This window comes from Emys orbicularis, chromosome 1 (assembly GCF_028017835.1).
Source record: "Emys orbicularis isolate rEmyOrb1 chromosome 1, rEmyOrb1.hap1, whole genome shotgun sequence".
Classification (NCBI taxonomy): Eukaryota; Metazoa; Chordata; order Testudines; family Emydidae; genus Emys; species Emys orbicularis.
Window position 1 is genome coordinate 178,663,804 of NC_088683.1, and position 67,837 is coordinate 178,731,640.

At 46.9% G+C, this 67,837-nt stretch overlaps 2 protein-coding genes across 2 annotated transcripts; both read right to left on the reverse strand.

Moving 5' to 3' along the window:
* Window positions 1-6,163: 6,163 nt before the first annotated feature.
* On the reverse strand, window positions 6,164-34,133 carry LOC135892372 (myelin protein zero-like protein 1). The gene is made up of 5 exons (XM_065420178.1): window positions 34,052-34,133; window positions 23,688-23,848; window positions 11,852-12,065; window positions 7,070-7,230; window positions 6,164-6,251 (listed from the first exon to the last, which is right to left on the reverse strand). Exons 1-5 carry the CDS (start codon window positions 34,131-34,133, stop codon window positions 6,228-6,230), a joined length of 642 nt encoding a protein of 213 aa, XP_065276250.1. The 3' UTR covers window positions 6,164-6,227.
* A 358-nt stretch (window positions 34,134-34,491) lies between these two features.
* Window positions 34,492-45,716, reverse strand: LOC135892466 (myelin protein zero-like protein 1). The gene is made up of 3 exons (XM_065420291.1): window positions 45,497-45,716; window positions 37,724-37,884; window positions 34,492-34,722 (listed from the first exon to the last, which is right to left on the reverse strand). Exons 1-3 carry the CDS (start codon window positions 45,714-45,716, stop codon window positions 34,492-34,494), a joined length of 612 nt encoding a protein of 203 aa, XP_065276363.1.
* Between the last annotated feature and the right edge of the window lie 22,121 nt (window positions 45,717-67,837).

Below are 67,837 nucleotides of genomic sequence, written 5' to 3' on the forward strand. Positions count from 1 at the left end.
AGAAACCAAACTAACCCCTCTCCCCCATCCAATTCTCTGGGATGATTGCTTTTCCCCTCCCCCCATCGCGTGGCTGGTATCAGGGAAGATCCCTGCTAGCCAAACGCGAAAAGCTCAGCGCCAATGCCCACCCCCCGCTGCTTGGCTAACTGCAGGGAAGGATTTCTTTTCAGCCACAGGCAAACAGCCCAGTAGGAACGGCCACTTCTGTCCCCTTAATTAAATTCCCGTATTTCAACCAGGTTACCATGAACGATATCACTCTCCTGAGGATAACACAGCGAGATAAAGAACGGATGTTGCTTGAATGCCAGCAAACACCGGGACCATACGCTGCCAGGATTTGTCATGCAATGATACCAGATTACTTGCTACTAGCATGGCGTGGTCAAGTGTCCTACCATGGAGGATGGAATAAGGCTGCACTGCCCAGAAACCTTCTGCAAAGGCTTTTGGAGTACCTCCAGCAGAGCTTCATGGAGATGTCCCTGGAGGATTTCTGCTCCATCCCCAGACACGTTAACAGACTTTTCCAATAGCTGTACTGGCCGAGAATGCATCCCAAGTCCTCAGGGCAAATTAATCATTAAAAAACGGTTGCTTTTAAACCATGTTTTATATTTACAAAGGTACACTCACCAGAGGTCCCTTCCATGGCTTCATTGTCTGGGATACCGCCTTGGGAGGGTACTTCAGTGAGGCAGAGAAAAAGATCCTGGCAGTTGGGAAGAACGGACTGCTGTGTGCTCTCCACAAGCTCGTCCTCCTCATCTTCTCCGTCCGCAAAATCCTCAGGCATGGCTGAGAGTACCCTCTCCTCGGAATCCACGACCAGCGGTGGGGTAGTGGTGGCGGCCCCCCCTAGAATTGCATGCAACTCAGTGTAGAAGCGGCATGTCTGCGGCTCTGCCCTGGACCTTCCGTTTGCTTCTTTGGTTTTCTGGTACGCTTGTCTGAGCTCCTTAACTTTCTCGCGGCACTGATATGAGTCCCTATTGTGGCGTCTCTCCATCATGCCCTTAGAGATTTTTTCAAATGTTTTGGCATTTCATCTTTTGGAACGTAGTTCTGCTAGCATGGAATCCTATCCCCATACAGAGATCAGATCCAGTACCTCCCTTACAGTCCATGCTGGTGCTCTTTTTCGATTCTCGGACTGCATGGTTACCTGTGCTGATGAGCTCTGCGTGGTCACCTTTGCTCTCCACGCTGGGCAAACAGGAAATTAAATTCAAAAGTTCACGGGACTTTTCCTGTCTACCTGGCCAGTGCATCCGAGTTCAGATTGCTGTCCAGAGCGGTCACAGTGGTGCACTGTGGGATAGCTTCCGGAGGCCAATACCGTCGAATTGCGTCCACACTAACCCTAATTCGAACCGGCAATGTCTATTACGGCGCTACTCCCCTCGTTGGGGAGGAGTACAGAAATTGATTTTAAGAGCCCTTTATTTCGAAGTAAATGGCTTCGTTGTGTGGACGGGTGCAGGGTTAATTCGATTTAACGCTGCTAAATTCGACCTAAACTCGTAGTGTAGACCAGGCCTTAGAGTAGCTCAGAGAGATACATAAAACCCCTTTGTGTCACTTGTAATATAACACCCTGCTAAATTGAGAAATTTCATTATATTACTGCATAATGTTTCTCTAAACAGAGATTAGCTCAGTTTAGAATGATTAGTGTTTCATTTTGGATGAAAATGATTTGTAAACCTGTTAAATTCATGACATAGTTTCTTCTCAGGGCCGGCTCCAGGCACCAGCCCACCAAGCTTGTGCTTGGGGCGGCACCTGGAGGGGGGCGGCGCGGCGCTCCGGCCGCCGGGGAGAGCGGGGCCACAGCCGGGCTCGCCGCCCTCCCCCCGGGAGGGAGAGCCGAGCCCCAGCCGGGGCTCGCCGCCCTCTCGCCGCCCTGCCCCCTGCGCTCTGGCCGCCGGGGGGAGAGCCGAGCCCCAGTCGGGGCTCGCCGCCCTCTCGCCGCCCTGCCCCCTGCGCTCTGGCCGCCGGGGGGAGAGCCGAGCCCCAGCCGGGGCTCGCCGCCCTCTCGCCGCCCTGCGCTCTGGCCGCCGGGGGGAGAGCCGAGCCCCAGCCGGGGCTCGCCGCCCTCTCGCCGCCCTGCCCCCTGCGCTCTGGCCGCTGGGGGGCGAGCCGAGCCCCAGCCGGGGCTCGCCGCCCTCTCGCCGCCCTGCCCCCTGCGCTCTGGCCGCCGGGGGGAGAGCCGAGCCCCAGCCGGGGCTCGCCGCCCTCTCGCCGCCCTGCGCTCTGGCCGGCGGGGGGAGAGCCGAGCCCCAGCCGGGGCTCGCCGCCCTCTCGCCGCCCTGCCCCCTGCGCTCTGGCCGCTGGGGGCAGAGCCGAGCCCCAGCCGGGGCTCGCCGCCCTCTCGCCGCCCTGCCCCCTGCGCTCTGGCCGCCGGGGGGAGAGCCGAGCCCCAGCCGGGGCTCGCCGCCCTCTCGCCGCCCTGCGCTCTGGCCGGCGGGGGGAGAGCCGAGCCCCAGCCGGGGCTCGCCGCCCTCTCGCCGCCCTGCCCCCTGCGCTCTGGCCGCCGGGGGGAGAGCCGAGCCCCCGCCGGGGCTCACTGCCCTCCTCCCAGGGCTCCGGCCGCCCTCCCCCCCGGCGCCCTCCCCCCGGGGCTCCGGCCGCCCTCCACCCACCCCCCCGCAGGGGGGGGGGGGGGCGGCCGGAGGCTTTTTTGCCTGGGGCGGCAAAAAAGCCAGAGCCGGCCCTGTTTCTTCTAATAACTATTTAGGAAGTTTTAACAGTTTGATGAGTTCTACTTTCCTGTGCTCTCAGAACGGTAATAGCCTTAACATACAGACAATCCACAAGTCTTCACTAGACCCCTTCAAAATCCCTGCATGTTTAGTTCCTGTTAGAAGAGGAGTGACTTCCATCATCTGAAATTTAAACAGCATGGAACCAAGCATCTATTTCACCAACACAAAGACAGACAAAATGTTAGCTTCCCTGCATGATGTCACCCAGCCCACACCCCACCTCATCCCTTCAGCAGCCTGTTGACTATGATGGTCATGCAAGAGAGATGGGATTTGTTTGCAGACTTTAGGGCATGCGAAAAATTAGGATTTGGGAATAGTGTGTGTGATGGGTTGGATCATAGAAACCCCCTTGAGGACTGCCACCTGGTCTGTTGAGACTACCTCTGAGCCCGCTTTCCCTGCCAGCTTGGGACTTCAGTGCCCTGCCTGGTTTGAGCCAGACACGCTAGCCTGCTGCAAACCCAGACCAAGGTCTGAGCCACAGCCCCTAAACACTGCAGGCTTAACTGAAAACAGCTTAAGAAGTGTTCCTGTCTCCAACACTCGGATGCCTAACTCCCAATGGGGTCCAAACCCCAAATAAATCCGTTTTACCCTGTATAAAGCTTATACAGGGTAAACTCATAAATTGTTTGCCCTCTAACACAGAGAGAGATATGCACAGCTGTTTGCCCTCCGCAGGTATTAATACATACTCTGGGTTAATTAATAAGTAAAAAGTGATTTTATTAAATATAAAAAGTAGGATTTAAGTGGTTCCAAGTAATAACAGACAGAACAAAGTGAATTACCAAGCAAAATAAAATAAAACACGCAACTCTATGCCTAATACAGAAAGAAAACTGAATACAGATAAAATCTCACCCCCAGAGATGTTTCAATAAGCTTCTATCACAGACTGGACGCCTTCCTAGTCTGGGCACAATCCTTTCCCCTGGTACAGCCCTTGTTCCAGCTCAGGTGGTAGCTAGGGGATTTTTCATGATTGCAGCCCCCTTTGTTCTGTTCCACCGCCTTATATAGCTTTGGCACAAGGTGGCAATCTTTTGTCTCTCTGGGTCCCCCTTCTAAATGGAAAAGCACCAGGTTTAAGATGGATTTCAGTACGAGGTGACATGATCACATTTGCTGTGAGACCCCAAGCCTTCATTTCTACCAGTCTGACTCACAGGAAGGCCTGCAAGCAAACAGAGCCATCCACAGTCAGTTGTCCTGGTTGATGGGAGCCATCAAGATTCCAAACCGCCATTAATGGCCCACACTTTGCATAATTACAATAGGCCCTCAGAGTTATATTTCATATTTCTAGTTTCAGACACGAGTGATACATTTATACAAATAGGATGACCACACTCAGTAGATTATAAGCTTTGTGATAATACCTTACAAGAGACCTTTTGCATGAAGCATATTCCAGGTACATTATATTCACACTCATAAGCATATCTTTATAAAATCCTATAGAGTGCAACGTCACACTGTTGATGGAGTAAGAAAAACTGGTTAAGACTGGTATCTTCAGTGTTTAAAAATTAACTTTGATAACAAATCCTGTGAGTGGCCCTTGGGGCTTTGGAGACTACAGATAAAATCAAGTCTCTCCCAGGCCCAGAATGGCATCTAAAGAAAAGAAGAGTTAGTGAGGGGAGGTACCTCTCTGCACGACTCTAAGTCGGATTTCTACTGGTATGAAAACTATGTCAGGTGGGTTCTTGACATCGCAGAAGTAAGTGCCGTTGTCCTGGAACTGCACGTTTGCTATGCTGACAGATGCATCTTTCTTGTTAAGGTCTCCAGCCCAACTGATTCTGTTCTTAAATGGTGTGTCTTTCCGAGGGTACGCATTCCCTTGAGAGTAATAGAAGAACTGCAGCTAGGGAGGAGAGCATGCAAGAACATCCACGTCAGAACATTGCAAAGCTTACACCCCTCCTTCACTAAGATAGAATCTCCAGATCTGCTGGGCCCTTTCCAATACCACATTAGGAGGTAGGAGTAGGAATTCCTCCAGAGGCCAGCTACTTCTAGCTTTGCAGATTGTAGCAAGCATGCTGTCGCTCCACTAATCACACATTCAAGTAGCCACACTATGACTTAGCCTTCAAGCCCACGGCAAAGTTGTTGTTTTTTAGGCCAAGGAGTCTCAATCTGGGTGTTGCAATGCTAGGGAAGGGTTCACACATAGGTGTCACAGGTCACAACCACTGTGCCCTTCTTGAGGCAAGAGGGGGATTCCACTTGCCAGGTAGTTGGGAAATGACCCTGGGCTTCTTTATCGGAAAAAGTTGTGAACCACTGCCTAAGACAATCCTTACCATAATAATGTGTTCATACATCACCTAGCACAGTGAGGCCACAATTCTGATTGAGGCATCTAGATGCTGCTACAATGCAAGATGAGTATTTAATACTTGCATGTTCAGCTATGTAAAGATTAACATTGTCTATGTGATGGAGGAAGAGGAAGGGAGCTAAGCCTGAAATGGTATTGGCTGGTGTGTGGTGGTGAAGGGGTTTCCTTCCCTACATTTTTTAAAGAGTTAATTTAAGATGGCAGGTTTTGTTAGTGTAACATGAAATCTGACTATTCATGTATGGAAGACAGATAATTCAGAGATGTTAAATCATATTTTAATATTGCTGTTTGCACATATTTGTACTTCAAGGTAGCCAACTTAATTTCGACTAATTGTCTAAAAAACTAAGGTTTTTAAGTTAAGGTTGCCGATGCATTTCCAGAACCTGGAGATTGATTAAACTTAATTCTCCGAAAACCAGGAAATAAATTAAGTAGCACACTGCGCCTGCAATGCAACCTTAGTTCTGTGCCCTGCAGCTAACAATAGCCACTGGGAATGGTTCAGTACGGTTGGTGCCATTAGCAGACATGAAGGACTACATAAAGGTGTCATTACTTGTGCTGTACTCAAGATTTGAATCTGCATTTATCTGCCAGCACTCCAGCTGCATTCACTGTGTTAGGTGTAGCCTAGCAGGTGGAAGACATCTATCTTCTGAGGGCAGGTCTACACTAACCCCCCAAATCGAACTAAGGTACGCAACTTCAGCAACGTTGTTCGAAGTACCTTAGTTCGAACTTACCTCGGTCCACACGCGGCAGGCAGGCTCCCCCGTCGACTCCGCGGTACTCCTCTCGCCAAGCAGGAGTACCGCAGTCGACGGCGAGCACTTCTGGGTTCGACTTATCGCGTCCAGACAAGACGCGATAAGTCGAACCCAGAAGTTCGATCGCTCGCCACCGAACTACCGGGTAAGTGTAGACCTACCCTGAGATCAGGCATACCTCATTTCAGCATTCAGTTCTGTAGTTTGTGCCAGCAGAGGTGCATGGGGGTCTTACCATGGGGACTGTCAGAACTCTGGAAATATGCATGATTATAGTCCCCAAGGCCTGGTGAGAGGTAAGTAAAGGCACCATCTCTGAAAAAATCCTCAGGCCAAAGGGTGGTAGCAAGTCTGCACAAAACATTATGAAGAAATAAATTTGTTAGTCTCTAAGGTGCCACAAGGACTCCTCATTGTTTTTGCTGATACAGACTAACACGGCGAACACTCTGAAACCTGTCACCATGCAAGTGGGGATTAAGTTGACCTAACTGTCACACAGGGAGTGAAATTTTTCACAGCACCAAGCAACATATCTAGGTCAATCAAATTTTTAGGTGTAGACCAAGCCTAAGGGTATGTCTACACTGCAGCTGGGAGCAAGCCCCCTAGCCCAGGTAGGCCCAGACTCTCAGTTCCAGGTCTCAAGCTAGTGTGCTAGAAATAGCTGTGTGGATGTTGCGGCTCACCCTCTCAAGCCCACCTGACCGCTTAGGCTTCAGTTCAGGTGGCTCGCCCAAGTCTCTGCCAGAGCCACAACGTCCATAAAGCTACTTTTAGTATGCTAGATCATGCCCCACTAGCACAAGTCTACCAAGGCTGGGAGGCTCATTCCCAGCTGCAGTATAAACATACCTTAACCCGTCTGCGGAAGATATCACCACCTGGGCCTTTTCCAAACCAAGCTACATGGCGGCAAGAAGAGAACCAATGTTAAACACAGGATGGACACTTTGTACAAGCACTTGGTGACATTTCATGCTAAGCTAAAAACAAAAGCTTATGTGAGGGATGGGTGAAGGAGCAGCAACATGGAGTGGGACCTGCCCTACAATCATACCTGAAAAAACAGAACTGACCACAACGAGTTCTTCCTTAAACATACCCAAGATTTCCCCCTCCCAGCCCTGCCCCAAAAAGCAGGATCAACCCAGACAAAGGGCTCTTACTGATATAGGGGTCGTTGCTCCCTCTGGTTGGAAGCTCCAGGAGACGGACGTTGCGCAGCTGATCACCTCTGAGGATGAAAATGGGCATGGAAGTCTTGCTTCTGTCCCATTCTCCACAAAGAGCTCCTCTGGTGTCTTCACCTCAACTGCTGATACTCTGACTGTTTGGGGGTGGGGAAGAGGAAAAGGAAAAATGGCAGTTTTTGAGAAGTTAACCTTGAGAAAGGTTTTGGGCCTGCTGCTAATCAGTTTCCTGCTTGGTTCGAACACCCCCGCTCCCTGTCCCCTGACCCCTTTCCACACCCTGCCCCCTGACAGGCCCCCCTGGGACTTCCACGCCTATCCAACCGGCCCCTGCTCCCCGTCCCCTGATCGCCCCCACCCCTGAACCTCCGCCCCATCCAACCGCCCCCTGCGTCTTGTCCCCTAAACTGCCCCCCGGACTCCTTGTCCCTTATCCAGCCCCACCACTCCCTTTCCATGCTGCTCAGAGCAGCATGTCTGGCAGCCGCGCCCCCGGATGGAGCCAGCCAGGCAACTGTGATGCCCGGGAGGAGCTCAAAGCCTCACCGCCCAGAGAGCTGGCGGCACAGCGAGCTGAGGCTGCGGGGGAGGAGGACAGCAGGGGAGGGGCCAGGGGCTAGCCTCCCCTGCTGGGAGCTCAAGGGCCAGGCAGGATGGTCTCGCGGGCCATAGCTTGCCCACCTCTGACCTAATTCTATAAGGCATAATGTTACCATTCCCTGGTTCACTTCAGCAGGTGTCCTAAATAAATCTTTAACGAAATACATATGAATTGTTTGACTTACAACATTACCAAAGCTTTTAACTCCTACAGCATTTCAGGTGAAGGATCTGTTTAACAAGATTTCTCGTTACTGAGCCAGTGATAGATGTGCACAGCCAGTCATACAGACTGGAATCTTTGTCACCCCATCCTTCTCCTCACTTCCAAAAGAGTAAGCTTCAGAGTATTTTACAAACGGAGAAGTTGGTAACAGCGACTCTGGTGTGTGTTACTGCCATTAGATCCGAATTTAATCTGAGAGGAAGTTGGATCACCTCACACAGCAGGGTTGGAAAACAGCCTATAAATGTCAGTTCTATTAAAGACAGAATATAATATTTTAAACTGAGGCAGCCTCCAGACACTTAGCTATAATGGTGATGAGTTGTGGTTTAAATACGGATAGTCAAAACAACGTGGGGCGGTAAGTCTGCTGCATGTATCCAGAGTGAAAGCGAGCCCTGAAGACTGCATATGGCTCAGAGTAAGTTCATCTTCTGTAGAAGTTACTCTGTAGAGTGCTCTGGAAGTGCTAGTTATTTATTTTCCTACAGAACAACCTTGTTTAAGAGGCCAGGGAAGACTGGGCATTACTGACTGCCTTGTCATCACAACCATTGTATCAAACAGAACAGCACAGAAACAGCGCTCTAAGGGAGATGGATTTTCAAGAAGAGGTTGCATCAGAGCTTCCCTTCTCCTCTACATATAATCTAACTGCAGGCCAAGAAATACTCCTTTCCTTGGGTCCCTACTACCAAATGTTTATTCTGAACACACAAGAGATTTTCTGGCAATTCAGTGAAGTGAATACATAGCTGCAGTGCTGTAAGTAGATTTTTCTACTAATGGAGTGGATATTATGGTAAGAGAAAACAATCCATTGTTCCAAGTCCAAACCACAGAACAAATCTCCCTTTCAGGCAAAAAGCAAGCAAGAAGCCCTCAACATTTGTGTAGGAAGTAAAATCAGCACTGAGACATTGCTTGCCTGTATAGGGGACAGAGGATTCATTGCTACCAACAGGAAGGAGTAAGCACTGACCTGTTTATTCCAAGAAGCCACTGTTGTACATAAATAGCCCATGGAAGTGTAGTGAAGAAAAGCCTCATCTCCCTCTTTCAGCCCACACTTTCTAAGTAGGAGTTTTACTATCAGAGGATCTGTTGTACACCTGGACATTAATAATCTTTCACTCCTGGAACAGAAGCCAGGTTTCCCAATTAGTTCATAAGTGGACTTTGTCTCCTCAGGTCCAAACTGAGATTCCTAGTTGACCACATCACAAAGCCACCCCACAATGGATAGTTTATTCTCACTAGCCACAGACCCTGATGCTTTGATAGAACCGTGTTAAGGCCAGGAGGAGGTAGTAACCCCCTGAATTATATAAACAGCCAGCCGGCACTAGCGCATACAATACAGCATAGTCTCCAAAGTTGTAACCTCACTAAAGATCAGATCTTAGAGACTTGAACTCTGCAGCAACATAACTGCATTCATCTCAGAAACAAAGACAGCGCCCGTTTATAGTCTCCAGCCAACCCTGATACCAGCATCATTGAATCTATGACCATATCCTCAAATCCCAAACAGACATCAGAGGACTGTGATACAGAACACCATCCTTCAGCTTTCCCTTCCCATCTCTCCCTGCAACAGTCAGGAGTCATATTAGCCTGAAAGAGCTCAGGGTCACCTCATGCAGTGCCTCTGACACAGCTGCAGAACATTCTGGAATAAGAGTGTCCCCATAGGAAGCTATACAATTCTATTGATTTAACTATACCAGGAAAACATGTCCCAAGAATGCATGAGATCTATAAATGGAAGTTGTAAAATCCAACAAGGAATGCAGCAACTTTGGCACAAAGAAAGAACTTGGAGTGCTACTACTGAAGGTAGAACTTGGCACCAATATCTGGCACTCTCATAGGCTATGCTTTACCAACAATAGGCTGGTCTCTAAACCACATCCCCTTGGAGATTATGCTCACTCGCAGGCAGAACTATATGGTACAGCTCTGAAGGCATCACCACCACCAGCAGCAACACAGAAGTAAGTTTAGCAGTACTGTAACCCCTCTACAATAACCTTGAGGTCCCCTCTGCCCCCAACTCCTTTTTGGGTCAGGACCCCTACAGTTAAAAATACAGTGAAATTTCAGATTTAAATATCTGAAATCATGAAATTTATGATTTTTTAAATCCTGTGACCGTGAAATTGACCAAAATGGACCGTGAATTTGGTAGGGCCCTAACTATATGAAACAATGTGCCAGACAAGAATGAACTTTTAAAGTTCACTGCATTTCTAGGGAGAAGTATATGTAAATGTACCCCTTCCAGTTATGCAAGAACTCAGCCTTTTGAAACTTCACCCTGGGGAGGGGACCTTAGTCTGCTCAACACCTGTTACATGAAGACAGGCTGAGAGGCCTAACCTGTATAAAGGAGAGACTCAGATTCACGTGTGTGGTAGTTCTGAGCTAAGTTATAAACTTATCCACAAAAACCCGTTGATGGGGTTTGAAAGACTGACTCCTACAGAGCCCTTGTCAGCATTGGAGTGATTTCTGGTAAGCTTATTAGCATACATGGAGGTTTTCTTATGTTTTCTCTGTAATGCTTTCACCTTATGAATAAATAGGCTTGCTTACAAAAAGCTGTGTCACAGCTTATAACTGTGGGCACTTACGCTGTTTACAGCCTCTGAGGAGAAAAGCAAAGCAGGCCTGCTGAGGCAGTCTGACTTGCTGGGGAATTCACAGTGTAGGCAGGGAACTGTGCACCACAGAAATACCCCAGTCAGCAAGAAGAAATGAGATGCCTCTCTCCGCCCAAGAGAGGTGACAGCTAGGGAGCCAGAAAACCTGAGAGTGGATGTTCTTGGTGGACCATAGGGGGGAAATACAGATGTCGTTGCCTTGAACTGTGACAAACGCTTTGCATTACAAATTATTCTGAATCCCTGAAGTAGTGATGAGCTTTTGGAAAACAAACACCCATCCTACTTCACAATTTGTTCCAATTACTCCCCACAACCAAAGTTTGTCTTATTCCTGTGTCTCAGAGAGCAAAGCTAACTCTTGACTTCTTCCAGCATTAATGTAATGAAATAAAAGGATTTCACTCCATGATTTCATCAGGATCAATTCAATAGTTGCCTCCCACATCAATTTTACATGTCAAAAGTCACAAGCACACATTAGGACGTGGTTGAACCGAAAGAAGAAAGTGGATTCTTGGCTGCATGGAAGTCTTAGAGTAGCTCAGAGAGATACATAAAATCCCTTTGTGTCACCGGTAATATAACACCCTGCTAAATTGAGAGATTGGATTATATTACTGCATAACGTTTCTCTAAACAGAGATTAGGTCAGTTTGTAATGATTACAAATCATTTTCATCCAAAATGAAACACTAAAGGTGTTAAACCCTTGACAGTTTCTTCTAATAACTATTAAGGAAGTTTTAACTGTTGGATGAGTTCTACTTTCCTGTGCTCTCAGAGCGGTAATAGCCTTTAACATACAGACAATCCACAGGTCTTCATTAGACCCCTCCAAAATCCCTGCATGTTTAGTTCTTGTTAGGAGAGGAGTTACTTCCAACATCTGAAATTTAAACAGCATGGAACCAAGCATCTATTTCACCAACACAAAGACAGACAAAATGTTAGTTTCCCTGAATGATGTCACCAAGCCCACACCCCACCTCATCCCTTCAGCAGCCTGTTGACTATGATGGTCATGCGAGAGAGATGGGATTTGTTTGCAGACTTTAGGGCATTCGAAAAATTAGGATTTGGGACTACTGTGGATTGAGTAAGAAAAACTGGTCAAGACTGGTATCTTCAGTGTTTAAAAATTAACTTGGATAACAAATCCTGAGAGTGGCCCTTGGGGCTTTGGAGACTACAGATAAAAATCAACAGTCTCTCCCAGGCCCAGAATGGCATCTAAAGAAAAGAAGAGTTAGTGAGGGGAGGTACCTCTCTGCACGACTCTAAGTCGGATTTCTCCTGGCTTGACAACTATGTCAGGTGGGTTCTTGACATCGCAGAAGTAAGTGCCGTTGTCCCGGAACTGCACGTTTGCTATGCTGACAGATGCATCTTTCTTGTTAAGGTCTCCAGCCCAACTGATTCTGTTCTTAAATGGTGTGTCCTTCCCAGGGTATGCGTTCCCTTGAGAGTAATAGAAGAACTGCAGCCAGGGAGGAGAGCATGTAAGAACATCCACGTCAGAACATTGCAAAGCTTACACCCCTCCTTCACTAAGATAGTTATCTCCAGATCTGCTGAGCCCTTTCCAATACCACATTAGGAGGTAGGAGTAGGAATTCCTCCAGAGGCCAGCTACTTCTAGCTTTGCAGATTGTAGCAAGCATGCTGTCGCTCCACTAATCACACATTCAAGTAGCCACAATATGACTTAGCCTTCAAGCCCACCGCAAAGTTTTTTTTTTTAGGCCAAAGAGTCTCAATCTGGGTGTTGCGATGCTAGGGAAGGGTTCACACATAGGTGTCACAGGTCACAACCACTGTGCCCTTCTTGTATTGAAACAAGAGGGGGATTCCACTAGCCAGGTAGTTGGGAAATGACCCTGGGCTTCCTTACTGGAAAAAGTTGTGAACCACTGCCTAAGACAATCCTTACCATAATAATGTGTTCATACATCACCTAGCACAGTGAGGCCACAATTCTGATTGAGGCATCTAGATGCTGCTACAATGCAAGATGAGTATTAAATACTTGCATGTTTAGCTATGTAAAGGTTAACATTGTCTATGTGATGGAGGAAGGGGAAGGGAGCTAAGCCTGAAACGGTTTTGGCTAGTGTGTGGTGGTGAAGGGATTTCCTTCCCTACATTTTTTAAAGAGTTAATTTAAGATGGCAGGTTTTGTTAGTGTAACATGAAATCTGACTATTCAAATATGGAAGACAGATAATGTTGCTGTTTGAACATCTCTGAATTAAAATATGATTTAAGTACAAATATGTGCAAAGTAGCCAACTTAACAATGATACTAAATGTCTAAAAACTAAGAGTTAAGGTTGCCCAAACATTTCCAGAACCTGGAGATTGACTAAACTTATTTCCTGGTTTTCGGAGAATTAAGTAGCACACTGCACCTGCAATGCAACCTTAGTTCTGTGCCCTGTAGCTAACAATAGCCACTGGGAATGGTTCAGTACAGTTGGTGCCATTAGTAGACATGAAGGACTACATAAAGGTGTCATTACCTGTGCTGTACTCAAGATTTGAATCTGCATTTATCTGCCAGCACTCCAGCTGCATTCACTGTGTTTGGTGTAGCTGAGCAGGTGGAAAACATCTATCTTCTGAGATCAAGCATACCTCATTTCAGCACTCATTTCTGTAGTTTGTGCCAGCAGAGGTGCACAGGGGTCTTGCCATGGGGACTGTCAGAACTCTGGCAATATGCATGATTATAGTCCCCAAGGCCTGGCGAGGGGCAAGTGAAGGCACCATCTCTGAAAAAGTCCTCAGGCCAAAGGGTGATAGCAAGTCTGGCGTAATCTGTGTAGAATCAGCAACTCCTGTATGCTATGCCTGCTCTAAATTAGAGGTCTACAGTAGGAAAGAGAAGGTGTTAGACTTAGCCCTGCAGTGATCATGTGTTCTATAGCATCTGTTAGGCCCGGTACAGGGCTAGTCTGTGTGTATTCAGGCATTGCTCAAGGAGAGTAGAGTTGAGACTACACTGCGGGGATGGTATACACCTAACTCTTCATTTCTTGGTTTTCAGAAGTTTAAACTTAGCCATGCTCCACATTCTGGAAGGGCACAAGACACCACGGAAACTTTAACTGTGTTACTCAAATTGGGGGATTTTTTTTTTTTTATTAATAATTTTTCAACATTCGCATCTAGCATAGCTCAGCATTCCCCTTCCACTGCTTCTGGTCCTGGGCAAGATTATCACAAAATGCACTGGCTGCATGCATGTCATTTCACTGCCCCGGCATCATCTCCAGTTCTGCTTCTCCAGCACAGGCCACCTCATCATGAAGTGGCAGGTGTCAGCGTAGCACCTGCATGTTGAGGAGCTAGAAAAAAGAGGCAGAAACAGTGGAGGAACTAGCATGGAGTCTGTGGGGGAAGACAGGAGAGCATGTACGTAGGGGAATTTGGGGAGGCAGATGAAGCTGACCAACATCCCCCACTGTATAGCTGACCCCTCCTTTCCCTGCACTGCTCCAACACCCCTCACATTGCCCCCCTCCTCCCACCACTGCTCTGACACTGCTCCAACTCTTCCAACATTCCCTCCATCACATCCATTGCCGACCACCCTGTCATAACTATAAAGGGAAGGGTAACAGCTCTCCTGTGTACAGTACTAAAATCCCTCCTGGTCAAAGACTCCAAAATCCTTTTACCTGTAAAGGGTTAAGAAGCTCGGGTAACCTGGCTGACACCTGACCCAAAGGACCAATAAGGGGACAAGATACTTTCAAATCTTGGGGGGGGAAAGGCTTTTGTGTGTGCTCTTTGTTTTAAGGGGTTGTTCGCTCTTGGGACTGAGAGGGACCAGACATCAATCCAGGTTCTCCCCATCTTTCTAAACAAGTCTCTCTTATTTCAAAATTGTAAGTAAAAGCCAGGCAAGGCGTCCTAGATTTACTTTGTTTTCTCAACTTGTAAATGTACCTTTTACTAGAGTGTTTATCTTTGTTTGCTATACTTTGAACCTAAGACAGAGGGGGGTCCTTTGAGCTCTTTAAGTTTGATTACCCTGTAAAGTTATTTTCCATACTGATTTTACAGAGATGATTTTTACCTTTTTCTTTAATTAAAAGCCTTCTTTTTAAGAACCTGATTGATTTCTCCTTGTCTTAAGATCCAACGGGGTTTGGATCTGTATTCACCAGGAGTTGGTGAAAGGAAGGAGGGGGGAAGGGTCAATTTCTCCTTGTTTTAAGATCCAAGGGGGTTTGGATCTGTATTCACCAGGAGTTGGTGAAAGGAAGGAGGGGGGAAGGGTCAATTTCTCCTTGTTTTAAGATCCAAGGGGGTTTGGATCTGTATTCACCAGGAGTTGGTGAAAGGAAGGAGGGGGGAAGGGTCAATTTCTCCTTGTTTAAGATCCAAGGAGTTTGGATCTGTATTCACCAGGGAATTGGTGAGAGGTTTTCTAAAAGCTTCCCAGGGTAGGGAATGGTGGCAGCGGACCAGAACTAAGCTGGTAGTTAAGCTTAGAAGTCCTCATGCAGGCCCCTACATTTGTACCCTAAAGTTCAAAGTGGGGATACAGCCTTGACATGGTGGCCCAGCGGTGGAGATCGTTTTAAACCCAAAAGCCAGTAAGAGATTTTTTTTTCCTTCTAGCTGCTTGGAAAGCAGAGCTGAAGGTAGATGCATATCTTATCTCTCCTTGCCTGAAGGCAGAGGTGTTAAGTTTTTTTAACAAGGTCCTTTGTTAAGAGAAGTGTTCAAATAAGCAAACAAACTTTGACTGGTAAAGGCAATTTACAAGCTGAATTGTATTTTTTTTCTTTTTACATCCTCGGGAGTAGCTTGTTAGAAAGTCTCTGTTAACTCAGCAGCAGCCAGAGCTAAGTACATCCCAGTTTCAGTCAACTGCAGAGGGGTGTGACCCAGCACAAGAAAACAGGAAAATGACTACCAAAGAAGTAGCTAACAAAATAGAACTGGCCAAACTAGAAGCAGAAGAAAATGAAAGAAAACATCAGAGACTGCTTCAAATTAAAAAACTTGAAACAGAGGCCCATGAAAGAGAAGAAAAAGCCAAAGAGGAGGCCCACAAGAGAGAGATGGAGCTGGAAAAAGCCAAAGAGGAGGCGAGAGAAAAAGAAAGGAAGCATGAACTGGAAGCAGCAAGTGCTAGGCAGGATGCATCAGACCATCCTAGCAACTCCTCTCCAGGTACCACTTCCCATCCCAGGAAATTCCCCACCTACAAGGCAGGCGATGATACTGAGGCCTTCTTAGAAAATTTTGAAAGGGCCTGCCTTGGATACAGCATCACTCCAACCCAGTACATGGTAGAGCTGAGGCCGCAGCTCAGTGGACCCTTAGCAGAGGTGGCGGCTGAAATGCCTAAGGAACACATGAACAGTTATGAACTTTTTAAAAACAAGGCCAGAATCAGAATGGGGCTAACACCTGAGCATGCCCGTCGGCGGTTCAGAGCCCTAAGCTGGAAACCCGATGTGTCATTTACCCGACATGCCTACCACATTGGGAAAAATTGGGATGCCTGGATATCAGGAGCAAATGTTAAATCTACGGAAGAGTTGCCCTTCCTATTGCAAATGGAGCAGTTTTTAGAGGGTGTTCCTGAGGAAATAGAAAGGTACATCCTAGATGGGAAGCCCAAAACTGTAACCGAGGCGGGGGAGATTGGAGCCAAATGGGTGGAGGTGGCAGAAAAGAAAAAAACTAGTAGTAGTTGGAGCGAATATCAGAAGGGGCAAGCCGAAACAAAACCTTACCACCGGGGACAACCCAAGGCCCCACCCACATCCCAAGGGAAACCCCAGACGCCTTCTCACCCCACCACACCAGTCTCCATCAACCAACATCGCCCCGGTGATACCTTAGCAGGGCGATGTTTTAAATGTAATGAACTGGGACATATAAAGGCTCACTGCCCCAAGAACCCCAACCGATTACAGTTCATTACACCACAATCACACCAAAGATCCCCAGACCCAGATGCCTCTCTCATACCCTCGGAGCGAAGGGAAACCTTGAGAGTGGGCGGAAAGAAGGTTATCGCTTGGAGGGACACTGGGGCACAAGTGTCAACTATCCACCAATCCCTAGTGGACCCCAAACTCATCAACCCGGAGGCTACAGTGACAATTCAACCCTTCGTGTCACAGTCTGTAACCTTGCCTACAGCCCAGTTGCATGTCCAGTACAAGGGCTGGTCAGGAATGTGGACTTTTGCAGTCTATGACAATTATCCCATCCCCATGCTGCTGGGGGCCAACCATGGCCAACCATGTGAAGCTAGCCAAGAGGGTGGGAATAGTCACCCGCAGCCAGGCTAAGCAAGCTTCCACCCCCATCCCTGTTCCTGAGCCGTCCACCAGGGCCCCGTCTGTGTTACCGGAGACCCAAACAAAGGTGGTGGAACCGGATCCCCTGCCAACGACTGCAACAGCCGTAGTGGATCCAATCCCAGAGACCCAGCCAAAGCCAGTCCCAGAACCGGAACTGGCAACGCAGCCAGCACCAAAACCATTGCCAGCACTGAGTCCAGCGCTTGCAAACCCGTCTACAACTCCAATGCCAGAGGGCACCAGCGAGTCTGAACTGGTGGAAGCAGCAGATAACCCTACCCAAGAGGCTCAGCCAGAGCCTGAAATACCACATAGTGCACCAGCGGACAGCGGTTCAGTCAATGGAAACAGCCCCAGCACCTGCATCACTTCCAGAGGGACCAAGCTCCAGTCCACAGTCCAAGGAGGAACTGATGTCTCCAGGATCAAGGGAACAGTTCCAGGCCGAGCAGGAAGCAGATGACAGCCTTCAGAAAGCTTGGGCGGCGGCACGGAGCACCCCACCGCCTCTCAGCTCTTCTAACCGATCCCGGTTGGTTGTAGAACAAGGACTTTTATACAAGGAGACTCTTTCTGGTGGGCACCAGGAAGACTGGCATCCTCAAAGACAGTTGGTAGTTCCCACTAAGTATCGGGTAAAGCTCTTAAGCTTAGCCCATGATCATCCCAGTGGCCATTCTGGGGTGAACAGAACCAAAGACCGGTTGGGGAAGTCCTTCCACTGGGAGGGAATGGGCAAGGATGTTGCTAATTATGTCCGGTCTTGTGAGGTGTGCCAACGAGTGGGAAAGCCCCAAGACCAGGTTAAAGCCCCTCTCCAGCCACTACCCATAATTGAGGTCCCATTTCAGCGAGTAGCTGTGGATATTCTGGGTCCTTTCCCAAAGAAGACACCCAGAGGAAAGCAGTACGTACTGACTTTCATGGATTTTGCTACCCGATGGCCGGAAGCTGTACCCTTAAGCAACACCAGGGCTAACAGTGTGTGCCAGGCATTAGCAGACATTTTTGCCAGGGTAGGGTGGCCCTCTGACATACTTACAGATTCGGGAACTAATTTCCTGGCAGGGAACATGAAAAACCTGTGGGAAGCTCATGGGGTGAATCACTTGGTTGCCACCCCTCATCACCATCAAACCAATGGTCTGGTGGAGAGGTTTAATGGAACTTTGGGGGCCATGATACGTAAATTCGTAAATGAACACTCCAATGATTGGGACCTAGTGTTGCAGCAGTTGCTTTTTGCCTACAGGGCTGTACCACATCCCAGTTTAGGGTTTTCACCATTTGAACTTGTGTATGGCCGCGAGGTTAAGGGGCCATTACAGTTGGTGAAGCAACAATGGGAGGGGTTTACGCCTTTTCCAGGAACTAACATTCTAGACTTTGTAAGCAACCTACAAAGCACCCTCCGACACTCTTTAGCCCTTGCTAAAGAAAACCTAAAGGATGCTCAGGAAGAGCAAAAGGCCTGGTATAATAAACATTCCAGAGAACGGTCCTTCAAAGTAGGAGACCAAGTCATGGTCTTAAAGGCGCTCCAGGCCCATAAAATGGAAGCGTCGTGGGAAGGACCATTCACGGTCCAGGAGCGCCTAGGAGCTGTTAACTATCTCATAGCCTCCCCCACCTCCAACATAAAGCCTAAGGTATACCATGTTAATTCTCTTAAGCCCTTTTATTCCAGAGAATTAAACGTTTGCCAGTTTACAGCCCAGGAAACAGATGACGCGGAGTGACCTGCAGGTGTCTACTACGAAGGAAAAAGGAATGGTGGCGTGGAAGAGGTGAACCTCTCCACGACCCTGGGACGTCTGCAGCGACAGCAGATCAAGGAGCTGTGCACAAGCTTTGCACCGATTTTCTCAGCCACTCCAGGACGGACCGAACGGGCATACCACTCCATTGACACAGGTAATGCTCACCCAATTAGAACCCCACCCTACCGGGAGTCACCTCATGCCCAAGCTGCTATACAAAGCGAGATCCAGGACATGCTACAGATGGGTATAATCCGCCCCTCTACCAGTGCATGGGCATCTCCAGTGGTTCTAGTTCCCAAACCAGATGGGGAAATACGCTTTTGCGTGGACTACCGTAAGCTAAATGCTGTAACTCGTCCTGACAACTATCCAATGCCACGCACAGATGAGCTATTGGAAAAATTGGGACATGCCCAATTCATCTCTACTTTAGACTTAACCAAAGGGTACTGGCAAGTACCACTAGATGAACCCGCTAAGGAAAGGTCAGCCTTCGTCACCCAGGCAGGGGTGTATGAATTCAATGTACTTCCTTTCGGGTTGCGAAATGCACCCGCCACCTTCCAAAGACTTGTAGATGGTCTCCTAGCAGGATTGGGAGAATCTGCAGTTGCCTACCTCGATGATGTGGCCATTTTTTCTGATTCATGGACAGAACACCTGGAGCACCTGGAAAAAGTCTTCGAGCGCATCCGGCAGGCAGGACTAACTGTTAAGGCTAAAAAGTGTCAAATAGGCCAAAACAAAGTGACGTACCTGGGGTACCAGGTGGGTCAAGAAACTATAAATCCCCTACAGGCCAAAGTGGATGCTATCCAAAAGTGGCCGGTTCCAAAGTCAAAGAAACAGGTCCAATCCTTCTTAGGCTTGGCCGGATATTATAGGCGATTTGTACCACACTACAGCCAAATCGCCGCCCCGCTGACAGACCTAACCAGAAAGAAACAGCCAAATGCAGTTCAGTGGACTGATGAGTGTCAAAAGGCCTTTAACCAGCTTAAGGCAACACTCATGTCTAACCCTGTGCTAAGGGCCCCAGACTTTGACAAACCGTTCCTAGTAACCACAGATGCGTCCGAGCGGGGCGTAGGAGCAGTTTTAATGCAGGAAGGACCGGATCAAGAATTCCATCCTGTCGTGTTTCTCAGCAAGAAACTGTCTGAGAGGGAAAGCCACTGGTCAATCAGCGAAAAGGAATGCTACGCCATTGTGTACGCGCTGGAAAAGCTACGCCCATATGTTTGGGGACGGCGTTTCCAACTACAAACAGACCATGCTGCGCTACAGTGGCTTCATACCGCCAAGGGAAATAACAAAAAACTTCTTCGGTGGAGTTTAGCTCTCCAAAATTTTGATTTTGAAATACAACACATTTCGGGAGCTTCTAACAAAGTGGCTGATGCACTCTCCCGGGAAAGTTTCCCAGAGTTAACTGGTTAACAATTGTTCTTGTAATGAAACATATTGTTAGTTTTTATATAATCAGTAGTATGTCTAAAGGTACATGTGTCTTGTTAACTCTGTTTTCTCCTAGAACTCCAGGAAGAAATCACAGCCAGTGTGGAACCGAACGTCCAACACTATCTGTGATTTGGGGGGCGTGTCATAACTATAAAGGGAAGGGTAACAGCTCTCCTGTGTACAGTACTAAAATCCCTCCTGGTCAAAGACTCCAAAATCCTTTTACCTGTAAAGGGTTAAGAAGCTCGGGTAACCTGGCTGACACCTGACCCAAAGGACCAATAAGGGGACAAGATACTTTCAAATCTTGGGGGGGGGAAAGGCTTTTGTGTGTGCTCTTTGTTTTAAGGGGTTGTTCGCTCTTGGGACTGAGAGGGACCAGACATCAATCCAGGTTCTCCCCATCTTTCTAAACAAGTCTCTCTTATTTCAAAATTGTAAGTAAAAGCCAGGCAAGGCGTCCTAGATTTACTTTGTTTTCTCAACTTGTAAATGTACCTTTTACTAGAGTGTTTATCTTTGTTTGCTATACTTTGAACCTAAGACAGAGGGGGGTCCTTTGAGCTCTTTAAGTTTGATTACCCTGTAAAGTTATTTTCCATACTGATTTTACAGAGATGATTTTTACCTTTTTCTTTAATTAAAAGCCTTCTTTTTAAGAACCTGATTGATTTCTCCTTGTCTTAAGATCCAACGGGGTTTGGATCTGTATTCACCAGGAGTTGGTGAAAGGAAGGAGGGGGGGAAGGGTCAATTTCTCCTTGTTTTAAGATCCAAGGAGTTTGGATCTGTATTCACCAGGGAATTGGTGAGAGATTTCTAAAAGCTTCCCAGGGTAGGGAATGGTGGCAGCGGACCAGAACTAAGCTGGTAGTTAAGCTTAGAAGTCCTCATGCAGGCCCCTACATTTGTACCCTAAAGTTCAAAGTGGGGATACAGCCTTGACACACCCCCACAAACCCTAGGCTCCAAGCCCCCTAGGCACTCCCACATACACTGCTTCAAATGCAAACACACCCCCAAGCTGCTTCACCCGCACCCTTGCACTCCACACCCCTGGTAAGCTCGCAGAGGCTATGAGGAGGAGGGGAGATGGTGAGGCTGTGAAGAGTGCATGTACCAGATGGAGGCAGGAGAGTGGTGATGCAGTCCCTACCCCATGCACTGCACATGCTCATTCCCTGTTCCCCATCCCAGACCACGTCTATCCCTTATTTGTTGAGGGATGATCGAATGCCTCTTTAGGAAACCCAGTTCTTCAAAGCTCTAGTCAAACTGGGTTTTCATGTTTTGTGCCTGAATTCTTTACATCAATAAGGTTTGCTGTCCAGGATGTGCTGGCCCAGTGCACAGCTCCAAGGGGCAAAAGATGACACAGGGACATGGCCCTCACATTGTACCCTTCCAAACCCAGTGCACTCCTCCACACTGCTCCAGCGCTTCCTCCCTGCTCTGACTTTCCTTGTTACTTAACTGTGCACCTTTTTGAGGCACTCTAAAAATTTAGAGTATGTATACACAACAAGTGCTACAGCAGCACACTACAGCGAGGCCACTGTAGCACAGGCACTTGCTACAATGACTGAAGGGCTTTTTCTGTCACTGTAGTAAATCCACCCCTCAACTGGCAGTAGCTAAACCTGCCTGCTACTGCAGTGGGTATGAACAACGAGGAGTCCTTGTGGCACCTTAGAGACTAACAAATTTATTTGGAAATAAGCTTTCGTGGGCTAAAACCCACTTCATCAGATGCATGGAGTGAAAAATACAGTAAGCAGTATAAAGAAAGAAAAGTAACAGAACGCCACTAGCCGTCACCTACAGCCCCTAACTAAAACCTCTCCAGCGCATCAAGGATCTACAACCTATCCTGAAGGATGATCCCTCACTCTCACAGATCTTGGGAGACAGGCCAGTCCTCGCTTACAGACAGACCCCCAACCTGAAGCAAATACTCACCAGCAACTACACACCACACAGTAAAAACACTAACCCAGGAACCCATCCCTGCAACAAACCACGGTGCCAACTCTGTCCGCATATCTATTCAAGGGACACCATCAGAGGACCTAACCACATCAGCCACACCATCCAGGGCTCGTTCACCTGCACATCTACCAATGTTATATACGCCATCATGTGCCAGCAAAGCCCCTCTGCCATGTACATTGGCCAAACCGGACAGTCTCTATGCAAAAGACTAAATGGACACAAATCAGACGTCAAGAATTGTAACATTCAAAAACCAGTTGGAGAGCACTTCAATCTCCCTGGACACTCAATAACAGACTTAAAAGTGGCAATTCTTCAACAAAAAAACTTCAAAAACAGACTTCAACGAGAAACTGCAGAACTGGAATTAATTTGCAAACTGGACACCATCAAATTAGGCCTGAATAAAGACTGGGAGTAGATGGGTCATTACAAAAAGTAATTGTCCCTCTGCTGATACTCACACCTTCTTGTCAACTGTCGGAAATGGGCGACATCCACCTTGATTGCATTGGCCTCGTTAGCACTACAAAAGTACTTTTCCATCTCTTGATATTCACCCCTTGTTGTCAACTGTTGAGACTAGGCCACTTCCACCTTAATTGAATTGGCCTCGTTAGCACTGCCCCCCCCCCCCCCCCCCACGGTAAGGCAACTCCCATCTTTGTATGTGCTGTAATATTTATACTGCTTACTGTATTTTTTACTCTGTGCATGTGATGAAGTGAGTTATAGCCCACGAAAGCTTATGCCCAAATAAATTTGTTAGTCTCTAAGGTGCCACAAGGACTCCTCATTGTTTTTGCTGATACAGACTAACACGGCGATCACTCTGAAACCTGTCACCATGCAAGTGGGGATTAAGTTGACCTAACTGTCACACAGGGAGTGAAATTTTTCACAGCACCAAGCAACATATCTAGGTCAATCAAATTTTTAGGTGTAGACCAAGCCTAAGGTATGTCTACACTGCAGCTGGGAGCAAGCCCCCTAGCCCAGGTAGACCCAGTCTCTCAGTTCCAGGGCTCAAGCTAGTGGGCTAGAAATAGCTGTGTGGATGTTGCGGCTCACCCTCTCAAGCCCACCTGACCGCTTAGGCTTCAGTTCAGGTGGCTCGCCCAAGTCTCTGCCAGAGCCACAATGTCCATAAAGCTACTTTTAGTATGCTAGATCATGCCCCACTAGCACAAGTCTACCAAGGCTGGGAGGCTCATTCCCAGCTGCAGTATAAACATACCTTAACCCGTCTGCAGAAGATATCACCACCTGGGCCTTTTCCAAACCAAGCTACATGGCGGCAAGAAGAGAACCAATGTTAAACACAGGATGGACACTTTGTACAAGCACTTGGTGACATTTCATGCTAAGCTAAAAACGAAAGCTTATGTGAGGGATAGGTGAAGGAGCAGCAACATGGAGTGGGACCTGCCCTACAATCATACCTGAAAAAACAGAACTGACCACAACGAGTTCTTCCTTAAACATACCCAAGATTTCCCCCTCCCAGCCCTGCCCCAAACAGCAGGATCGACCCAGACAAAGGGCTCTTACTGATACAGGGGTCGTTGCTCCCTCTGGTTGGAAGCTCCAGGAGACGGACGTTGCGCTGCTGATCACCTCTGAGGATGAAAATGGGCATGGAAGTCTTGCTTCTGTCCCATTCTCCACAAAGAGCTCCTCTGGTGTCTTCACCTCAACTGCTGATACTCTGACTGTTTGGGGGTGGGGAAGAGGAAAAGGAAAAACTGAAAGTCAAGAGCTGTCTTCAAGGACCAGCAAAGAACAAGCAACATGGGATGAACTGGCACCACCTCAAGAACTACACAAGAGAACCAAGAAGGCAGCATCACCCCTATGGTGATGGGTTGTGCAGATATCACATCAAGTTTATAGCATGGACACATTAGCTGGATCCTGCTTCCCCTTTCTTGTGGTGTTCGCTATGGGGTGTTCCATACCAACAGATGCTTCCTGTAGTGTAGATGGTGGGAGACAACGTTATAGTACGAAACTCCCTCGTATTTATTGCTCCAACTTCCACTGGCAATTTTTGAGAAGTTAACTTTGAGCAAGGTTTTGGGCCTGCTGCTAATCCGTTTCCTGCTTCATTCACATCTTTCTCCTCCCCACCACACTCTGAATCTCTGCTGCAACTGGAACAAAACACCAAATTCAACGCCACTCATGATGAAGCGGGGGGCGGAGAAGGGTGGAAACCCACACACTAACCTTTTGGCTAAGTGCACCACCTAATTCAGGGTGGGCAAACTTTTTGGCCTAAGGGCCAGATCAGGGTTCCAAAACTGTATGGAGGGCCGGGTAGGGAAGGCTGTGCCTCCCCAAACAGCCTGGCCCTTGCCTCAATCCCCCACCCCCGACTGCCCCACGCAGAACCCCTGTACCCATCCCACCCCCTGCTCCTTGTCCCCTGACCGCCCCCTCCCGGAATCCCACCTCCAACTCCCCCTCCGGGACCCCAACCCCTATCCAACCTCCCCTGCTCCCTGTCCCGACTGCCCTGACCACTATTCACACCCCTGCCAGGCCCCCTGGGACTTCCGCACCTATCCAACCGCCCCCTGCTCCCCGTCCCCTGATCGCCCCCACCCCTGAACCTCCGCCCCATCCAACCGCCCCCTGCGTCTTGTCCCCTTAACCGCCCCCCGGATCCCCTGTCCCTTATCCAGCCCCACCACTCCCTTTCCATGCTGCTCAGAGCAGCATGTCTGGCAGCCGCGCCCCCGGATGGAGCCAGCCAGGAAACTGTGATGCCCGGCAGGAGCACAGAGCCCCACCGCCCAGAGAGCTGGCGGCACAGCGAGCTGAGGCTGCGGGGGAGGAGGACAGCAGGGGAGGGGCCGGGTCTAGCCTCCCCTGCTGGGAGCTCAAGGGCCAGGCAGGATGGTCTCGCGGGCCATAGCTTGCCCACCTCTGACCTAATTCTATAAGGCATAATGTTACCATTCCCTGGTTCACTTCAGCAGGAGTCCTAAATAAATCTTTAACGAAATACATATGAATTGTTTGACTTACAACATTACCAAAGCTTTTAACTCCTACAGCATTTCAGGTGAAGGATCTGTTTAACAAGATTTCTTGTTACTGAGCCAGTGATAGATGTGCACAGCCAGTCATACAGACTGGAATCTTTGTCACCCCATCCTTCTCCTCACTTCCAAAAGAGTAAGCTTCAGAGTATTTTACAAATGGAGAAGTTGGTAACAGCGACTCTGGTGTGTGTTACTGCCATTAGATCTGAATTTAATCTGAGAGGAAGTTGGATCACCTCACACAGCAGGGTTGGAAAACAGCCTATAAATGTCAGTTCTATTAAAGACAGAATATAATATTTTAAACTGAGGCAGCCTCCAGACACTTAGCTATAATGGTGATGAGTTGTGGTTTAAATACGGATAGTCAAAACAACGTGGGGCTGTAAGTCTGCTGCATGTATCCAGAGTGAAAGCGAGCCCTGAAGACTGCATATGGCTCAGAGTAAGTTCATCTTCTGTAGAAGTTACTCTGTAGAGTGCTCTGGAAGTGCTAGTTATTTATTTTCCTACAGAACAACCTTGTTTAAGAGGCCAGGGAAGGCTGGGCATTACTGACTGCCTTGTCATCACAGCCATTGTATCAAACAGAACAGAACAGCACAGAAACAGTGCTCTAAGGGAGGTGGATTTTCAACAAGAGGTTGCGTCAGAGCTTCCCTTCTCCCCTACATATAATCTAACTACAGGCCAAGAAATACTCCTTTCCTTGGGTCCCTGCTACCAAGTGTTTATTCTGAACACACAAGAGATCTTCTGGCAATTCAGTGAATACATAGCTGCAGTGCTGTATATAGATTTTTCCACTAATGGAGTGGATTTTTTTTCAGGGGGGACTGGTATTGGGTATTTTGCATTCCCTTACAGCCACTATCACCACCCATGATTAGTGTCACTTCTGCAGTGAAAGAAACAGGCGTAGCGAGCGCCCTCCGTACCCTCCGACCGGAGGGGGCCCCGCAAGGAAGGGGGCCCCCAAAAGTGACAAAATAAATACCGCATTCCAGTTTCGGCATTGTAAGGGGCCCCGCCCGGACATATGTTCGGAGGGGGCCACCGTTCGGAGGGGGCCACGTTCTTTGTTGCTACGGCCCTGGCTGGGGAAGTCGCTGCACGCAGCAAGAAGCGTCGGATTTCCCCACGGCACTTGCAGCTGGCCATTCACAGCGACTCAGAGCTCAAGAAACTGCTGGGAGGTGTCACCATCTCTCAGGGCGGAGTCCTGCACTTAAATCAGCCTGTGGTTTTACCTTCCAAGAAGAGGAATGGCAGGAGAGCCATCAAGAGAAGGATTGCCCCTGCTCCTGTCCCTGTTAAGTGAGAACAGAGCAAAGGGGAGACTGCCACCCCAGATTTGGGAGAAATGACATTAACTTGATTGCAAGGCTCTTTTCAAATGCATCAGTATGGTCTAATAAAAGCAGTTAAAATGCCTGGTCTTCTTTTGTGAATTAATTTCCTCTTTTACTATCCTACAATTTTAAGGGATCATTCAGTTGGTCAGGTAGCTGCATTGCTAATATGGTATAAAAGCCTAGAAAGAAAGAACTCAATCATTTCATTAAGCAATTTACATCAGAAATTGTCTAAATGGTGTCAAGTATCAGAGGGGTAGCCGTGTTCGTCTGGATCTGTAAAAAGCGACAAAGAGTCCTGTGGCACCTTATAGACCAACAGACGTATTGGAGCATAAATGTCTAAATCGTGTAGATTCTGGGTGGTGATTTCTGTGTTTTTTTCAGGCATTTCCCCAATAGATTGAAGATTAGGAACATTTTTCCCATAGTGAAGTTGATGTGTATTGCATGTTTTGTGAAAACAGAAAAAAGAACAAACTCATGACAGAAAAATTTAATCCATTACACATGAAGGAGAAAGCCTATGGGCCTGGTTTTTCTTTTTGTTTTGTTCTTTTTGTTTTGTTTTGTTATTTTTTAGTTACCCCATTATAAAACCATTGACTCGTTTAGAGTAATATCAGATTTATAGAGTATAAGTGATACTAGAATCAGGCTTTCTGAAATTATTAAATACCTGGAGGGGTTCACATAAACTTTGATCACCTTTTGAAAGGGAAAAAGCTAAGCATCAGATAGCTACCTCCTCCTCTACATGAGTCATCTCACAACAAAGAGAAAACTGCTTAACAGAAACTACTGTATTGCAGAGTGAGATTTAGTAGCCAGGGGGAATCTTGTTCTCCAGGGATGGTCTAACCTGTTTTGCATAAACTCCATGCCATGCGTGAATTCCAGTGTTTCAGCTCCAAACCAAAACAGGTAGCAGTCGGCCAATCATACAGCTTTCTTCTTCTGCATTGGCTAATTCATCCACCCACAGGACACATGTCCAATTTGTTCCCTACTTGCAGTTATCAGAAATTTCAGAAAGATGCTATCTACCACCACACAAACACTTCACCTCCCAATACCCAAACTTGAGGGTTAACACTGCGATATAAGTGGTGGCTGAATGCCTGGGGGCAAGGACTCTCTAAGGTTTCAGGGTTTTCCCCACTGTGTGAAGGGCATCTCTGAGCAATTGTGTGTATTGTCTCCTTTTCTATTCATGATTTCCTAACATCTGACAGCTACAGCAATTCCTTACATGAAAGTAATATTAGCAGAATAGTTGTGTATTTTAAGCTGTCAATTTGTTTAGCAGATGGAAGAGAGGAGATCCAGCCCCATGTGACTAAGGGTACGTCCAGACTACCCGCCGTATCGGCGGGTAGCGATCGATTTATTGGGGATCAATCTATCGCATCCCCGAACGCGCTCCCCATCGACTCCGGAACTCCACCGGAGCGAGCGGTGGTAGCAGAGTCGACGGGGGAGCCGCGACCGTCGATCCCACGCCGTGAGGACCCAAGGTAAATCGATCTAAGATACTTAGACTTCAGCTACGCTATTCACGTAGCTGAAGTTGCGTATCTTAGATCGACCCCCTCCCCCGCCAGTGTAGACCAGCACTAAGCAGCACTCCCAAGTCCACCAGCAAGTGCTCACTAGACCACCATTTGGGAATCTCTGCCTTTGAGATGGACAGTGCTCTGTGGATAGAGGACAACACTGTCAAGAGTGAGCAGTCCAGCACTTTTCACTAACTTTCTTGAAAATTTATTTTGATAATCTGTACAGCTTTTGCCCTTCTGGACAGAGTTTACCCAAGACCACATGTGATTTTCTCTTTCCCATGTAAAACAGAGTTTTGTTTCTTTATCCCCTATCTCGATAGAACACAGGCTGTTAATACCATGTAAGTATAAGCTACTATTAATGGCCTCGTGGGTAAAGACTTGTAATTCCACAGATGAACCATCTTTCCCCTGTCCAAAGCATTTTTCATCCAGATGCAGTAGAGTGATAGAACAAGGTCAGATTATTCAGATAACTTTTTCCTTCCAAACAAAATGAAAATGTGTGGTTTTCCCACTGTAGGACAGCTTTCCTTTTGCAATAATAATTAAAAAGACACTCATAATGTTCATATGATGTGACATGTCATAAAGGTTTTTTAGTCACTCCTGCTGGTTATCGCACTGGGTTATTTTGTTAATCTTTATTGGTTGGCTCAAGTTTGTTTATTACATGAATTTCCACAGAGGTGAAGGCACTGGACTAGGACTCAGAAATTCAGGTTCCGCTTCCAGATTTGCACCTCATACACCTAAATGTTTCTGTGCCTTCGTTATTCTCCTGCAAAGTAGGCATAAAAGTAGTTCTGTGCCCCACAGGAGTTTTAGGAGACTAAATCCATTTATGATTTGAAGTGCTCAGATATTACAGAGATGCACATGCGTCTGACGAAGTGGGTATTCATCCACAAAAGCTCATGCTCCAATACTTCTGTCAGTCTATAAGGTGCCACAGTACTCTTAGTCGTTTTAAAACAGCTCCTCCTTGGAGAGCGTTTAAACCTGGTCACTGCAGCCAACCCCCCCGGCAGCCGGGGGCAAGGGTGGGGCGGGCAGCGGAGCCTGTTTGCCCCATAGCTGCTCTCGCCCAGCTGCACCAGAGCAGCCCCCGAGAGCGGAGCTCTGAGGGGCTCCAGCCTCCAGCCCAGGCGCCGCCCCGCCCAGGGCTCCCCGGTCACCGCGCCCCTCCAGGGGAGCCCCTCGCGCCAGGCCGCCCCCGCCCTCGGCGGGCCCCTGCACTCACGGAAGCTGAGAGCGGCTGCGGCCGCCGCCAGCATCAGCGCCGGGGCCCGGCCCGGAGCCACCCGCCACCCCGCGCTGCCGCCCGCTGCCACTGCCATTTTCCTGCTGCCGCCTCCCCGTGCCCCCATTGTCCCGGCCCCTAAAGATCATTGTCTTTGCTTAGTTGATCTGCACAGCCTAGGTTTTGAAGTAGGTTTATAGTAAGTATTGGTTCTTTTGCAAACTTGTGGGTAGTTTCATGGAAGACTTAGGTTAGGGGATTACTGCAGTTAAGGCACTAGGCTGCTGTTATATACACTGAAGAGGACATTGTTACATCCCACTTTTATTCCCATCTCTTTCTCGAAAATCTGTTGGGGGGGGGTGCATTCTATTTAATATTTAAATAGCTGAAGCACAAATTTAACCATGTTGTATGTTATTCCACTCTGTAGCAGTTTTAAAATTTATTGCTGGGTACATCTTGCATCAAACATGTTTTTAAAGTTTATCAGGCAGGAAAATGACTTCCCCTGTCTTCTGTTAGTGATCAGTTATATGTACTTTCTTAGTGAAGACCTTCCTTTTTGTTTAAGGTTGCCATGGCAACAAAACTCTTTCAGACTTGAAGGAATCCAATTTAGATAGCTTAAGAGTTTTTATTAGATCTTTAAAAAATTACTATAAACTATCAAACATATCTATTTTGTATAGACTTTGAATTACTGAGTACCTTATAGGAGAGAAAGGAAAGAAAGGCCTTGTCTGCATAAGAAGTTCCACTGATTTAAATAAATGTATTTTTGTAAAAGTGATTTAGTTAAACGAGTATAAACCCCAGTTAATTTACTAAACTAAGCTAAATTTATATAAGCCTCTCAAATCCAGGGCCCACAGAGGGGTTTGCACTAATTTAGCTACCCCCAAAAACTGACCCTTAAACCTGTGAATCTTGTGTACAGACATGGTCTATAATCATAGATATGCATATCAATGCCATCATTAATGAATTCCATATTCATCTGTCCTCACTACACTTGTTGATCTGGGGATACGGCTATCACGAGGGCTGGTGATATCTGTATTGTAGGGATGGGCAAGAACACCCAGGCACTGCCTAGGCTGCTATCCAGCTTGCCTAGTATTAGGTGAGGTGTTCAGTGGCCAGGCAGAAGCAAGAGCATCACTAGTAGTAGTAGCTGAATGACCGTGGACTTGCGCAGGTGTAATTCATAAAGTTGTGCATAAAAAGCCAAAAATGTCTGAATTCCAGTGATGACTAAACTGGGTGATATTCTGAACAAAAAGTGCTCTCTCAAGTCATGCTTGTAGCTGTTTCCATCACTTCACACTGATTCAGACATTCTAGGTTTCAGAGTGATGTTTGGGTTTATTGTGTGGTGATCATATTGGGAGGGGTGGGGGGATGCATTGGTTGTCATGCTGTGCTGGGGAAGTTGTGTGGATTTGTGCTGGTGGAAAATGAGGGTTGTGTGTGTTTGCAGTGAGGGGCTGTGTGTCTGTGCAGCTTTTGCATATGATGGTTGTGCTGGAAGATTACCTTGAGGTTTGGCCAGGTAATACACCATTTGTGCAGTCTCCCTAATACAACCAATGAAATTGTTCCAAGCAGATTAGCTGTAGACCAAGGGTGGTAATTAGTTATCTCTGAAATCACAATGGTCTAGACACTTGCCTTACTGCTGTACACCACACAGATGTAATTAAAGTCAAAAAGGCTGAGAACTTAAATTGGACAGTAACATACCATAAAACCAAGTGGATTATTCAACCAGGTGATATTCTGAACAAAGAGAGCCCCCACCTATAGTTGTAGCTGTTTCCACTGCTTCACACTGACTCAGACATTTTAGGCTCCAGAGTGACACTCCAGGACTCTTTTTATAAATGGTATTTGTATTACTATAGCACCTAGGTGGCATTGCTACGGACCTGAACTCTATTTCTAGGCACAATACAAACACAAAACCAAGACAGTCCCTGCCCCAAAGATCTTTATAATCTAAGTACAAGACAAGACCATGCAGCGAACTTGACATGTCAGGGAAGGTGCTCTCAGCTGTAAAAGTGGCCAGCAAAGGTTGGTCAGGAGCATTGTGGGATGCCGCTGGGAAAACCAAGTAAACCAACACAGCTACATAATCCGCCCTTGCTGCCTATGCTAGCTCTGCACTGGTCGCGGACATCAGCCTTGCTCAGAGCAAATGTAATTTCAGAAGTGGTGTGAACACCTGTGCACTGGAGCTAGCAAGGCTGAAGATTAATGTGTGGTGTTACAAGCCTGCCAGGAAATTACAATGGTAAATTTTTTTAGCGTAGGTCCAAGGTCCATTCTCCAACAGGACTGTGCCCAACTCTCCTCCTTATTCCCCAATGATACAGACAGCGCTGTGACAGATATGGCAACTTCCTGCAATATCTTGGACAAACTTTACTGAATTCAATCTTTTAGGAGTTCACTGTATTTATCTATTATGGGACTGTGATGTCTCCGGTGGGGGAGGGGTGGGGGGAAGACACATGACTAACGTAAACCCTGAGAAATGTTATGCATTTCAAAGGATAATATGTAGGGCCATACCAAATTCACGGCCATGAAAAAATGCATCACGGACCGTGAAATCAGGTCTTTTGTGTGCTTTTACCCTATACCAAGGGTAGGCAACCTATGGCACGTGTGCCAAAGGCGGCACGCGAGCTGATTTTCAGTGGCACTCACACTGCCCGGGTCCTGGCCATCGGTCTGGGGGGCTCCGCATTTTAATTTAATTTTAAATGAAGCTTCCTAAACATTTTAAAAAACTTATTAACTTTACATACAATAGTTTCTTTATATATTATACACTTATAGAAAGAAACCTTCTAAAAACATTAAAATGTATTACTGGCACACAAAACCTTAAATTAGAGTGAATAAATTAAGACACGGCACACCACTTCTGAAACGTTGCCGACACTTGCCCTGGCCTATACTATACGGATTTCAAGGGGGAGACCAGCGTTTCTCAATCTGGGAGTCCTGACCCAAAAGGGGTTGCAAGGTTATTTCGGGAGGGGAGCTCTGAAGGCAGCAACACAGAAGTAAGGGAGGCAATACCATACCATGCCATCCTTACTTCTGCACTGTTGCTGGCGGCGACTCTGCCTTCAGACTTGGGCTCCTGGCCGGCCAGCAGCCACCCTCTGGCCACCCAACTCTGAAGGCATCACCACCACCAGCAGCAACACAGAAGTAAGCTTAGCAGTACTGTAACCCCTCTACAATAACCTTGAGGTCCCCCCTGCCCCCAACTCCTTTTTGGGTCAGGACCCCTACAGTTAAAAATACAGTGAAATTGCAGATTTAAATATCTGAAATCATGAAATTTATGATTTTTAAAATCCCGTGACCGTGAAATTGACCAAAATGGACCGTGAATTTGGTAGGGCCCTAACTATATGAAACAATGTGCCAGACAAGAATGAACTTTTAAAGTTCACTGCATTTCTAGGGGGAGGTATATGTAAATGTACCCCTTCCAGTTATGCAAGAACTCAGCCTTTTGAAATTTCACCATGAGGAGGGGACCTTAGTCTGCTCAACACCTGTTACATGAAGACAGGCTGAGAGGCCTAACCTGTATAAAGGAGGGACCCAGATTCACGTGTGTGCTAGTTCTGAGCTAAGTTATAAACTTAACCACAAATACCCATTGTTCAGGTTTGAAAGACTGACTCCTACAGAGCCCTAGTCAGCATTGGGGTGATTTCTGGTAAGCTTATTAGCATACATGGAGGTTTTTAATAGGTTCTCTCTGTAATGCTTTCACCTTATGAATAAATGAACTTGCTTACAAAAAGCTGTGTCACAGCTTATAACTGTGAGCACTTAACCTGTTTACAGCCTCGGAGGAGAAAAGCAAAGCAGGCCTGCTGAGGTAGTCTGACTTGCTGGGGAATTCAGTGTAGGCAGGGAACTGTGCACCACAGAAATACCCCAGTCAGGGAAAAGAAGTGAGATGCCTGTCTCCACCCAAGAGAGGTGACAGCTAGAGAGCCAGAAAACCTGAGAGTGGATGTTCTTGGTGGACCATAGGGGGGAAAATACAGGTGTAGTTGCCTTGAACTATGACAAAACGCTTTGCATTACAAATTATTCAATCCCTGAAGTAGCAATGAGCTTTTGGAAAACAGACACCCATCCTACTTCACAATTTGTTCCAATTACTCCCCACAACCGAAGTTTGTCTTATTCCTGTGCCCCAGAGAGCAAAGCTAACTCTTGACTTCTTCCAGCATTAATGTAATGAAATAAAAGGATTTCACTCCATGATTTCATCAGGATAAATTCAATAGTTGCCTCCCACATCAATTTTACATGTCAAACGTCACAAGCACACATTAGGACGTGGTTGAACCGAAAGAAGAAAGTGGATTCTTGGCTGCATGGAAGTCTTAGAGTAGCTCAGAGAGATACATAAAATCCCTTTGTGTCACCGGTAATATAACACCCTGCTAAATTGAGAGATTGGATTATATTACTGCATAACGTTTCTCTAAACAGAGATTAGGTCAGTTTGTAATGATTACAAATCATTTTCATCCAAAATGAAACACTAAAGGTGTTAAACCCTTGACAGTTTCTTCTAATAACTATTAAGGAAGTTTTAACTGTTGGATGAGTTCTACTTTCCTGTGCTCTCCGAGCGGTAATAGCCTTAACATACAGACAATCCACAGGTCTTCATTAGACCCCTCCAAAATCCCTGCATGTTTAGTTCTTGTTAGGAGAGGAGTTACTTCCAACATCTGAAATTTAAACAGCATGGAACCAAGCATCTATTTCACCAACACAAAGAGACAAAATGTTAGTTTCCCTGAATGATGTCACCAAGCCCACACCCCACCTCATCCCTTCAGCAGCCTGTTGACTATGATGGTCATGCGAGAGAGATGGGATTTGTTTGCAGACTTTAGGGCATTCGAAAAATTAGGATTTGGGACTACTGTGGATTGAGTAAGAAAAACTGGTCAAGACTGGTATCTTCAGTGTTTAAAAATTAACTTGGATAACAAATCCTGAGAGTGGCCCTTGGGGCTTTGGAGACTACAGATAAAAATCAACAGTCTCTCCCAGGCCCAGAATGGCTTCTAAAGAAAAGAAGAGTTAGTGAGGGGAGGTACCTCTCTGCACGACTCTAAGTCGGATTTCTCCTGGCTTGACAACTATCTCAGGTGGGTTCTTGACATCGCAGAAGTAAGTGCCGTTGTCCCGGAACTGCACGTTTGCTATGCTGACAGATGCATCTTTCTTGTTAAGGTCTCCAGCCCAACTGATTCTGTTCTTAAATGGTGTGTCCTTCCCAGGGTATGCGTTCCCTTGAGAGTAATAGAAGAACTGCAGCCAGAGAGGAGAGCATGTAAGAACATCCACGTCAGAACATTGCAAAGCTTACACCCTTCCTTCACTAAGATAGTATCTCCAGATCTGCCGGGCCCTTTCCAATACCACATTAGGAGGTAGGAGTAGGAATTCCTCCAGAGGCCTGCAATTTCTAGCTTTGCAGATTGTAGCAAGCATGCTGTCGCTCCACTAATCACACATTCAAGTAGCCACACTATGACTTAGCCTTCAAGCCCACCACAAAGTTTGTTGTTTTTTTTTAGGCCAAAGAGTCTCAATCTGGGTGTTGTGATGCTAGAGAAGGGTTCACTCAGATGTCATAGGTCACAACCACTGTGCCCTTCTTGTATTGAAACAAGAGGGGGATTCCACTTCCCAGGTAGATGGGAAATGACCCTGGGGTTTCCTTATCGGAAAAAGTTGTCAACCACTGCCTAAGACAATCCTTACCATAATAATGTGTTCATACATCACCTAGTACAGTGAGGCCACAATTCTGATTGAGGCATCTAGATGCTGCTACAACGCAAGAGGAGTATTAAATACTTGCATGTTCAGCTATGTAAAGATTAACATGGTCTATGTGATGGAGGAAGAGGAAGGGAGCTAAGCCTGAAACCGTTTTGGCTGGTGTGTGGTGGTGAAGGGGTTTCCTTCCCTACATTTTTTAAACAGTTAATTTAAGAATGCAGGTTTTGTTAGTGTAACATGAAATCTGACTATTCAAATATGGAAGACATAATTCAGAGATGTTCAAACAGCAACATTAAAATATGATTTAAGTACAAATATGTGCAAAGTAGCCAACTTAATGATACTAAATGTCTAAAAACTAAGAGTTAAGGTTGCCCAAACATTTCCAGAACCTGGAGATTGATTAAATTCTCCGAAAACCAGGAAATAAGTTAAGTAGCACACTGTGCCTGCAATGCAACCTTAGTTCTGTTCCCTGCAGCTAACAATAGCCACTGGGAATGGTTCAGTACGGTTGGTGCCATTAGTAGACATGAAGGACTACATAAAGGTGTCATTACTTGTGCTGTACTCAAGATCTGAATCTGCATTTATCTGCCAGCACTCCAGGGACTGTCAGAACTCTGGCAATATGCATGATTATAGTCCCCAAGGCCTGGCGAGAGGCAAGTGAAGGCACCATCTCTGAAAAAATCCTCAGGCCAAAGGGTGGTAGCAAGTCTGGCGTAATCTGTGTAGAATCAGCAAGTCCTGTATGTTATGCCTGCTCTAAATTAGAGGTCTACAGTAGCAAAGAGAAGGTGTTAGACTTAGCCCTAGCCCTGCAGTGATCATGTGTTCTATAGCATGTTAGGCCCGGTACAGGGCTAGTCTGTGTGTATTCAGGCATCGCTCAAGGAAAGTAGAGTTGAGACTACACTGCAGGGATGGTATACACCTAACTCTTCATTTCTTGGTTTTCAGAAGTTTAAATTTAGCCATGCTCCACATTCTGGAAGGGCACAAGACACCACGGAAACTTTAACTGTGTTACTCAAGTTTGGGGAATTTTTTTTAATAAATAATTTTTCAACATTCGCATCTAGCATAGCTCAGCATTCCCCTTCCACTGCTTCTGGTCCTGGGCAAGATTATCACAAAACGCACTGGCTGCATGCATGTCATTTCACTGCCCCGGCATCATCTCCAGTTCTGCTTCTACAGCACAGGCCACCTTACCATGAAGTGGCAGGTGTCAGCATAGCAAGACCTGGAAAGAAGAGGCAGGAACAGTGGAGGAACTAGCATGGAGTCTGTGGGGGAAGACAGGAGAGCATGTATATAGGGTATTTGGGGAGGCAGGTGAAGCTGACCAACATCCCCCACTGTACAGCTCTGACCCCTCCTTTCCCTGCACTGCTCCAACACACCTCACATTGCCCCCCTCCCTCCCACACGGCTCTGACACTGCTCCAACTCTTCAAACATTCCCTCCATCACATCCATTTCCGACCACCCCCACAAACCCTAGGCTCCAAGCCCCCTAGGCACTCCCACATACACTGCTTCAAATGCAAACACACCCCCAAGCTGCTTCACCCGCACCCTTGCACTCCACACCCCTGGTAAGCTTGCAGAGGCCATGAGGAGGAGGGGAGATGGTGAGGCTGTGAAGAGTGCATGTACCAGATGGAGGCAGGAGAGTGGTGATGCAGTCCCTACCCACATGCACTGCACATGCTCATTCCCTGTTCCCCATCCCAGACCACGTCTATCCCTTATTTGTTGAGGGGTGATCGAATGCCTCTTTAGGAAACCCAGTTCTTCAAAGCTCTAGTCAAACTGGGTTTTCATGTTTTGTGCCTGAATTCTTTACATCAATAAGGTTTGCTGTGCAGGATGTGCTGGCCCAGTGCACAGCTCCAAGGGGCAAAAGATGACACAGAGGGTGGGCATGGCCCTCACTTTGTACCCTTCCAAAGCCAGTGCACTCCTCCACACTCCTCCAGTGCTTCCTCCCTGTTCTGACTTTCCTTGTTACCTAACTGTGCACCTTTTTGAGGTTTAGAATGTATGTATACACTACAAGCACTACAGCAGCACACTACAGCGTAGCACGGGCACTTGCTACAATGACTGAAGAGGTTTTTCTGTCACTGTAGTAAATCCACCCCCTCAATAGGCAGTACACTAACTCTTCACTTAAAGTCGTCTCGGTTAACATTGTTTCATTGTTACGTTGCTGATCAATTTGGGAACATGCTTATTTAAAGTTGCGCAATGCTCCCTTATAACGGCGTTTGGTAGCCACTTGGTTTGTCCACTGCTTACAGAAAGAGCAGCCTGTTGGAGCTAGTGGTGGCGGCTTGGAACCAGGGTGGATCGGCAGCCCCCCCCCGCCCCCCCTCCCCATCAGCTCCCCGCTTCCCTAAATTCCCTGTGCGGCAGCCACCCAGCAGAGTTCTTCCTTAATAATATCCAAGATTTCCCCCTCCCAGGCCTGCCCCAAACAGCAGGATCAACCCAGACAAAGGGCTCTTACTGATATAGGGGTTGTTGCTCCCTCTGGTTGGAAGCTCCAGGAGATGGATGCTGCGCTGCTGATCACATCTCGGGATGAAAATGTGCATGGAAGTCTTGCTTCTGTCCCATTCTCCACAAAGAGCTCCTCTGGTGTCTTCACATCAAGTGCTGATACTCTGACTGTTTGGGGGTGGGGAAGAGGAAAAGGAAAAATGAAAGAGTCAAGAGCTGTCTTCAAGGACCAGCAAAGAACAAGCTACATGGGATGAACTGGTATCACCTCAAGAATTACACAAGAGATCCAAGAAGGCAGCATCACCCCTATGGTGATGGGTTGTGCAGATATCACATCAAGTTTATAGCATGGACACATTGGCTGGATCCTGCTTCCCCTTTCTTGTGGCTTTTGCTATGGGGTGTTCCATGCCAACAGCTGCTTCCTGTTGTGCAGCTGGTGGGAGACAATGTTATAGTACGAAACTCCCTCGTATTTACTGCTCCAACTTCCACTGGCAGTTTTTGAGACGTTAACCTTGAGAAAGGTTTTGGGCCTGCTGCTAATCCGTTTCCTGCTTGGTTCACACCTCTCTCCTCCCCATAACACTCTGAATCTCTGCTGCAACTGGAACAAAACACCAAATTCAACACCACTCATGATGAAGCGGGGGGCGGGGGGGGGAGAGGGGGGGACCTAACCTTTTGACTAAGTGCACCACCTAATTCTATAAAGGCGTGATGTTACCATTCCCTGGCTCACTTCAGCAGGAGTCCTAAATAAATCATCAACGAAATACATATGAATTGTTTGACTTACAACATTACCAAAGCTTTTAACTCCTACAGCATTTCAGGAGAAGGATCTGTTTACCAAGATTTCTCGTTACTGAGCCTGTGATAGATGTGCACAGCCAGTCATACAGACTGGAATCTTTGTCACCTCATCCTTCTCCTCACTTCCAAAAGAGTAAGCTTCAGAGTATTTTACAAACAGAGAAGTTGGTAACAGCGACTCCTGTGTGTGTTATTGCCATTAGATCCGAATTTAATCTGAGAGGAAGTTGGATCACCTCACACAACAGGCTTGGAAAACAGCCTATAAATGTCCATTCTATTAAAGATAGATTATAATATTTTAAACTGAGGCAGCCTCCAGACACTTAGCTACCATGGTGATGAGTTGTGGTTTAAATATGGATTGCCAAAACAACATAGGGCGGTAAGTCTGCAGCGGGTCTGAAAGCGAGCCCTGAAGACTGCATATGGCTCATTAGAGTAAGTTCATCTTCTGTAGAAGTTGGTCTGTAGAGTGCTCTGGAAGTGCTAGTTATTTATTCTCCTACAGAACAACCTTGTTTAAAGAGGCCAGGGGAGGCTGGGCATTACTGACTGCCTTGTCATCACAACCCTTGTATCAAACGAACAGAACAGCACAGAAACAGTGCTCTAAGGGAGGTGGATTTTCAACAAGAGGTTGCGTCAGAGCTTCCCTTCTCCCCTACATATAATCTAACTACAGGCCAAGAAATACTCCTTTCCTTGGGTCCCTACTACCAAATGTTTATTCTGAACACACAAGAGGTCTTCTGGAAATTCAGTGAAGTGAATACATAGCTGCAGTGCTGTAAGTAGATTTTTCTGCTAATGGAGTGGCTATTATGATAACAGGAAACAATGGATTGTTTTCTGAAGTCCAAACCACAGAACAAATCTCCCTTTCAGGTAAAAAGCAAGCAAGATGCCCTCAACATTAGTGTAGGAAGTAAAATCAGCACTGAGACATTGCTTGCCTGTATAGGGGACAGAGGATTCATTGCTACCAACAGGAAGGAGTAAGCACTGACCTGTTTATTCCAAGAAGCCACTGTTGTACATAAATAGCCCTTGGAAGTGTGGTGAAGAAAAGCCTCATCTCCCTCTTTCAGCCCACACTTTCTAAGCAGCAGGGATTTGGAGCAATCAAATATTTGAATTGCTCCGCTCCAGCTCCGGGCATAAAACCTACTGGTCTGTGCTCCAGCCCCAGGCTCCACTCCTAAGCCCTGCTAAGCAGGAGTTTTACTATCGGAGGATCTGTTGTACACCTGAATATTAATAATCGTTCACTCCTGGAACAGAAGCCAGGTTTCTCATTTAGTTCATAAGTGGACTTTGTCTCTTCAGGTCCAGACTAAGATTCCCAGTTGACTACATCACAAAGCCACCCCACAATGGATAGTTTATTCTCACTAGCCACAGACCCTGATGCTTTAATAGAAATGTGTTAGGGTCAGGAGGAGGCAGTAACCCCCTGAATTACATAAACAGCCAGCCGGCACTAGAGCATACAATACAGCATAGTCTCCAAAGTTGTAACCTCACTAAAGATCAGATCTTACAGACTTGAACTCTGCAGCAACATAACTGCATTCATCTCAGGAACAAAGACCACTCCCGGTTATAGTCTCCAGCCAACCCTGATACCAGCATCATTGAATCTATGACCATATCCTCAAATCCCAAACAGACATCAGAGGACTGTGATACAGAACACCATCCTTCAGCTTTCCCTTCCCATCTCTCCCTGCAACAGTCAGGAGTCATATTAGCCTGAAAGAGCTCAGGGTCACCTCATGCAGTGCCTCTGACACAGCTGCAGAACATTCTGGAATAAGAGTGTCCCCATAGGAAGCTATACAATTCTATTGGTTTAACTATACACCTCTACCCCGATAGAACGCAGTCCTCGGGAGCCAAAAAAAAAAATCTTACTGCGTTATAGGTGAAACTGCATTATATCGAACTTGCTTTGATCTGCTGGAGTGCGCAGCCCCGCGCCCCCGGAGCGCTGCTTTACCGTGTTATATCCGAATTCATGTTATATAGGGTCGTGTTATATCGGGGTAGAGGTGTACCAGTAAAACACGTCCCAAGAATGCAACAGATCTATAAACGGAAGTTGTAAAATCCAACAAGGAATGCAGCAACTTCGGCACAAAGATAAAGAACTTGAAGCGCTGCTGCTGAACTAGAACTTGGCACCAGTATCTGGCATTCTCATAGGCTATGCTCTACCAAACAGGCTGGCCTCTAAACCACACACCCTTGGAGATTATGCTCACTTGCAGGCAGAACAATATGGTACAGCTCCCCCATAACCCTAGTCTACAAGCAATTCTATCCAAGTTCTTCAGAGAAGCTAGATTTTCCAGAAATCTTGCTGTTTTTTACTTCCACGGCAACCTATAGAGATAAGAGGCCAGTAAAACACATTAGGTCCCAACTATGTAGTTATCTAATCATTCAGATTAGTACTTAGTCCAAATTTGCCCTCCCTTAAGTCACTGCATCTACAAAAGTAGGTAAAAATCAATGAGTCTCTTCCCTTCTCCATAAGGAAATAGTTGGCTGAAGAACAGGTTCCCATCCTACCCAAAATTGTGGTTTGAAAGTGCCTTACTCAGTTTCCTGATCTTTGCCTAAATACAGAGGCAAGCAGTTGAGGTAGCTCCGAGTGCAGTTTTTTCCAAACAGCACCCACAACCCCAACCATCTAGTGCAGCGTTTCTCATATGCGGCCACCGGGGGCTTTTCTTGCGGCCACAGCCTCAGGGGCTTTGATTGCGGGGAGGGGGAAGGGGAGTAGTGGCCCCTCCCTGGTGCTCCTGGATGCACAGCCTTGGTGTTGGTTTCTGGGGCTTCCAGCAGATGTTGGGCCCTGCCCCCCTCTAGAGTCACCTGAGGCACAACACTAGAGGAGCAGGCAGCCGGTGAGTTCCCCATTTACACAGGGGCGGCGGGGCTCAAGCTTTGGGCTTCAACCTTGGAGTAGTGGGGTTGCAGGCTCCGGCCGCAAAGCTTCAGGCTCCAGCCCCCCGCTGCCTCCCCCAGCCCCTGCTGCCTCCCCCAATCCTCCAACCAGGGCTTAATTTGTCCCTAAACTTGCCGGGGCTGAGTAAGTCTGCTGTGACAGGTGATACTTGTATGTTTGTTGATATCACTTGTCACAGCAGACTTACTAGCTAGCACTAAATAAATTACTATGATTTGTACAATATGTACATATTTGTTTTTCCTAAAGCTAATTAAGTATTTTAGGAAAAAGTGTGAACAGCCACCAGCAAGAGTTGGTGGCTGCACTCTGAGGCCACCAAATAATTTGTCCAGAGAACCCTAGTGTCTACAATGGTAGGTTTGGAGATCAAGAAACTATGTTTAAGCTCTTCTCCACATGGGAAAATTGACCAAAATAGCTATTGAAGAATAAGTTTCTCTCCATTTGGTGTAATCAAGCCAAGTAAGAGTAAAATAAAAGCAGAACCATAAACAGATAAACCCAAGGAGGAAGTTGAAATACCAAATACAGAACCCCATACTCTGCTATGTGGCATTAAACAAGACGAGAATAACCAGTAAAGTTAATTGCACTTGAACATCTCTTGTGGAAGTGTAAATCTTAGGTATAATTATGAAGAGGCAGACACCACTGTGTGCAGGTCCACTTTTTCTCAGCTAGAAACAGTCTTTGGGTAGGTTAATAACACCTACTTACCAGAGGTGCATTGGCAAAGTACAAGCAGCAGTGGCACAAAGCCTCTCTGGAGATGGTCATCACTGACCCTATTATCAGCAATCTAGCAGACTGACTATATCAGTTACTAGGCCTTCCCGCCTCTCAGAGGCAGGCTCTACAGCAATCATCCTGTAGTAAGGAAAGAATGGAAAGTTATTCAGCGTAACCGTAAAGTTGCTTTACAGAACAGATGTTCATGACCAAAATTGTTTCCAAGCTAAGTTACTCATTTTGACCCCTAAAACTTATTATTAGTCTTCACCCAAGTAGACCAAATGGTCTTGTGGCAGAACAAGCTCGTAATTTGCTTAGAAACCGGTCCTATATATTTCTCATGAAGTTGTTATCCACTGGGTGAAACTCAGTTTAAGAGGAGGTTGAAGTGACAGGAGTGGGAAAGCCTAAGTGTCACTGCTATCTGCTACCTAGCCCTGCTCTTTACATCCCTCCACTGGCTCTCCCTTCTCTATCACATCAAACACAAGCTACTTACCTTCACTTTCAATGCCCTTCACAGCCTAATCCCACCCTACCTATCATCTCACATTTGCTATCAAGCTCTCAACTCCCATCTCCACTTGGCCCAAGAAGCCAGCCTCCATCACCCACTTGTTAAACTTTCAAACAAGCATCTTTGTGTCCCCTGCATACCTCATCACTCCTCACACTTAGGAGCTCCCTGTAAACATCTGCAATCCTACTCCATTACCTTCCTTCAAATCCCTCTTCAACTCCTTTGCCATAATGGCTACAAAAACCCCCAGCAATTAGACCATTGCTGCGTTGAGAGCACTGCCTATCATGCTGACCAATATTGTTTCCTTGTACTCCCCCATTTGTCTCTTCTTATACACAGACTAGGTCTATACATACAGCGCTGCAGCTCTCCATTGGCATAAAAAAACCTCCTCCGCAAGCAGTATAAACTAGGACGGTGGGAGAAGCTCTTCCACTGACAGTGCTGTGCACCTGAATGCTTATGTTGGTGTAATTGATGTCACTCGGAATATTCACACATACGTTTTGCCAACATAGGCTGTAGCGTAGACATAGCCGCAGAGTGTAAACTTTTGAGGCAGGGACTGTCTTTGTTCTGTGTTCAGTGCCTAGCACAATGGGTCCTGGTCTATGACTAGGGCTCCTAGGTGCTAGGAGAACACAAATAAAGTGAGAGAGAGAGAACTTTCACACAGCATAAGTGTGAAAATTAAGTGAAATAAGATTAAGGTTAAAATGAAAGTCAAAAGACTTAAGTAAATAGGATGTTAATAAGGTAATTAAATAAAGCAAGATGAAAGGACAAGTAAAGGTATGGAACTGAGGCGTTGAAGTGATATCACAAGGTTGGCATCTATCCCAGAGTAAGTCCTGCCGACAGCTGTAGGTTTAAGTAGCAGTGTGGTAATTAGTGTGAAATTCTGCAGGGGCCAGTAATGCCACCACCCACTGAGGCTTTGTCTTCCTGAGGAAGAGAAGAGTTCTTAACAGCTCAAATCAAGAACACACCTTCCTCTCCCACCCCAGTGAAGACAAGGCAGGTTTGTATTTTCACAAGATTTAGCAGGTAGTGTTAAAGACTAGATTTCCTCCAGTTTTAATTCAAACTGCCAATTTGCAGGTTGGAGTTTTAATTCAACCTTCTAATTAGTGTGAAAACTGAGGGAAATCAAGTCTAACACAACCTGCTAATTCTTGTGAAGACGCCAGCCTGCCTTGTCTTCATTAGATATCAAGTGAGTTAGCTAACTCGACTTAACACCCCTTTTCCTAGGGAAGGCAGCCAAATAGGAAAAAAATGACAGATGACTAAGGCTATGTCTACACTGGCAATTGAAGGACAAAACTTGTGTCTTTCAGGTTTCCTTCCCCCTCCCCCCCTTTCTCCAAACACCTCTGAAAGACAAGTTTTGACGGTGACAAGCACCAGTGTGAACAGTGCTTTGTCAGCAGGAGCGCTCTCCTCCCAACAATGCAAACACTGCTTGTTGGGGACGGAAGTTTTTTTGTTGGCAGGAGAGCCGACGAACAGCAGCTACACTGCGCCACTTAGCAGCCTGGGGGCTGTAGTGACACAGCCATGTTGCTAAAAGCTGTGTAGTGTAGACATAGCCTAAATTTTGAGTGCTTAAAACCCCACCACAATCTCCATCCTGCCCTGGTATTGCAGGGTCATCATGTCATCCAGATAGCCAACAGAATCTCTATAAGGTTTGCTAGTTAGCAACAAACTATTCATTTTGACTGCCTTCACGACCATTCCTACCAATACATATTCATAAAGTTTCACAACTGAAGATTTTTTATTTCCAAGAGAAATTAGGGGATGGCACCAATCTAAATGAGGGAGACATCTCTCTTGCATTGACAATAGCTATTGTTGGACCATAAAGGGAGAGAAGAGACTGATGATAAACAATGAGTGAGTAGAAAGAGGAACAGAGAAAATCCATAAGGTGGACTTAGGGCGTGCAAAACAATTCTATAGAAGGCAGTTTTGAATCATAAAAATGGTGAGTCAGTGGAGTTGTTGGGTCTTTACACCCTCCCATATGTAATTGAGGAGTCATTGCTAAGGCAGAACAGGAAAGGAAACAGTTACCACACTTGGATTTTCCATGTTTTATATAAACCAAGAACTTTGTTCCTCTTTTGCTTAAGACTAAGTGCAAGTTGAAAAACCCAACCAGTCCACCTCTGATAAGTTGTATATCAAACTAGGATTACCACACATTCAATTCTTTTCCCCTGGGGGACACTCCCCATACCACCACAATTAAGCACCAATATGGCTTGAGATATGTACAGTTAAAAAAAAGTATGTCAAAGAATGGCATTATGGCATATTGCCATTGTAAAACCAGAAGGGTGAACACATACCCAGGCCTTGGCTACACTCGCGGATTCACAGCGCTGCCGCGGCAGCGCTGTGAAGCGCGAGTGTAGTCGCGCCGCCAGCGCTGCGAGAGCTCTCTCGCAGCGCTGCAAGTACTCCACCTCTCCGAGGGGAATAGCTTGCAGCGCTGCGAGGGAGCGTGCAGCGCTGCAGGCCCTGATTACACTGGCGCTTTACAGCGCTGCACTCGCTGCGCTCAGGGGGGGGGTGTTTTTTCACACCCCTGAGCGCAGCAAGTGCAGCGCTGTGAATTGCCAGTGTAGCCAAGGCCCCAGTTGGTACAGCTTTGGGCATTTTACAAGTGTCCTGAAGTCCCACCTTCATCTCTACGCTGCTGAGACAACACTTACTGGCAAGGGTCCTTGTTCTAAGAAGCCTCTTACTCCCTTCTGCTTCACTGCCCAATCTTTGCCCCAGTAAGAGCTCGAGAGCTGGAAAGGGACCCAAGAGCTGCATCAAGTTTGCATGAGATGGAGCACACACTGCAGCCATCCTCATCCTTAATATACCAGGGAAGCCTGTGAAGACTAAATGCCACAGTAACAAATTATTCTGATCAAGATGGAGCATTGCATACTGGACCCTGTAGTATATAGGGGCTGCACACACATCTTAAGGATTAAATCCCACAGGCCAGTGTAACAAAGCATGCACATTGCATTTGATCTGTGCTAGAAAAGATCTGTGTTAGAAAAGTACCACCGGGGGGGGGGGGGGGGGGAGAAGAGAAGGGGGAGAGAGGTTTCAAGTGTGTTTTTTTTTTTTTTTTTAAATAATGGACATCAGCTAAAGGAAAAGTTACCTGGACAGTACCTTTCATACACTGTACAAGTTTTTTTTTTCCCCTGTAGTTCAAACTGGGAGAAGACAGTTGCATCAGTAACAGGGGGCACAGGGGCAACTTTCCTTCCACAGCCTTTAGGTGCATGTGTGGCACATTTTCAAGTCTATTGTGCAATTGAAAAATGGAGGCATGCAACATTAATTTCACAGAGAGGCAGGTTTCCAGGAAAACTGCCACAGGCCTCACCTATGGCTCTTAACGGGTGCATGTATTTATTTAATAATAATTTACATTTTCCAGGCTTATCTAGACTTGAGGAATGGCATTATCTTGTAAGCTTGTAGACTTTAGTCTCTTGTATAAACTAGATATAAGACAATAGATGGTGGAATTTTTTAGGCTTTTATTGCCTTGTTTAAGGAAACTTGAAAACATTCCAACTTTGCTAATTCTACTTCTGAACCGGAGTTAGCAACATCTGGGACCTTAGTGTACACACCCCACTGGCTGCTAGTACAGTCTTCAGCACAGGATTATCTAAACCTGCTCACAGCAAGTTTTGTCAACATGATGCTGCAAACTGTCAGCAGCTGCTGGATTGCCTACCCTAGGGTTCCCAACATTGCTAACATCAGTTCAATTGAACATGTGTTGGCAACAGATGCTCAACTGGATGAGGGTTTTTCTCCCAGCCAGTGGTAGAGACCTCCAAACATCTGCAGTCTTAAATTCCCTGCAAGCCCAGCCTTGGTCCTTGAAACATCTGGCTACTAAGCACATGCTCAAACAAACTGATATAGATTCAGTTTTTAGGAACTTGATTATCCAAAAATCGATTCCAATATATCCAATTCCAGAAAATGTTTTTCTTTAATAGATCTGCCAAATGTTGGTATTTGTAGGCATACTCCCTCACTCTGAGGGAATTTTAAGTAGTTTACATTTCTCCCTCATGAGGAAGGATTTTGCTGTGTTTCAAGGAGAGACTTTAAGAACCTTTCTTGTATTGTCCTGTTTTGGACTACTGTTTAAAAAAAAAAAAATCAAGATTGATAAAGAGAGGCAAAGTGGATGAGGGAATATCTTCTATTGGACCAACTTTTGTTGGTGAAAGACAAGCTTTGGAGCTACAAGAGCTCTTCAGGCCTTCTTGACTTTTATTTTTTTATTATTATTATTATTAAATCAGCTTTCCTCCCTAGTGCATTGCAGCTTTTAAAACAATTGTTGCAGTCAGTTATTTCTGCTGCTCCTTGCACTTTGACTTTTACTCGATTTACAGCTCTTGGTTTGCAATATTCACTTTGGTCCTAATGTGTTAAAGAACTTGGCGTGACTAAGTGGAGAATACTTTCCACTCGTAGTGCACATTTTCTCAAGTTCTCAAACAAACAAACATACATTCTCAAGTCTCAGCTCCACCCTTTTTCCAGATGGGCAAGCTTGGTACATAGCCTGAGGCCTGGTCTCAAGTTGAATATGAGGCTGACATAGCTACGTTGGTCAGGAGCGTGGATTTTTCCACACCCATGACCAACATAGCTAGGTCAGCCTCTTATTTAAGTGGTGACCAGGCCTCAGGCTGACATAATGGCTAGAGCAGTGTGACATTCCCCTGGTGTTATCTGGACTGGTGATCTGCTAGGTCGCTCCAATCCTTGACTCTGGGAACCAGTCTTACCCTGCTCTGCTGTGAGAACCCCCACTCCCAGGCTGTTCACGCACAGCCTCTAGCATGTAAGCTGCTCCCAGTTACGTGAGTGAGCACTTTTGGCCAGCCGCTGCTTGGATTGTGCACCCGAATGACATAGCCAATATCTCCGGTCCCAGACACAACCCTGGGAGCCTCCGTCTTGCAGTGTCCAGTTATGCACGCTAGACGCTGCAAGCTTATATGAGTTCATCAATTTAACAAAAAAATTGATATGTACCAGGCTGGTTATCCCAAGGGGAGTCTCTGGCACGCTTCACACCAAACGCACTGCTTCAGGTAGAATAAACAAATTTATTAACTAAAAAATATAGATTTTAAGTGATTATAAGTCAAAGCACAAGTCAGATTTGGTCAAATGAAATAAAAGCAAAACACATTCTAAGCTGATCTTAACACTTTCAGTGACCTTACAACTTAGATGCTTCTCACCACAGGCTGGCTGGCTGCCCTTCAGCCAGGCTCTCCCTTTCGATCAGCACTTCAGTCGCTTGCTGGTGGTGTCTGTAGATGGAGGTGGAAGAGAGGGGAAGAGCATGGAAAATGTCTCTCCCTTTTATTATGTTCTTTCTTCCCTGTCTTGGCTTTGCCCCCACCCCCACCCCTTCAGGGTCAGGTGAGCATTATCTTATCCTAGTCCCAAACTGACCAAGGGAAGGGGGGTGACTCACTCCAGAGTCCAACAGATCCTTTGTTGCTGCCTAGGCCAGTGTCCTTTGTTCCTGTGAGGCTGGGCTGGGCTTGTCCCATACATGCCCTGATGAGGTGTGAACTGCCCCTCTGTTCCTGGAGAGTTTTGCCTAGGCTTGTTTTAAGCCAGTGGTTCTCAAACATTTATACTGGTGACCCCTTTCACACAGCAAGCCTCTGAGTGCGACCCACACTAATAAATTAAAAACACTTTTTTATATATTTAACACCATTATAAATGCTGGAGGCAAAGCGGGGTTTGGGGGTGGAGGCTGACAGCTCGCGACCCCCCCCAGGTAATAATCTCACAACCCCCAGTTTGAGAACCCCTGTTTTAAGCCATGAGGACACATTTTCAGCCTCAGAACTATATACATGAAATTACAACTTATAACATTACTATAACAACAATGCTCAATGCATCATGAGCCTTCCAAAGACACTCGACATGACAAACTTTGCACTGGATACCACACAATCATATTATAAGGATGAACATGGGGGTGCAGGGTGTTTCCCCGAGATACAGAGTGTCACAACCAGGCTTTCAGTCCCTTCTTACCTATTGCTGACCTGGGGAGTAAGTCCCAGGATGGAATTTCTCACTCTACCTGCGTACAGGATAATGGGCGTAGTTTACTTCCAATATGAGGAAGCTATTTTGGGAATTATGTAGCATGAGAGCATAAGGCCACCTAAAGGCAATACCCTAAGTTCAAAGACGGTAATTTAAGAATCCTCTCCTTTGAACTCTGTCTCGAGACAAACATTCTGAAGTCTGACAGGGGACCCACTGACCTTCCAAAGTGAGATGAATTCTTCTATGGATTGCATTTATCCAATAGGCACGTAGGCCAGCAACACAACTAACTCTATATAGTGTATATAAAGCCTTGTAATTATGCTGTGGGGCAGAATCTAAGCCAGTCACAAGAAGAATAGGAAAACAACATTTTGAAGACTTATTTTCTCTACATTAAAATAGGTAATTTGGTGGTGGATTCAGGGTTTTCAACCTGAGGGGCAATGAGTTATTGGTGGTGCCACTTTCGATTATACCTCTTCCCCTCCCCTACTATGGCCAAGATGAGCAGGGCTGGGCCCCCGTTGTGTCCTTGCTCCTACCCAACAGACTTGTCAACACAGCTCTGTGGTCTATGAGGGTGTGAATCAGGAAGCATGCTAATGTGCTGTGCACTAACCTTGCTGGCGCAATATAAAAGGTACCTCCATCGCCTTAAGGTTGCACTACAACTACGTGAACTCGGACCCTTCCAGTTCACGCCAACAGTGCTTACGAAGTGCAGTTAGAGTGCTCATCTATCTACAAGACGGAGACTCTTTGTAACACCCCATGTCAGCTACTCTGCCAGTCAGCACTCCTGCCCAATATCATGCCTAACAAGACAAGTCTGCCTTTCCAAATTTTTTAGTACATGGATTTTTTTTCGGGGGGACTGGTATTGGCTATTTTGCATTCCCTTACAGCCACTACCACCACCCATGATTAGTGTCACTTCTGCAGTGAAAGAAAGCTAAGCACCTGATAGCTACCTCCTCCTCCACATGAGTCATCTCACAACAAAGAGAAAACTGCTTAACAGAAACTACTGTATTGCAGAGTGGGATTTAGTAGCCAGAGGGAGTCTTGTTCTCCAGGGATGGTCTAACCTGTTTTGCATAAACTGCATGCCATGCGGGAATTCCAGTGTTTCAGCTTCATACAAAAACAGGTAGCAGTCGGCCAATCATACAGGTTTCTTCTGCATTGGCTAATTCATCCACCCACAGGGCACATGTCCAATTTGTTCCCTACTTGCAGTTATCAGAAATTTCAGAAAGGTGCTATCTACCACCACACTTAAACACTTCACTTCCCAATACCCAAACTGAACTTGAGGGTTAACACTGCAATGTAAGTGTTGGCTGAATGCCTCAGGGCAAGGACTCTCAAAGTTTTCCCCATTGTGTGAAGGACATCTCAGAGCAATTGTGTGTATTGTCTCCTTTTCTATTCATGATTTCCTAACATCTGACAGCTACAGCAATTCCTTACATGAAAGTAATATTAGCAGAATAGTTGTGTATTTTAAGCTGTCAATTAAGGGCTTGTCTACACTGGCAATTAACAGCCCAGCAACTTTCTCATTCAGGGGTGTGAAAAAACACACCCCTGAGCGCAGCAAGTTGCAGCGTTGTAAAGCGCCAGTGTAAACAGTGCCCCAGCGCTGGGAGCTATACCCCTCGTTGAGATGGGCGTTTTTAAAAAAAAGAGGGCTGGGAGAGCTGCGCTGCGCCGCGACCACACAAGGCATGTTAAAGCGCTGCCATGGCAGCGCTTTAGCATTGCCAGTGTACACTAGCCCTAATGTTAGCAGGTGAAAGAGAGAAGATCCAGCCCCATGTGACTAAGCAGCTCTCCCAAGTCCACCAGGAAGTGTTCCCCAGACCACCATTTGGGAATTTTTGCCTTTGAGATTGACAGTGCTCTGTGGATAGAGGACATCACTGTCAAGAGTGAGCAGTCCAGCACTTTTCACTATCAAAATAAATTTTCAAGAAAGGTAATCAGTACAGCTTTTGCCCTTCTGGACAAAGTTTACCCAAGACCACATGTGATTTTCTCTTTGCCATGTAAGACAGAGTTTTGTTTCTTTTCCCCCTATCTGGATAGAACACAGGCTGTTAATATCCTGTAAGTATACGCCACTATTAAAGGCCATGTGGGTAGAGATGAACCATCTTTCCACTGTCCAAAGCATTCTTCACCCAGATGCAGTAGAATGACAGAACAAGGTCAGATTATTCAGATATATTTTCATTTTGTTTGGAAGGAAAAAGTTGTGGTTTTCCCACTGTAGGTCATCTTTCCTTTTGCAATGATAATTAAAAACCCACTTATAATGTTCATATGACGTGACATGTCATCAAGGCTTTTTAGTCACTCCTGCTGGTTTATCCTACTGGGTTATTTTGTTAATCTTTATTTGTTGGCTAAAGTTTATTACATGAATTTCCACAGAGGTGAAGGCACTGGACTAGGACTCAGAAATCCAGGTTCCGTTTCCAGATTTGCACCTCATACACCTAAATGTTTCTGTGCCTTTGTTATTCTCCTGCAAAGTAGGCATAAAAGTAGTTCTCTGCCTCACACGAGTTTTAGGAGACTAAATCCATTAATGTTTTCAAGTGCTCAGATATTATAGAGATGCACAGTACAGAAAAGGAACAACTTTTAAGTTGGCTGTCACCCTAATATCTCAGTTTGAGAACTGGTGACATGAAGTTAAACTTTAATTTTTGCTGATTGAGTTGCCACTTATTTCAGGCGGATTACTTTGTCATCCAAACCAATCACATAGCTACAATTAACCAAGAGATATTCCACCTCTTGTCTGCAGCTGAGGCCTTATCTATGCTAAGCATTTTCAGAAGTTCTCCCACCATGGGGCTGCAGCAGTGCTAGGTCAATGATGGGAGAATTTAGGTGTACACTGAAGATATTCATAGTCTATAAGACAAGCAAGAGACCTACTTTGGCACATGCCATACCCTGCATATGGTAAGGAAAAGTCATCTTACTTCATAACCACCACAACCTTAGGGCAGACCAGAAAGCAAAAACCTGCATCTGACACTATAATTTTCTCAAGTACCACTCCTAATGACCACCCCCATCACTGACTGCACCATAAATTCTCAGCATTCTACAAAAAATGCCTGCCACACAGAATCTGTCCTGGGACACACCTGTAAATGAAAGTTCCAACCCTATTCATATAGTAAAAGGTACCCCTGTTGCCTATCCTCTATGCTGGCTGGTACAATTCATTTTGAAAGGTTTGTTAAAATGAATGAATGAAAGAAATAAAGATTTGTTAAAAGCTAGGTTGAACCAGACCTAACATGACTAAGCAGTGATTGTGTGACACTTACAGACACACACACACAAAAACAAATTTTGGTTTAGATTTAAAAGCATTCCTACCAACCTGGGAATAGCACCATTCCAGAACCAGGAAGTAAAAGTATTTAAGAAAGGGGAAAACCAAACCAGTCAGTTTCAATACAGGGCCTAACTGAAAATGCAAAAGACGACAGGATACTGGGCTGACTGGACACTTGGAAATGCCTATGAAACAGCTACACGTATGGAGGGGGATTGGCAGGACAGCCTATAAGCAGTAGCTTCCTTCCAGACCAGGTTAGGTTGCTATCCTTACAGCTGCCCCTCTACTCTGTGCCCAGTGGTGTATATCAATTCAGACCCCTGGATTAGGTGCCCCATTTCCAAAGCAGCTGCATCAACACAGTATTTAGTTCTTGGTGGAACCCCCAATGCTTTACCCACTTCTTCCAGCTGGAAGCCACCAGTCCAGTCCCTACAGGTAAAGGGGAAATCCTCAAGGCCCCCAGTCAGACAGCACAGACGGGCTCAAAACACAGAAGGCAAATACCACCCTTAAAAAGTAATGAGATTGTTAAAATAAATTTGATGCCAGCCTCAGGCTTTTGGGGAACTCGGTCATGGGCTGAGCAATACAGCCCCAGCGCCCCCCCCCCCCCTATGTACCAGTCAGACAGCACAGCCTGGGGGGACCAGGCTCCTCAAGGACTTGCCGCTGCCGCCCTCAGGTCCAGGGGTGGGATATCGTCCAAAGCCTCAAGCGACACGTACGTTTTAAAACAGCTCCTCCTTGGAGAGCGTTTAAACCTGGTCACTGCAGCCAACCCCCCCGGCAGCCGGGGGCAAGGGTGGGGCGGGCAGCGGAGCCTGTTTGCCCCACAGCTGCTCTCGCCCAGCCGCACCAGAGCAGCCCCCAAGAGCGGAGCTCTGAGGGGCTCCAGCCTCCAGCCCAGGCGCCGCCCCGCCCAGGGCTCCCCGGTCACCGCGCCCCCTCCAGGGGAGCCCCCCGCCCCTCGCGCCAGGCCGCCCCCGGCGGGCCCCTGCACTCACGGAAGCCCAGAGCGGCTGCGGCCGCCGCCAGCATCAGCGCCGGGGCCCGGCCCGGAGCCACCCGCCACCCCGCGCTGCCGCCCGCTGCCGCTGCCATTTTCCTGCTGCCGCCTCCCCGTGCCCCCATTGTCCCGGCCCCCGCCGCAGCCCCGCCCCTTAGGGCCGGACGGTGGGCGGGGAAAGGGGCTCCCCGCCAGCAGATGGGACGGAGGAGCCGTCAATCGCGCACACCTCCCGCGTCCCGCTCTCCGTCCCCGTCTGGTTCCGCCCCGGGTGTCCGGAGTGGCTACGTGATTGGCGAGTTGGTTTGTCAGTCACTAGAAGAGCGCCCTACCAGAAAGGGTAGAATTGCCTTGGCCCCGCCCCTGCCCGGAACACGTGACACTGAGCGGGTGGGGGAGTCCGAGGGAGGATGCAGGGGATGCTGGGCCCGTTCCTGGCGGGCTGTGGCTTATGTAGCCCAGGCCAGTACCGGTGTGATGGGCTGCACGGCCCCCGGCCCCAGTGCCTGTGGCACCTCTGCGCGCCCACCCGTCGGCTTCCCGGGCCAAGCCACCAGCGCTGCCCACTCTTAACGGGTTTGGTTCTTAAAGCCCCAATTTCTGGAGTCATGTGATTATACAGGCATCTGAGCTCTTTATTATTATTTTTCCTAGTTTGATTTTCCCCCATGCATTTGGGTAGGGGTAGTTCAGTGTGCTTTCCCATTTCTTTGAATTATTTTTGGTAGTTATTGCTTTTCTCCCTAAAGATCATTGTCTTTGCCTAGTTGATCTGCACAGCCTATGTTTTGAAGTAGGTTTATAGTAAGTATTGGTTCTTTTGCAAACTTGTGGGTAGTTTCATGGAAGACTTAGGTTAGGGGATTACTGCAGTTAAGGCACTAGGCTGCTGTTATATACACTGAAGAGGAAAGAGACATGGTTACATCCCACTTTTATTCCCATCTCTTTCTTGAAAATCTGTTGGAGGGGGGGGCTGCATTCTATTTAATATTTAAATAGCTGAAGCACAAATTTAACCATGTTGTATGTTATTCCACTCTGTAGCAGTTTTAAAATTCATTGCTGGGTGCATCTTGCATCAAACATGTTTTTAAAGTTTATCAGGCAGGAAAATGACTTCCGGTCTTCTGTTAGTGATCAGTTACATGTACTTTCTTAGTGAAGACCTTTTTTGTTTAAGGTTGTCATGGCAACAAAACTCTTTCAGACTTGAAGGAATCCAATTTAGGTAGCTTTAGAGCTTTTATTAGATCTTTAAAAATTACAATAAACTATCAAACTGATCTATTTTGTATAGACTTTGAATTACTGAGTACCTTATAGGAGAGAAAGGAAAGAAAGGCCTTGTCTGCATAACAAGTTCCACTGATTTAAATAAATGTGTTTTTGTAAAAGTGATTTAGTTAAACGAGTATAAACCCCAGTTAATTTACTAAACTAAGCTAAATTGATATAAGCCTCTCAAATCCAGGGCCCACAGAGGGGTTTGCACTAATTTAGCTACCCCCAAAATCTGACCCTTAAACCTGTGAATCTTGTGTACAGACATGGTCTATAATCATGGATATGCATATCAATGCCATCATTAATGAATTCCATATTCATCTGTCCTCACTACACTTGTTGATCTGGGGATACGGCTATCACGAGGGCTGGTGATATCTGTATTGTAGGGATGGGCAAGACAACACCCAGGCACTGCCTAGGCTGCTATCCAGCTTGCCTAGTATTAGGTGAGGTGTTCAGTGGCCAGGCAGAAGCAAGAGCATCACTAGTAGTAGTAGCTGAATGACCGTGGACTTGCACAGGTGTAATTCATAAAGTTGTGCATAAAAAGCCAAAAATGTCTGAATTCCAGTGATGACTAAACCTGGTGATATTCTGAACAAAAAGTGCTCTCTCAAGTCATGCTTGTAGCTGTTTCCATCACTTCACACTGATTCAGACATTCAAGGTTTCAGAGTGATGTTTGGGTTTATTGTGTGGTGATCATATTGGGAGGGGTGGGGGGAAGCACTGGTTGTCGTGCTGTGCTGGGGAAGTTGTGTGGATTTGTGCTGGTGGAAAATGAGGGTTGTGTGTGTTTGCAGTGAGGGGCTGTGTGTATGTGCAGCTTTTGCATATGATGGTTGTGCTGGAAGATTACCTTGAGGTTTGGCCAGGTAATACACCATTTGTGCAGTCTCCCTAATACAACCAATGAAATTGTTCCATGCAGATTAGCTGTAGACCCAGGGTGGTAATTAGTTATCTCTGAAATCACAATGGTCTAGGACTCTTGGCATGGCATAGACACTTGCCTTACTGCTGTACACCACACAGATGTAATTAAAGTCAAAAAGGCTGAGAACTTAAATTGGACAGTAACATACCATAAAACCAAGTGGATTATTCAACCAGGTGATATTCTGAACAAAGAGCTCTCACCCATATTTGTAGCTGTTTCCACTGCTTCACACTGACTCAGACATTTTAGGCTCCAGAGTGACACTCCAGGACTCTTTTTATAAACGGTATTTGTATTACTATAGCACCTAGGTGGCATTGCTACAGACCCGAACTCTATTTCTAGGCACAATACAAACACAAAACCAAGACAGTCCCTGCCCCAAAGATCTTTATAATCTAAGTACAAGACAAGACCATGCAGCCAACTTGACATGTCAGGGAAGGTGCTCTCAGCTGTAAAAGTCGCCAGCAAAGGTTGGTCAGGAGCATTGTGGGATACCGCTGGGAAAACCAAGTAAACCAACACAGCTACATAATCCGCCCTTACTGCCTATGCTAGCTCTACACTGGTCGCGGTCATCAGCCTTGCTCAGAGCAAATGTAATTTCAGAACTGGTGTGAACACCTGTGCACTGGAGCTAGCAAGGCTGAAGATTAATGTGTTGTGTTACAAGGCTGCCAGGAAATTACAATGGCAATTTTTTAAGCGTAAGTCCAGGGTTCATGCTCCAACAGGAGTGTACCCAACTCTCCTCCTTATTCCCCAGTGATACAGACAGCGCTGTGACAGATATGGCAACTTCCTGCAATATCTTGGACAAACTTTACTGAATTCAATCTTTTAGGAGTTCACTGTATTAAAAATGCAAATATTTATCTATTATGGGACTGTGATGTTTCAGGGGGTTGGAGGGGGGACATGACTAATGTAAACCCTAAGAAGTTTTATGCATTTCAAAGGACTATATGTAGGGTCATACCAAATTCACAACCATGAAAAATGCGTCACGGACCATGAAATCTGGTCTTTTGTGCGCTTTTATCCTATATTATACAGATTTCAAGGGGGACACCACTGTTTCTCAAACTGGGAGTCATGACCCAAAAGGGGGTGCAAGTTTGTTTTTTTGGGGGGAAGGGGGTTGTCACGATATTGCCACCCTTACTACCCACCCTTACTTCTGCACTGTCTTCAGAGCTCGGCGGCCAGAGAGTAGTGGCTGTTGGCCAGGGGTCCAGCTCTGAAGGCAGCACCCCACCAGCAGCAGCACAGAAGTAAGGGTGGCAATACCATACCATGCCATCCTTACTTCTGCGCTGTTGCTGGCGGCGACTCTGCCTTCAGACCTGGGCTCCTGGCCGGCCAGCAGCCACCCTCTGGCCACCCAACTCTGAAGGCATCACCACCACCAGCAGCAACACAGAAGTAAGCTTAGCAGTACTGTAACCCCTCTACAATAACCTTGAGGTCCCCCCTGCCCCCAACTCCTTTTTGGGTCAGGACCCCTACAGTTAAAAATACAGTGAAATTGCAGATTTAAATATCTGAAATCATGAAATTTATGATTTTTAAAATCCCGTGACCGTGAAATTGACCAAAATGGACCGTGAATTTGGTAGGGCCCTAACTATATGAAACAATGTGCCAGACAAGAATGAACTTTTAAAGTTCACTGCATTTCTAGGGGGAGGTATATGTAAATGTACCCCTTCCAGTTATGCAAGAACTCAGCCTTTTGAAACTTCACCCTGAGGAGGGGACCTTAGTCTGCTCAACACCTGTTACATGAAGACAGGCTGAGAGGCCTAACCTGTATAAAGGAGAGACTCAGATTCACGTGTGTGGTAGTTCTGAGCTAAGTTATAAACTTAACCACAAAAACCCGTTGATGAGGTTTGAAAGACTGACTCCTACAGAGCCCTTGTCAGCATTGGAGTGATTTCTGGTAAGCTTATTAGCATACATGGAGGTTTTTATATGTTTTCTCTGTAATGCTTTCACCTTATGAATAAATGAGCTTGCTTACAAAAAGCTGTGTCACAGCTTATAACTGTGGGCACTTAAGCTGTTTACAGTCTTTGAGGAGAAAAGCAAAGCAGGCCTGCTGAGGCAGTCTGACTTGCTGGGGAATTCACAGTGTAGGCAGGGAACTGTGCACCACAGAAATACCCCAGTCAGCAAGAAGAAGTGAGATGCCTCTCTCCACTCAAGAGAGGTGACAGCTAGGGAGCCAGAAAACCTGAGAGTGGATGTTCTTGGTGGACCATAGGGGGATAATACAGATGTAGTTGCCTTGAACTATGACAAAACGCTTTGCATTACAAATTATTCTGAATCCCTGAAGTAGTGATGAGCTTTTGGAAAACAAACACCCATCCTACTTCACAATTTGTTCCAATTACTCCCCACAACCAAAGTTTGTCTTATTCCTGTGACCCAGAGAGCAAAGCTAACTAAAGGATTTCACTCCATGATTTCATCAGGATCAATTCAATAGTTGTCTCTCACATCAATTTTACATGTCAAAAGTCACAAGCCGACATTAGGAAGTTGTTTGAACCGAAAGGGGGAAGTGGGTTCTTGGCTGCATGGAAGTCTTTGGGTATGTCTACACTACGGGATTACTCCGATTTTACAGAATTCGATTTTTGGCAACAGATTGTATAAAGTCGAATACATGCGGCCACATGCCGCGGGTGGTTCTGGGTACATCCTTCCCCTCCCTTCGGGAAAGCAATGGCAGACTACTGTTTCGCGCCTTTTTTTCCTGGGTGAACTGTGCAGACGCCATACCAAGGCAAGCATGGAGCCCGCTCAGCTCAAGACAGCAGTCATGAACATTGTAAACACCTCGCGCATTATCGTGCAGTCTATGCTGAACCATAACCTGAAAAACCAGGTGAGGAGGCGGTGGCGACGGCAGCGTGGCAATGAGAGTGATGAGGACATGGACATGGACACAGAATTTTCTCAAACCGCGGGCCCCGGCACTTTGGAGGTCATGGTTTTAATGGGGCAGGTTCTAGCCATGGAATGCTGATTCTGGGCCCGGGAAACAAGCACAGACTGGTGGGACCGCATAGTGTTGCGGGTCTGGGACAATTCCCAGTGGCTGCGTAACTTTCGCATGCATAAGGGCACTTTCATGGAACTTTGTGACTTGCTTTCCCCTGCCCTGAAGTACCAGAATACCAAGATGAGAGCAGCCCTCACAGTTGAGAAGCAAGTGGCGATAGCCCTGTGGAAGCTTGCAACGCCAGACAGCTACCGGTCAGTCGGGAATCAATTTGGAGTGGCCAAATCTACTGTGGGGGCTGCTGTGATGCAAGTAGCCAAAGCAATCACTGAGCTGCTGCTACCAAAGGCAGTGACTCTGGGAAATGTGCAGGTCATAGTAGATGGCTTTGCTGCAATGGGATTTCCTAACTGTGGTGGGGCGATAGCTGGAACCCATATCCCTATCTTGGCACCGGAGCACCAGGGCAGCCAGGACATAAACCGCAAGGGGTACTTTTCAATGGTGCTGCAAGCACTGGTGGATCACAAGGGACGTTTCACCAACATCAACGTGGGATGGCCAGGAAGGGTTCATGACGCTCGCGTCTTCAGGAACACTAATCTGTTTAAACGGCTGCAGCAAGGGATTTACTTCCCAGACCAGAAAATAACCGTTGGGGATGTTGACATGCCTATAGTTATCCTTGGGGACCCAGCCTACCCCTTAATGCCATGGCTCATGAAGCCATACACAGGCAGCCTGGACAGTAGTCAGGAGCTGTTCAACTACAGGCTGAGCAAGTGCAGAATGGTAGTAGAATGTGCATTTGGACGTTTAAAGGGTCGCTGGCGCACTTTACTGACTCGCTCAGACCTCAGCCAAACCAATATTCCCATTGTTATTGCTGCTTGCTGTGTGCTCCACAATCTCTGTGAGAGTAAGGGGGAGACCTTTATGGCGGGGTGGGAGGTTGAGGCAAATCGCCTGGCCGCTGATTACGTGCAGCCAGACACCAGGGCGATTAGAAGAGCACACCAGGAAGCGCTGCGCATCAGAGAAGCTCTGAAAACCAGTTTCATGACTGCCCAGGCTACGGTGTGAAAGTTCTGTTTGTTTCTCCTTGATGAAAACCCGCCCCCTTGATTGACTCATTCCCTGTAAGCAACCCACCCTCCCCCCTTCGATCACAGCTTGCTTTCAAAGGAAATAAAGTCACTATCATTTAAAAATCATGTATTCTTTATTAATTGATTATAAACATAGGGAGAGAACGGACAAGGTAGCCCGGGTGGGGTTTGGGAGGAGGGGAGGAGGGAAGGAAAAAGCCACTTCAAAAGTTCAAAATAATGACAGCCTTTTGCTTGGGCTGTCCACTGGGGTGGAGTGGCAGGGTGCATGGAGCCTCCCCCTCCGCGTTCTTGGGCATCTGGGTGAGGAGGCTATGGAACTTGGGGAGGGCAGTTATACAGGGGCTGCAGCGGCACTCTGTGACCCTGCTGCAGTTCCTGAAACTCCACCGGACGCTGGAGCACGTCCGTTTGATCACGCAGCAGCCCCAGCGTTGCATCCTGCCTCCTCTGATCTTCCTGCCGCCACCTCTCATCTCGAGCGTCCCTCCTCTCTTCACGTTCGTCTCTCCTCTCTTCATGTTCATTGGCAGCTTTCCTGTACTTTGATACCGTGTCCTTCCACTCATTCAGATGAGCTCTTTCATCGCGGGTCAACCGCATGATCTCTGAGAACATTTAGTCTCGTGTGCGTTTTTTTCGCTGCCTTATCTGAGATAGCCTTCGGGACGGAGGAGGGAGGCTTGAAAAATTTGCAGTTGCGGGAGGGAAAAAAGGGAGAGAAGTATTTAAAAAGATACATTTTACAGAACAATGCTTACACCCTTTCACGGTGAACAACACTATTCACATTACATAGCACATGTGATTTCGGTACAAGGTCGCATTTTGCATCTTAATATTGAGTGCCTGCGGCTTTGGTGTTAGAGATCACAGACGCAGGGCCGGGCAACAGAATTCGGCTTGCATGCGGCCATGGTAAGCCATTATCTTTCGGCTTCTGCAACCTTCATAAAAGCAGCGTCCTCCTTTCCCATACCAAGCAAAGCCCATTGAGTGCTGCGGTTTTCGTGTTAACGTGCAGCAGCAGAAACCAAACTAACCCCTCTCCCCCATCCAATTCTCTGGGATGATTGCTTTTCCCCTCCCCCCCATCGCGTGGCTGGTATCAGGGAAGATCCCTGCTAGCCAAACGCGAAAAGCTCAGCGCCAATGCCCACCCCCCGCTGCTTGGCTAACTGCAGGGAAGGATTTCTTTTCAGCCACAGGCAAACAGCCCAGTAGGAACGGCCACTTCTGTCCCCTTAATTAAATTCCCGTATTTCAACCAGGTTACCATGAACGATATCACTCTCCTGAGGATAACACAGCGAGATAAAGAACGGATGTTGCTTGAATGCCAGCAAACACCGGGACCATACGCTGCCAGGATTTGTCGTGCAATGATACCAGATTACTTGCTACTAGCATGGCGTGGTCAAGTGTCCTACCATGGAGGATGGAATAAGGCTGCACTGCCCAGAAACCTTCTGCAAAGGCTTTTGGAGTACCTCCAGCAGAGCTTCATGGAGATGTCCCTGGAGGATTTCTGCTCCATCCCCAGACACATTAACAGACTTTTCCAATAGCTGTACTGGCCGAGAATGCATCCCAAGTCCTCAGGGCAAATTAATCATTAAAAAACGGTTGCTTTTAAACCATGTTTTATATTTACAAAGGTACACTCACCAGAGGTCCCTTCCATGGCTTCATTGTCTGGGATACCGCCTTGGGAGGGTACTTCAGTCAGGCAGAGAAAAAGATCCTGGCTGTTGGGAAGAACGGACTGCTGTGTGCTCTCCACAAGCTCGTCCTCCTCATCTTCTCCGTCCGCAAAATCCTCAGGCATGGCTGAGAGTACCCTCTCCTCGGAATCCACGACCAGCGGTGGGGTAGTGGTGGCGGCCCCCCCTAGAATTGCATGCAACTCAGTGTAGAAGCGGCATGTCTGCGGCTCTGCCCTGGACCTTCCGTTTGCTTCTTTGGTTTTCTGGTACGCTTGTCTGAGCTCCTTAACTTTCACGCGGCACTGATATGAGTCCCTATTGTGGCGTCTCTCCATCATGCCCTTAGAGATTTTTTCAAATGTTTTGGCATTTCATCTTTTGGAACGTAGTTCTGCTAGCATGGAATCCTATCCCCATACAGAGATCAGATCCAGTACCTCCCGTACAGTCCATGCTGGTGCTCTTTTTCGATTCTCGGACTGCATGGTTACCTGTGCTGATGAGCTCTGCGTGGTCACCTTTGCTCTCCACGCTGGGCAAACAGGAAATTAAATTCAAAAGTTCACGGGACTTTTCCTGTCTACCTGGGCAGTGCATCCGAGTTCAGATTGCTGTCCAGAGCGGTCACAGTGGTGCACTGTGGGATAGCTTCCGGAGGCCAATACCGTCGAATTGCGTCCACACTAACCCTAACTCGAACCGGCAATGTCTATTACGGCGCTACTCCCCTCGTTGGGGAGGAGTACAGAAATCGATTTTAAGAGCCCTTTATTTCGAAGTAAATGGCTTCGTTGTGTGGACGGGTGCAGGGTTAATTCGATTTAACGCTGCTAAATTCGACCTAAACTCGTAGTGTAGACCAGGCCTTAGAGTAGCTCAGAGAGATACATAAAACCCCTTTGTGTCACTTGTAATATAACACCCTGCTAAATTGAGAAATTTCATTATATTACTGCATAATGTTTCTCTAAACAGAGATTAGCTCAGTTTAGAATGATTAGTGTTTCATTTTGGATGAAAATGATTTGTAAACCTGTTAAATTCATGACACAGTTTCTTCTAATAACTATTTAGGAAGTTTTAACAGTTTGATGAGTTCTACTTTCCTGTGCTCTCAGAACGGTAATAGCCTTAACATACAGACAATCCACAAGTCTTCACTAGACCCCTTCAAAATCCCTGCATGTTTAGTTCCTGTTAGAAGAGGAGTGACTTCCATCATCTGAAATTTAAACAGCATGGAACCAAGCATCTATTTCACCAACACAAAGACAGACAAAATGTTAGCTTCCCTGCATGATGTCACCCAGCTCACACCCCACCTCATCCCTTCAGCAGCCTGTTGACTATGATGGTCATGCAAGAGAGATGGGATTTGTTTGCAGACTTTAGGGCATGCGAAAAATTAGGATTTGGGAATAGTGTGTGTGATGGGTTGGATCATAGAAACCCCCTTGAGGACTGCCACCTGGTCTGTTGAGACTACCTCTGAGCCCGCTTTCCCTGCCAGCTTGGGACTTCAGTGCCCTGCCTGGTTTGAGCCAGACACGCTAGCCTGCTGCAAACCCAGACCAAGGTCTGAGCCACAGCCCCTAAACACTGCAGGCTTAACTGAAAACAGCTTAAGAAGTGTTCCTGTCTCCAACACTCAGATGCCTAACTCCCAATGGGGTCCAAACCCCAAATAAATCCGTTTTACCCTGTATAAAGCTTATACAGGGTAAACTCATAAATTGTTTGCCCTCTAACACAGAGAGAGATATGCACAGCTGTTTGCCCTCCGCAGGTATTAATACATACTCTGGGTTAATTAATAAGTAAAAAGTGATTTTATTAAATATAAAAAGTAGGATTTAAGTGGTTCCAAGTAATAACAGACAGAACAAAGTGAATTACCAAGCAAAATAAAATAAAACACGCAACTCTATGCCTAATACAGAAAGAAAACTGAATACAGATAAAATCTCACCCCCAGAGATGTTTCAATAAGCTTCTATCACAGACTGGACGCCTTCCTAGTCTGGGCACAATCCTTTCCCCTGGTACAGCCCTTGTTCCAGCTCAGGTGGTAGCTAGGGGATTTTTCATGATTGCAGCCCCCTTTGTTCTGTTCCACCGCCTTATATAGCTTTGGCACAAGGTGGGAATCTTTTGTCTCTCTGGGTCCCCCTTCTAAATGGAAAAGCACCAGGTTTAAGATGGATTTCAGTACGAGGTGACATGATCACATTTGCTGTGAGACCCCAAGCCTTCATTTCTACCAGTCTGACTCACAGGAAGGCCTGCAAGCAAACAGAGCCATCCACAGTCAGTTGTCCTGGTTGATGGGAGCCATCAAGATTCCAAACCGCCATTAATGGCCCACACTTTGCATAATTACAATAGGCCCTCAGAGTTATATTTCATATTTCTAGTTTCAGACACGAGTGATACATTTATACAAATAGGATGACCACACTCAGTAGATTATAAGCTTTGTGATAATACCTTACAAGAGACCTTTTGCATGAAGCATATTCCAGGTACATTATATTCACATTCATAAGCATATTTTTATAAAATCCTATAGAGTGCAACGTCACACTGTTGATGGAGTAAGAAAAACTGGTTAAGACTGGTATCTTCAGTGTTTAAAAATTAACTTTGATAACAAATCCTGTGAGTGGCCCTTGGGGCTTTGGAGACTACAGATAAAATCAAGTCTCTCCCAGGCCCAGAATGGCATCTAAAGAAAAGAAGAGTTAGTGAGGGGAGGTACCTCTCTGCACGACTCTAAGTCGGATTTCTACTGGTACGAAAACTATGTCAGGTGGGTTCTTGACATCGCAGAAGTAAGTGCCGTTGTCCTGGAACTGCACGTTTGCTATGCTGACAGATGCATCTTTCTTGTTAAGGTCTCCAGCCCAACTGATTCTGTTCTTAAATGGTGTGTCTTTCCGAGGGTACGCATTCCCTTGAGAGTAATAGAAGAACTGCAGCTAGGGAGGAGAGCATGCAAGAACATCCACGTCAGAACATTGCAAAGCTTACACCCCTCCTTCACTAAGATAGAATCTCCAGATCTGCTGGGCCCTTTCCAATACCACATTAGGAGGTAGGAGTAGGAATTCCTCCAGAGGCCAGCTACTTCTAGCTTTGCAGATTGTAGCAAGCATACTGTCGCTCCACTAATCACACATTCAAGTAGCCACACTATGACTTAGCCTTCAAGCCCACCGCAAAGTTGTTGTTTTTTAGGCCAAGGAGTCTCAATCTGGGTGTTGCGATGCTAGGGAAGGGTTCACACATAGGTGTCACAGGTCACAACCACTGTGCCCTTCTTGTATTGAAACAAGAGGGGGATTCCACTTGCCAGGTGGTTGGGAAATGACCCTGGGCTTCCTTATCGGAAAAAGTTGTGAACCACTGCCTAAGACAATCCTTACCATAATAATGTGTTCATAAATCACCTAGCACAGTGAGGCCACAATTCTGATTGAGGCATCTAGATGCTGCTACAATGCAAGATGAGTATTTAATACTTGCATGTTCAGCTATGTAAAGATTAACATTGTCTATGTGATGGAGGAAGAGGAAGGGAGCTAAGCCTGAAATGGTATTGGCTGGTGTGTGGTGGTGAAGGGGTTTCCTTCCCTACATTTTTTAAAGAGTTAATTTAAGATGGCAGGTTTTGTTCGTGTAACATGAAATCTGACTATTCATGTATGGAAGACAGATAATTCAGAGATGTTAAATCATATTTTAATATTGCTGTTTGCACATATTTGTACTTCAAAGTAGCCAACTTAATTTCGACTAATTGTCTAAAAAACTAAGGTTTTTAAGTTAAGGTTGCCGATGCATTTCCAGAACCTGGAGATTGATTAAACTTAATTCTCCGAAAACCAGGAAATAAATTAAGTAGCACACTGCGCCTGCAATGCAACCTTAGTTCTGTGCCCTGCAGCTAACAATAGCCACTGGGAATGGTTCAGTACGGTTGGTGCCATTAGCAGACATGAAGGACTACATAAAGGTGTCATTACTTGTGCTGTACTCAAGATTTGAATCTGCATTTATCTGCCAGCACTCCAGCTGCATTCACTGTGTTAGGTGTAGCCTAGCAGGTGGAAGACATCTATCTTCTGAGGGCAGGTCTACACTAACCCCCCAAATCGAACTAAGGTACGCAACTTCAGCTACGTGAATAACGTAGCTGAAGTTTGAAGTACCTTAGTTCGAACTTACCTCGGTCCACACGCGGCAGGCAGGCTCCCCCGTCGACTCCGCGGTACTCCTCTCGCCAAGCAGGAGTACCGCAGTCGACGGCGAGCACTTCCGGGTTCGACTTATCGCGTCCAGACAAGACGCGATAAGTCGAACCCAGAAGTTCGATCGCTCGCCACCGAACTACCGGGTAAGTGTAGACCTACCCTGAGATCAGGCATACCTCATTTCAGCATTCAGTTCTGTAGTTTGTGCCAGCAGAGGTGCATGGCGGTCTTACCATGGGGACTGTCAGAACTCTGGCAATATGCATGATTATAGTCCCCAAGGCCTGGTGAGAGGTAAGTAAAGGCACCATCTCTGAAAAAATCCTCAGGCCAAAGGGTGGTAGCAAGTCTGCACAAAACATTATGAAGAAATAAATTTGTTAGTCTCTAAGGTGCCACAAGGACTCCTCATTGTTTTTGCTGATACAGACTAACACGGCGAACACTCTGAAACCTGTCACCATGCAAGTGGGGATTAAGTTGACCTAACTGTCACACAGGGAGTGAAATTTTTCACAGCACCAAGTTACGTATCTAGGTCAATCAAATTTTTAGGTGTAGACCAAGCCTAAGGGTATGTCTACACTGCAGCTGGGAGCAAGCCCCCTAGCCCAGGTAGACCCAGACTCTCAGTTCCAGGGCTCAAGCCAGTGTGCTAGAAATAGCTGTGTGGATGTTGCGGCTCACCCTCTCAAGCCCACCTGACCGCTTAGGCTTCAGTTCAGGTGGCTCGCCCAAGTCTCCGCCAGAGCCACAGCGTCCATAAAGCTACTTTTAGTATGCTAGATCATGCCCCACTAGCACAAGTCTACCAAGGCTGGGAGGCTCATTCCCAGCTGCAGTATAAACATACCTTAACCCGTCTGCGGAAGATATCACCACCTGGGCCTTTTCCAAACCAAGCTACATGGCGGCAAGAAGAGAACCAATGTTAAACACAGGATGGACACTTTGTACAAGCACTTGGTGACATTTCATGCTAAGCTAAAAACAAAAGCTTATGTGAGGGATGGGTGAAGGAGCAGCAACATGGAGTGGGACCTGCCCTACAATCATACCTGAAAAAACAGAACTGACCACAACGAGTTCTTCCTTAAACATACCCAAGATTTTCCCCCTCCCAGCCCTGCCCCAAAGAGCAGGATCAACCCAGACAAAGGGCTCTTACTGATATAGGGGTCGTTGCTCCCTCTGGTTGGAAGCTCCAGGAGACGGACATTGCGCTGCTGATCACCTCTGAGGATGAAAACGGGCATGGAAGTCTTGCTTCTGTCCCATTCTCCACAAAGAGCTCCTCTGGTGTGTTCACCTCAACTGCTGATACTCTGACTGTTTGGGGGTGGGGAAGAGGAAAAGGAAAAATGGCAGTTTTTGAGAAGTTAACCTTGAGAAAGGTTTTGGGCCTGCTGCTAATCAGTTTCCTGCTTGGTTCACATCTCTCTCCTCCCCACCGCACTCTGAATCTCTGCTGCAACTGGAACACCACACCAAATTCAGCTCCACTCATGATGAAGCTGGGAAAAACAAACAAAACAAAGAAAAAACCACTAACCTTTTGGCTAAGTGCACCACCTAATTCAGGGGTGGGCAAACTTTCTAGCCTGAGGGCCACATCGGGGTTCCAAAACTGTATGGAGGGCGGGGTAGGGAAGGCTGTGCCTCCCCAAACAGCCTGGCCCCTGCCCCCTATCTGTCCCCTGACTTCCCCTCTCAGAACCCCGGAACGATCCAACCCCCCTGCTCCTTGTCCCCTGACCTCCCCCTCCCAGGATCCCCCATCCCTAACCACCCTAACCCCTATCGAACACCCCAGCTCCCTGTCCCCTGACCCCTTTCCACACCCTGCCCCCTGACAGGCCCCCCTGGGACTTCCGTGCCTATCCAACCACCCCCTGCTCCCCGTCCCCTGATCGCCCCCACCCCTGAACCTCCGCCCCATCCAACCGCCCCCTGCGTCTTGTCCCCTAAACTGCCCCCCGGACCCTCTGTCCCTTATCCAGCCCCACCACTCCCTTTCCATGCTGCTCAGAGCAGCATGTCTGGCAGGCGCGCCCCCGGATGGAGCCAGCCAGGCAACTGTGATGCCCGGCAGGAGCTCAGAGCCCCACCGCCCAGAGAGCTGGCGGCACAGCGAGCTGAGGCTGCGGGGGAGGAGGACAGCAGGGGAGGGGCCGGGTCTAGCATCCCCTGCTGGGAGCTCAAGGGCCAGGCAGGATGGTCCCGCGGGCCA

Coding starts and splice junctions, on each gene's coding strand:
- LOC135892372 (XM_065420178.1), bottom strand. CDS start 34,133: ATGTTGGAAGTAACTCCTCTCCTAACAAGAACTAAACATGCAGGGATT. Junction 23,849..34,051: donor TGAAGACCTGTGGATTGTCT/GTATGTTAAGGC, acceptor ACCCCCAAACAG/TCAGAGTATCAGCAGTTGAG. Junction 7,231..11,851: donor ACTTAGAGTCGTGCAGAGAG/GTACCTCCCCTC, acceptor ACCCCCAAACAG/TCAGAGTATCAGCAGTTGAG.
- LOC135892466 (XM_065420291.1), bottom strand. CDS start 45,716: ATGCTCCATCTTGATCAGAATAATTTGTTACTGTGGCATTTAGTCTTC. Junction 37,885..45,496: donor TAGAACAAGGACCCTTGCCA/GTAAGTGTTGTC, acceptor ACCCCCAAACAG/TCAGAGTATCAGCACTTGAT. Junction 34,723..37,723: donor GAGCAACAACCCCTATATCA/GTAAGAGCCCTT, acceptor CTCTGGCTGCAG/TTCTTCTATTACTCTCAAGG.